The 72,089-nt window shown below is 43.7% G+C and overlaps 1 protein-coding gene across 1 annotated transcript; it reads left to right on the plus strand.

The window, feature by feature from the left end:
* Positions 1-9,014: 9,014 nt before the first annotated feature.
* Positions 9,015-28,151, plus strand: LOC143929586 (vomeronasal type-2 receptor 26-like). Its single transcript, XM_077453467.1, has 4 exons — positions 9,015-9,809; positions 13,270-13,497; positions 13,682-13,766; positions 26,957-28,151. Exons 1-4 carry the CDS (start codon positions 9,069-9,071, stop codon positions 27,859-27,861), a joined length of 1,959 nt encoding a protein of 652 aa, XP_077309593.1. The 5' UTR covers positions 9,015-9,068; the 3' UTR covers positions 27,862-28,151.
* Positions 28,152-72,089: the final 43,938 nt, after the last annotated feature.

Consider the following 72,089-nt stretch of genomic DNA (forward strand, 5'->3'; position numbering starts at 1 on the left):
GATGTACCTGCTAAAACAGGAGGATCTCCATCGCCCCATATGCTTAACGATGAACGGTGGCACCCCCTGTTTAGAAGCGGCAGATGCCGCTCCAATTCTGAAAGAATGGCCAGTGAATAGTTTTGGGTTTAAGCCTAACTTTTGCGATTAGGATCCTAACCTGTGCCATGAACTGTTTGGACGTCAGAGGATCTGAGGGAAATGGTAACAAAAGAGCTGTCTGGGGGCGATGAAGCCAAAAACATGGCAAGTGAATCAGGAACCTGGAGTGGACACCACCTATTATTTGTACCGTAAAACTTGACCACGTAACCCTGACCCACCTGTCTAGTTTTATTGTTGTTGAGCTGCAGGGCAAATGATCAGGCAACCTGCTGAGACTGCTCTTGGACAGGAATGGTGCATGATTATTTACCCGTGGAAGCCTCCCCTGGTCTGAGGAACCCAAACAAACTTAAATATATCGCTGCCTTGAGCACCAGACTTGGACCTGCACCAAAAGGGGATGATGACAGCAAATCCGACAAATCCCAGACCATCTGACCAGATATGGGAAGTCTGGAAGCCTGAGCTTGACCTTAAGATTTCAGAATACCCCTCAGCAAGGCCTTGAGAGGGTGAGCAGCAAAAAATGGACGGACTAGCAAGTTCTTGTAGGGTCCTGAAGTGCTGTACGCTTGCGAGATATGACTTAATGGTACCGGCGGACAAAGTCAACTCACTGTGGCAATAGGCCGCCGACGCCATTACAGATTTAATCCTTAAAGCCTTCCAACTTATGCCTCGTGCACACAATCGGACTTTCTGACAACAAAACTGTGGCATTTTGTTCGAAGGGCGTTGGCTCAAACTTGTCTTGTCTACACACGGTGACACTAATGTTGGCCAACAATTACGAATGTATTGCTTTGACATTATTTTTGTTGGTTGAATAAAGATTTGATTTGGTATATTTTCTATATTTTTGGATGCATAGAATGCACTTTTTGGTTAAGTTCTGTTAGCAGATAGCATGTCTAATTTTCTTTTTTTTTTTCTTTTTTTTAATGCACAATAAAAAAATTGTGTAGAATAATACTTGGTTGTGTGTTTTTACTTCAAATGACAGTTTGGCAGTAGGCACATTTAAAAAAAAATACAATGTAAAATTGACAAGGGACACCAACATAGTTGTATCTTTGATCTTAAAAACGACGGGATAATGGTGTTGTGGTAACTTGCCCAAATAATAATAAAAAAATATATTATTCTTGATATCACTAGAAAAAAAAGCCTTTGAAAAATTGTTTGCAATAACTCCATCAGTATCACCAGCAAAGCATCTTCATTATTATCCCATTAACCAGTTCCCAACCGGCGCACGACGATGTACGTCGGCAGAATGGCACGGGCAGGCATATTGGCGTACGAGTACGTCCAATCTTCAATGCCGCCCTGCCATCGCGAGCTCGCCGCCGCCGGCACGCCGGTGTGCCGGTCGGGACCCCCGTGAGTCCGGTCGCTGGTCCCGCGGCATACCCGCGATTGTCTCACGGGATGGCTGAATGGAGGAAATGCTGTGTAAACAGCATTTTCCCATTCTGCCTAGCAACTAGTGACGCTGATCTCTGCTCCATGTGATTGGAGCAGAGATCAGTGTTCACTAAATGAAAGCCCAACACCCCCCACAGTTAGTAACACACCCCTAGGAATACTTAACCCCTACACTGCCACCCACTGGTTAACCTCTTCACTGCCAGTGTCATTTACACAGGAATCACTGCATTTATATAGCAGTGATTGCTGTATAACTGACAATGGTCCCAAAAATGTGTCAAAAGTGTCCGATGTGTCTGCCGCAATGTCACAGCCACAATAAAAATCGCTAATCGCTGCCATTATTAGTAAAAAAAAAATAATAAAACATTATTAATAAAAATGCCATCAAACTATCCCTATTTTGTAAACGCTATAACTTTTGCGCAAACCAGTCAATCGCTTATTGCGATTTTTTTTTTACCAAAAATATGTAGAAGAATATGTATCGGCCTAAACTGAGGGAAAAAAATGTTTTTTTTATATATTTTTGGGGGATATTTATTATAACAAAAAGTAAAAAATAATGTGTTTTTTTTTTCAAAATTGTTGCTCTATTTTTGTTTATAGCGCAAAAAATAAAAACCGGCAGAGGTGATCAAATACCACCAAAAGAAAGCTCTATTTGTAGGAAAAAAAGGACGTCAATTTTGTTTGGGAGCCACGTCGCACGACCGCGCAATTGTCAGTTAAAGCGACGCAGTCCCGAATCGCAAAAAGTGGTCTGGTCTTTGACCAGCAAAATGGTCCGGTCTGTAAGTGGTTAAAGAAGAAGAGAATTGTGCGCTGCATTTGGACATTTCATGATTTGCCGCGTCACGAATGTTAATTCTCCATTTCAACTGCTAGTTTACAAGACCGACCGTTTCTGCTTCCGAGCATGCGTGTTTGTACTTTGGACTTTTGTCCAACGGACTTGTGTAGCCGTGATCGAAAAGTCTGACAACACACATTTGTTGGAGGAAAATTTGAGAGCCCAACATTTTTTTGTGGAAAGTCCGACAACAAAAGTCCGATGGAGCGTACACACGGACGGACTTACCGCCAACAGCCTGTCACAACTAAAAATTTGATGGTGTGTACGGGGCATTATAAGTATTTGACCCGAGTAATTATTATCTGTTCCAGATGCCATGGCACCATCAGGCTTGGATTATGTAATTAGAACACAAACACGTCCCAGAGAATGAGACGAGGAGTGAGAATAGAGGAAGCTACTTAGATAAGTGTCAAAACATTTTTAGAGTTACAGAACAAGTCCAGCTCAATGTGATCCACTACTACCAGGGCCGTGACAAGGGGTGGGCAGGAAAGGGGCTGCTGCCCTGGACACTGTGGTATCATGTGAGGTTGGAGGATGCTGTAAGGAGATTGGATGGGGGGGATTTGTGTTGGAAAGGGGAATTTGGGGAGCTGCATGTGCTAAGAATTGTTTTAGGAGAGGAAATGTGTGCGTCCGTGCTAGAAGTGGTGATTTGGGGGAGAGAGGGGTCTATGTTTTGGAGGGAAGATGGGAAAAGAGGATTTGTGCTAGGAGAGAGGATCAGGGGGTTTTGTGCAGGAAGATGTGATATGGAGGAGGGGATTGTGCTAGGAGGGGACATTTCTTTTTGGGGTCTCACCCCCGCTTTTCTGCTGGGTCCCTAGCTTAGCATTCCAGATACTCCTTAAGCTTCACCCCTGCTTACCGGCTTGGTCCCTGGCTTGACACACAAGCCTGCTCTGCAAGCGCCTCCTCCACTGGTTGGGTCCCTGACTTCATCACCACCATGCCCTTCGGTGAGAATATGGTTCTGGGACTTGCTTCAGTTACTCACCGGGGTCCCTGGTAAAGGCGATTGGTCCTTTTGTGGCAACAGCTTCCCTTCTACCTCCGACCACTGGCAGGTTCTCCGGTCAGCAGAACCGTCATTTTTGGTTGGACTGCAGGCCGCAGTCCCAACCCTGCGCTGCCCTCTTACTGCTGGATAGGCCCTCGCACAGCCTGGCAGCCAGATTCCCCAGGGATAGGCCCAATCTCTGGCCTAGCAGCCCAGGGCAGGTGACAAACGTCCAGCCAGACGGCAGTCCGGGTGGCACAGAACACCTGAACTCACCCGAATATATAGGCTCTCCCAGCAGGCCAAGGGATTCAAGAAACCCCTGTCCATTGGCTGAGACACCCACATACCCATAACCTGACCTTGGGTTGCCCTTCCCATATCTAGTACCACCAAGTACCCGGCCACCTAGTGGTAGAAGAGAAAAGTGCAACAAAACCAAGCTTAGGGAGAAATCAATAGATCCCTATCAATCGACCAAGATAGCTACTCTTGGCAAGTTAATTTGTCTGCGACTAAACTCCAGGGTGCTACACTACTATGTAAGTGGTCCATGTAGTGAACTTATTGGTGAGTTATTCACTTTAGGGTCATCTCAGAGGACATGGGGGCACGCTAGAGGAAAAGAGATATAATCTTCTAATACAGAAAGGCTTCTTCACAGTAAAAGCTGTAAAAATGTGGAATAGACTTCCTCAAGAGTTGGTTCTGGCCCGCTCAGTAGATTATTAAAAAAATAAATAAAAAAAAACAGGATTATTTCCTAAATTCACATAATATAATTGGATGCTAATATTTATAAAGTTTATCCAGGGAATATCCAGTGGTCTCTTGGTGGATGAGGAAGGATTTTTTACCCCACTGGAGCAAATTGTATCGTGCTTTATGATTGTTTTTTTTTCTTCCTTCCTCAACTGTGGGTACAGAATACTAAATATGGAGGTTTTCTATTTGTGTGTGTTTTTTTTTTTAGGATGGTTAACCTGGACTAGGGTCTTTTTTCAACCAGATTAACTATGTAACTGTGTACTACCTAAAAAAAAAAAAAAAAGAATGGATTTTTGGAAATTCTTATCATTTTTATTTTTGCCCTTTTTTAAAAAAAAATAACAGTTTTTATTGATTTTTTATTGATTTTTTTAATCAAAAGAGAATGAAAAACAAGAATACATTCACGTTGTATATATCCAGTAAATAGCACTCTGAGCACAGAGAAAAAATAAAAATAAAATATTATTTATTCATTCATATATAATAATAATATAAATAATATATAAATAATAATTTATATAAGAGCACAATAGCAATAGAGTTTACAACACAAGTGTGGATCTGAAGTCTCAAAATTAGCTAAAATAGCAAATCGTCAGTCATAATTGCCTTTTTTATCTATTGTTAAAAAAAAATACAAAGTATATAAATGAGCTTATTTTTTTTTGTCATTTTTTTTTTTTTTTTTTTTTCACATCATCTGTAACCCTGATCACTCATCATATGCATATGCGAGTTTAAAAAAATAAAAGATAAATAAACAATTGTATCCTTATCCTTTGTGTTTTTTCTGCTTTATAATGTATTTTGTTGTCGGAGTTATTTTAGATAAAGTGAGAAAAAAGCTTGAAAATAGCAGATTTTCAATACTAGGTATATGTTTGTGTTATCATTTCTTTAAATTTCTTGAAGTTATGCTAAAATATTGTTTTATTTTTATTTAAAAATAATAACTATGTTCCACTTACCTTCTCAATGTAATGGTTTTGCACAGAGCAGCCCAGATCCTCCTCTTCTCTGGTCCCTCGTCAGAGCTCCTGGCCACTCCCTCCTGCTGAGTGCCCCCCACAGGAAGCAGCTTGCTATGGAGGCACCTGAGCTGAGCCACTGCTATGTGTGTCCATTCAGACACAGATCCGTGGCTCTCTTCTCTGATAGGCTCACTGACTTTGATTGACAACAGCCAATGGGAGTCCCAGTCAGTCGAGTCTGTCGTGCAACATCGCTAGATGGAGATGGGGCTCAGGTAAGTATTAGGGGGGGGGCCGCTGCACACAGAAGGTTACATAGTTACATAGTTACATATAGTTACATAGTTAGTCAGGTTGAAAAAAGACACAAGTCCATCCAGTTCAACGTTAAAAACAATAAATAAATAAAATAAAAAATATCGTACAATCTAATATACCCAATTTTATGCCCACAATTGATCCAGAGGACGGCAAAAAAAAAAAAAAAAACAGCAGAGCATGCTCCAATTTGCTACAGCAGGGGAATTTTTTTTTATTCCTGATCCCCCAAGAGGCAATCGTATTTTACCCGGATCAACTTTACCTATACATGTTAGTACCCAGTTATATTATGTACATTAAGGAAAGTATCCAGGCCTTTCTTAAAGCAATCTACTGAGTTGGCCATAACCACCTCTGGCGGGAGTCTATTCCACATTTTCACAGCTCTTAGCCCTTATACACACGGTCGGAGATTCCGACAACCAAATCCGTCGGATTTTGTCCGTCGGATTATGTCCGCCGGATTTTGTCCGAAACTGTTGCATACACACGGTCGGACAAAGTTGTCGGAAAATTTGATTGTTCAGAACGTGATGACGTTAACGGGACTACCATCAGGCTAGTAGCCAATAGCTTTGATGTAGGAATTTGATCTGAGCATGCGTGGCACTTTGTCCGATCGGAATTCTCTACACATGATCGGAGTATGTCCGATCGGAGCATTTTGTCTGAAAATTTTACCAACAAGTTGGAAAGCTTGGTCCGTCGGATACTCCGACGGAAATAGTCCGATGGAGACCACACCCAGTCGGAATATCCGACAAAATGGTCCGATCGGACACATTCCGTCGGAATCTCCGACGGTGTGTCCAAGGGCTTACTGTGAAGAAACCTTTCCGTATTTGAAGATGAAATCTTTTTTTCCTCTAGACGTAAAGAGTGCCCGCGTGTCCTCTGGGTTGACCGTACAGAGAATAACTCAACACCAAGTTCACTATACGGACCCCTTATATATTTGTACATGGTGATCATATCCCCCCTTATTCTCCTCTTCTCAAGAGTGAATAAATTCAGTTCCTCTAATCTTTCCTCATAGCTGAGCTCCTCCATGCCTCTTATCAGTTTGGTTGCCCTTCTCTGCACTTTCTCCAGTTCCCCGATATCCTTTTTGAGAACTGGTGCCCAAAACTGAACGGCATATTCCAGATGAGGTCTTACTAATGATTGGAACAGGGGCAAAATGATATCTCTCTCTCTGCAGTCCATACCTCTCTTAATACAGGAAAGGACTTTGCTCGCTTTGGAAACCGCAGCTTGGCATTGCATGATCTACCAAAACCCCCAGATCCTTCTCCACTATGGATCCCCCCAGATCCTTCTCCACTATGGATCCCCCCAGATCCTTCTCCACTATGGATCCCCCCAGATCCTTCTCCACTATGGATCCCCCCAGATCCTTCTCCACCATGGATCCCCCCCAGATCCTTCTCCACTATGGATTCCCCCAGTTGTACTCCCCCTAGTATGTATGATGCATATTCTTAGCCCCCAAGTGCAGAACTTTACATTTATCAACATTAAACCTCATCTGCCACATAGTCGCCCAATTAGACAAAACATTGAGGTTGGCTTGTATATTGGAGACATCCTGTAAGGACGTTATTCCACTGCATATCTTGGTGTCATCTGCAAAGACGGAAATGTTACTTTTAATCCCAGACCCAAAATCATTTATAAAGTTATTAAAAAGTAAGGGTCCCAGCACTGAACCTTGGGGTACACCACTGATAACCTCAGACCATTCAGAGTAAGAATCATTAACCACAACTCTCTGAATTCTGTCTTTTAGCCAGTTTTCTATCCATTTACAAACTGATATTTCCAAACCTGTAGACTTTACCTTACACATGAGCTGTGTATGGGGAACTGTGTCGAACGCTTTTGCGAAATCCAAGTATACCACGTCCACCACCACCCCTCTGTGCAAGGTTTTACTTACCTCTTCATAAAAGGAAATCAGATTTGTCTGACAACTTCTGTCTTTCATGAATCCATGTTGTCTGTTGCTTAAAGTGTTTTTTTCCAGCAAGAACTAATCAATGCGGTCTTTTAAACGCTCCAGTATCTTACCGGCTATAGAAGTTAAACTAAAAAGTCTATTGTTACTTGGTAAAGACTTTGATCCCTTTTTAAATATAGGCACCACATTGGCCCTGCGCCAATCCAGTGGTACTATTCCCATCATTAATGAGTCCCTAAAAATGAGATACAATGGCCCTGAAATTACAGAGCTCAATTCTTTTAGGATCCGTGGGTGGATGCCATCAGGGCCAGGTGCTTTATCCACCTTTTATTCTGTCTAAATATTTCTGGACCATATCACTTTTGAGCCAATATGGATCATTTGGGGCTGTGTCACTACCACCCCCATTATGGACATGAGTTCCCCCATGCTCCTTTGTATACACAGAGCTGAAGAAAGTATTTCATAAATTAGCCTTCTCTTTGTCACTCTAGATTATTTTGTAAAGGGCCTACATGCTCAGACTTTTTACTATTAATATATCTGAATAATTTTTTGGGGTTTGTCCTACTATCGTTTGCAATCTGTCGTTCGTTTTGAATTTTTGCATCCTTGATTTCCCTTTTACATATTCTGTTAAATTCTTTGTAACATTTAAATGACACTAGTGTTCCTTCATTTTTATATTTTTTAAAAGCTCTTCTCTTATAGTTTATAGCTTTTTTTTGTCTTTGGCCGTGAGCCACATAGGTTTTGTTTTTAGCCTTTTAAACTTATTGCCCATGGGAATATATTTTGCAGTGAGATCACAAACAGTCTTTTTGAAGAATTCCCATTTCTGTTCTGTGCCCATTGAAGCGAATATTCTCTCCCACTCTAAGTCCTGGAGAGCAGCCCTCATCCTTGGAAAATTTGCTCTCTTGAAGTTAAGTGTTTTTATCTTTCCCGTATGTATTTCTTGTTTAGCGCTAACATCGAAAGAAATCATGTTATGATCACTGCTACCCAGGTGTTCCTTTATCTGGACATTAGTAATATGCTCTGCATGGTTTGAGGTTACCATGTCCAACAGAGCTTCATTCCTAGTTGGGGCCTCAATAAACTGGACCCTAAAATTGTCCTAAAAGTTAAACAACTTAAAATAACTCACAATGCCTCTTACTAAATACCTTGGACTGTCTACTTTCTACAAACGGGTCATTTGGGGGGGTATTTGTACTGTCCTGGCATTTTCGAACTTCAAGAAATGAGATTGGCCGTCAGTACATTAGGATTAAATTTATTTTCAGATACAGTGCCTCAAAAAAAAAATTTATTCCCCCTTGAAATTTTCCACATTTTGTCATGTTACAACTAAAAATGTAAATGTATTTTATGTGAATAATTGTGAAGTGGAAGGAAAATGAAAATTGTTCTGTCCCCCCTCTACATTGTAAAACGCTGCGTAAACTGTTGGCGCTATAAAAAACGTGTAATATTATAATAATAATAATAATAATAATAATAATGTTTAGCCAGCCAGGTGGTCCACCATGTTTTTATATATCATGCAGCTTTGTAGCATTGTCCATCCATGTTTTATAGATCAGTTATGGTGCAACCAGTCCATCACTGAAAGACAGGAGGGTTTTCCCAACCTTGTTCCGGATGCTTCAAAATGATTTTGTCATTTATTCTAAACTTGCTCAAATGCTGAAGTACTTTGGGTGGACCTGGATAGGAATTATTAGATCTGAAGGTGACAGCGGGAGCGAAGAGTATATGGTTTTGAGGGAAGTCATGACTCACTATAAAATTTGCATTTGTTTTACAATAGAAATTTCTGGCTGCAGATCCTTGCGTAAAAGTTTAAATAAACATGCACATGATATTAATAAAGCATCTGTCAATGTCATTGTAATCTGTGGGGCGTTGTTTGATTTTGAGACTGACTTTGTACATTTTATAAGAGATTATGTAGAAGACAGAACGATCGTCCTTAGTCCTGTCTGGGCGGCAAACGTTGTCCTCATTGGTAAACACCCAGAAATGTTTAATTGTAGTTTGTCCCTTGGGGCCAAGTCCACAAGTATTGCAGAATTTCAGAATTTTGTTGATGAATTCCAACCTCAAAAAAAGCCAGACGACAAATTACTTGAAGATCTGTGGATGATTGAATTTGGTTGTTCTTCTGTAGATAAACTCAAAAGTTTTATCCTTGAACATGTATATAAAAGGTCACGTCATGAGTGCAATGGCACAGAACGTATTAGTGATATCCAACACTTCTTCCATGGCGGTAATGCCCACCAAGTGTATCTCGCGGTTTACTCTATGGCCGCCGCCTTACATGATATGCTTGGATTCATGAAGACATCTGGAAGCCATTTATCTGACTTTAATCACCAGGTGAGTGCAGCCCGCATAGAGTTAACCATATCTGAATCTTAGCCCCTGTACACACGGTTTGACATCCTGACAACCAAATCCGTTGGATTTTGTCCGACGGATTTTGTCCGAAACTGTTGCATACACACGGTCTGACAAAGTTGTCAGAAAATCCGATCGTTCAGAACGTGATGACGTTATTTCCTTACAACGGGACTACATTCAAGCTAGTAGCCAATAGCTTTGGTGTAGGAATTTGATCTGAGCATGCGTGGCACTTTTTCTGATCGGAATTCTCTACACATGATCAGACAAAGTCCGATCGGATCATGTTGTCGGAAAATTTTATAGTCCAGCTGGAAAACTTGGTCCGTCGGATACTCCGATGGAAACAGTCCGATGGAGCCCACACACGGTCGGATTATCTGACAACCCGGTCCTATCGGACATTGTCCATCGGAATGTCCGACCGTGTGTACAAGGGCTACACACGGTCGGTGAATCTGTCTAAATGTGTCCGATCGGAGCGTTTTGTCGGATATTCCGACTGTGTGTGGTCTGCATCGGACTGTTTCCGTCGGAATATCCGTCAGACCAAATTTTCCAACTTGCCGGAAATATTTTCCGACAAACTGCTCCGATCGGACATACTCCGATCATGTGTAGAGAATTCCGATCGGAAAAGTGCCACGCATGCTCAGATCAAATTCCTACATCAAAGCTATTGGCTACTAGCCTGAACGTAGTCCCGTCATAACGAAATTACATCATCACGTTCTGAAAGATCGGATTTTCCGACAACTTTGTCTGACCGTGTGTATGCAACAGTTTCGGACACGATCCGTCGACAAAATCCGACGGATTTGGTTGTCGGAATGTCCGACCGTGTGTACAAGGGCTTAGATGTACTGACTGAATTCACTTTTTCCTTTTAGTTTATCTTTGTAACCCAGCAAATAACTCCACTGTATCTATGGAGGAATTCATGCTTCCCGGCCAGGCTGGACTTCAAACACATCTGCCTCTGTTGGGGGTAAAGGGATTAGCAGTTTACATAAGAAAGATAACACCGTTTTGCTTCCAGCTTGGTTCGTGGGAATTGACAACAGCATCACATTTCTGGCAAGATCAGCAGGTTTTTTTTGTTCTTGCTGAAAATGAAAATGAAAATGAATGCAGCCACCACATCCAAGGACTGGTAAACTGCAATTTATTTTATTTATTGATATATTTTAATGTCCTTAAAGCGGAGCTCCACCCGAATTACTAGTCCTACGTCTATGTGATCCCCCCCCCTTCCCTAATCGCTAGATATCCCCCTTACCTTTCTGATGTCTTCTTCTGTTTCCTTCTTCTTTCAAATTTCCTGCCTCTGGAGATTCCGGAAAGGGGCGGTGCTGCTGCGGAAATGGGCGGGGCTTCAGCGGCTGGTCAGTTCTTCCTTTTTTCGGCCGCAGGGGCTCCTGGGATCGTTTGCCATCACAACGGGGCAGGACATCCTAAGGCCGCGTACACACGCGCGGACTGTTGGCCCAACTTTGTCCGTCCAACAGTTTGAGCGAACAGTCCGCTCAAACTTAGCATGGACGGACATGGCCACACACGACGGACGAACAGTTTGCTGAAACCGTGCGCGATGACGTGAACGGCACGTACGACGGGACGAAAAATACGACGTCCTATACACTGCAATGCAACCTTCCGACGTGGAAATCCTTTCTGAGCATGCGCGAGACTTAGTTGGCCGAACAAGCCTACACACGAGCGAACAGTCCGCTGAAACCTTGTTTCAGCGGACAGTTTTTCGGAATTTCCGTAAGACCTTGTTCGGCCAACTGTCCGCTGAAACTGTCCGCTGAAGCCCCACACACGAGCGGACTGTCCGCCCAAACACTGTTCAGCGGACAAGGTTGGGCGAACAGTCCGCGCGTGTGTACGCGGCCTAAGACGCCGCCCGTTGTGATGGCAACCTGAGTTGTTGTCAGCGCTCGAGCGGATTGATCTGCGCATGCGCGAGATCACAGCTCTTATGGGCGGTGCATGCTGGGAGATTACGAGGACTGTGTCCCGGAAGGCAATGCCTGTGGGCTTCACATGCCCACAGGCAAAATGGAAAACGTCTGGAGACGTTTTTCTAAGGACTTTAGGAGAAAGAAAAATGGCTGCAAGACACTTTGACATCATGGTTTGCGCAAAAGTTATTGCATCTACAAACTACGGGATAGATTTATGGACTTTTTTTTATTATTATTGTTTTTACTAGTAATGACGGCGATCTGCGATTTTTAGTGGGAATGCAATATTGCGGTGGACAAATCTGACCCTAAGTGACACATTTTGGTGATCAGTGACATATTACACATTACATATTACATTGATCAGTGCTAAAAAAAATGCACTGATCATTGTATTAGATCCCGACAACCAAATCCGTCAGATTTTTTCCGTCGGATTTTGTCCAAAACTGTTGCATACACACGGTCGGACGAAGTTGTCGGAAAATCCGATCGTTCAGAACGTGATGACGTTATTTCGTTACGACGGGACTACGTTCAGGCTAGTAGCCAATAGCTTTGATGTAGGAATTTGATCTGAGCATGCGTGGCATTTTGTCCGATCGTAATTCTCTACACATGATCGGAGTATGTCCGATCGGAGCATTTTGTCGGAAAATACTTCCGGCAAGTTGGAAAATTTGGTCCGACGGATATTCAGACGGAAACAGTCCAATGCAGACCACACACAGTTGGAATATCCGACAAAACGCTCCGATCGGACACATTCCGTCGGAATCTCCAATCGTGTGTACAAGGGCTAACAGGGAAGGGGTTAACACTAGGCGGCGATCAAGGAGTTAACTGTGTTCACTGGGTGTGCTCTAACTGTGTGGGGGATGGGCTTACTGGTACAACACAGAGAGTGCTGTTCCTGGTCACCAGAAACAGCCGATCTCAGTTTTGTCCCCTGTCAGAATGGGGATCTGCCTTTTTTACATAGGCAGATCCCCATTCTGCCTCTCTTTAACGCGATCCTTGGTGGCCGACGGACATTGAGTGCATTGGATCTGCGTGCGAGCTCCTGTTGTATCTCATGCAGGGACCAGCATACAGGTACGTCGGTTCACATAGCCAGGCCACCCTGCCGCAGTATATGTGCAGTGGGTGGTCCGGAAGTGGTTAAAAAAATAAATTACTGGAGCTCTGCTTTAAGTGGGTAATAAGCATATATGGTCCAGTGGTAGAATATCATGAAGAACGCTACCAAACCTATTTCTGTTGACAAAAAATTGGAATATTAGGTTGGGTGGATTGTAGAATAGCTTGGCAACCTTCGTACATAAGGTAGCACTTGAGGCATTAACAGCACAGTTAGTAACCGTGTGGAATAAGTCCAGCCCTCCCAAAATACGAGGTCCATGGCTCAACAAGGGTCCATTAAAACTGCATTATAGAGTCAATCAAACTTTTTTGTCCTCCTGCAGAAGTTGCACCGATATATACAAGCTTCATACTACTTTTCCGAAAACACTTCAGATCAATACTTTAATGAAGACGGAGAATTTGTTACACAATACGTTATCCAAAATCATTTATTAGTCAACAAAACTATTCTCACTAATGATGTTGGATTAATTAAGCAATCTATTTCCAGAGAGCAGAGCATTTTTATCAATGCAAGTTTAATAAAATGGAAGAATCACCAAAAAGAGGTAAGATTGACAAGGACCTGTATTGTGTAAGATGGCTGTGGTCTCCTTGAAGTTGATCTTTTCCCTACCACTGGCCTATCCCGCTTTGTCGGGTCTCTGTAAAGGTGGCCATTTTGGTAGAGGAGCATGGTTTTGCTTCCTAATGTTAGAGTTACCCCCTTGATGAATGTTGGGAAATATTTAGAAAGAAGTAGTAGATGTGAAGGAAGCAAAGATCCACAGAATAGACAAAGAAGAAGCAGGGGGATCCCTGCACTGCAGGTCCTCAGGTACAGCTTTCTTTCCAGCAAGGAGGACAGTGATCAGCACAGTAGTGACATAACCAAATCCCACTCCAAATCATCTAGTGAGACCATCAGTCAGAGGCAGCAGCGCCTTAGATGATATCACACTGCAGATATACAGTTCTGAAGATAGAAAAACAGGGTGCTATGAAGGTGTAATCAAAATTTCTAGATGCTTTTTAAAGATACAAAACCTTCACATTTGAGTTTAGATCCACTTTAACCACCTTAATGCTGGGCACTTTTACCCCTTTCCCGCCCAGATCAATGTTCAGCTTTCAGTGCTCTCACACTTTGAATGACAATTACTCAGTCATGTTACATTGTACCCAAATGAATTACATTTTTACTATTTTTTTTTTACACAAATAGAAATTTATTCTGATAGTATTTATTCACCACTGAATTTTTTATTTTTTTGGAGATCCAAGTGGGAAAAAAGCGAAATTTTTTGGAAAAAAAAAAACAATATTTTCTACTTTCTGTTTTAAAATAATCCAATAAATTGACATTTCATTATAAATTTAGGCCAGAATGCATTCTGCTGCATGTCTTGGTAAAAATCCATGAAAAAGTGCATGATGATTGGTTTGTGTGAAAATTAGAGTGTCTCCAAGCTATGCTACGCCTATGTATCATTGATAATTCATCAATCCTGATGTACTAATGGCCTATCTTATTTCTTTGAGGCTCTGAAATGTCAGGACAGTCCAAATGACCCCCAAATGACCCATTTTTGGAAAGAAGACAGTCTAAGGTATTTAATAAGAAAAATATTTTTATATTAACAAGTTATTTCTCACACATGACATAGGCCTACTTGCAATTTCACCCCAAAATATATTCTGTTGCTCCTCCTGAGTATGGGCGATACCACATATGTGAGAATTTTACACAGCCCGGCCACATACAAAAACGGGGGGAGAAGATGAAGGGGAGGTTGGGGGGCAGCGGGAGGGGTGAGTAAGAAGACATGGGCAGATAAGGGGGAGGGGGTGAGGACATCACCAGCTACCCTCTCCAGTGTCTAGCAGATCATACAGTAAGGTGTGTCACACCCGAAGTGTGGTTAAATAGTCCTATTTTAAATCACGTTGCGTCTCGTGTAAGCTCCTTCTAGAGCTGAGAGCTTTTGAAGGTTGTCCATAGTTCCTATATGGCAGTGAACTTTGAGATCTTATCTAAAGTAATGTGGATCAGCTCCTCCGTCTCCACCACCAGGTTGATTCGCTGAAACCATTTGGCAATGGAGGGCGGGGATGTGGACCGCCAATGAACTGGTACACACATCCTTGCAGCGTTGACCATATGCATCTCAACCGATTTGTATTAGCGATTTGTATTAGCGATTAGCAGAAATTGCACTGAGGAGTACTCTAGCGGGAGAGAAGACACCTTCGTAATCACATCATGAACTTTATGCAAGAATGGCTTGAGGAATGGGCAGCTCCACCAGATATGGAGGAATGTGCCCGCCTCTCCTCCACATCAGCAGCACCGATCAGAAACTGAGGAGGAGAACTTGTGGATCAGGTCAGGGATTCTATACCAACGTGTTTTCAGTTTATAGCCATTTTCCTGTATGGAGCCATTCAAGGATCCCTTGTGAATATAAAGATTGATACGGTCCCAGCCTTCTTTGTCTATCTCTGTTCCCACAACGGATTCCCAATAGTCAATATGACATGGATCTGCAGGTGCAGAGTGATTCCAGCATTGTAGTGGGTGCGGTGAAATCTTTCCTATGGGACGGGACATCTAGGAAGTGCTTAATTTGCATGTAAGACCAAAACAGGAAGGAGCCCATGTTTGAGAGTTCTGCAAGTTCGGTTTGCCACATAAAACGGCCTCTGCAAAAAAAAATGTTTGGCTAACATCTCAGTATACGGCCATTTTGGTTTCGCAAAGGCCCTAGAAAGGCCTTGGGGAAAGTCCAGGTTACCCCTTCTAATCGGGGTGATAGAGCAGATTTTACCCGAAACTGAATGTACGGCCCTATCAAATGCGTGAAGAGTGGCACCAATAAGAGGATGGGTCAATGCATTTAGGGATACATGTTCAGTGGACAGCCATGGGACAAAGCACAAGTCAGAGTTTGAGATCAGGTTTTTAACGATCTTTGCATCGGGCATGAAATTTCCAGTCAACAATCCATGTAAGATGAACCGCCCAATAATAGCGCTGAAGGTCAGGAAGGCCAGTACCTCCACATGCTTTCGGCAGTACCAACTTAGTCAAGCATTTTTGAGCAGGTTTATTGCACCAAAGAAATGTCCTACAGATAGGTCTGTATAGCCCAAAGAAGGAAGGCGGTAGGCGGATCGGTAATGTTTGGATCCTATATAGCAAACGTGGGAGGATCGTCATCTTAATGATAAACGAGTGCCCAAACCAGGAGCTGGTGGACTTGTCCCACCTCTGGAGATCCTGATGTATACTCTGCAACTCAGCCAGGAAGTTTCTACTGTAAAGCTCTGATATTGTGTCAGGGAGCTGGATTCCTAAGTATGTGATAGCATCAGCTTTCCACTGAAAGGGAAAATGCTGTTGGCATAGTTTCGCCACCTCTAGTGGTAAACAGACGTTTAGGGCAAAAGATTTAGAATAATCCATTTTCAGGTTGGAGAGGGTTTGAAACATTCAAGGACTTGCAGGACATTAGGTAAAGATGTTACCCGTGAGGAAAAGAAGAGGAGAACATTGTCAGCAAAAGCTGCAATCTTGAATTCATGATCCCTCACATGTATGCATTAAGTGATTAGACTTTAAGAGAGAGAGGAGCTGAGTGTGGTGAGTTGTGTGCCATGATTGACTATAATGCCACGTACACACGATCGAATTGTCCGGCGTACTTAGTCCGCCTAAAAGGAATTTCACTGGACAATTCGATCGTGTGTGGGCTTCAGCGGACTTTCTCATCGTAAAGTCCGGCGGACTTAGAAAGTATTTTTGCAGTCCAATCTTTCCGCCGGACTTGGGTTTCAGCGGACAATACGTTCGTCAGTATGCTGGTCCAGCGGACTAAGAATGACGCATGCTCAGAAGCAAGTACGAAAAGGAAGCTATTGGCTACTGCCTATTGAACTTCCTTTTCTAGTCCCGTCGTACGTGCTGTACGTCATCACGCTAGCAAACGCCGGACTTTCTGTGTGTCCGCGTGTGGCCAAGTCCGTTTAGTATAAAGTCCAACGGACTATCCGCCGGATTGTTTGCCGGACTAAGTACGCCGGACAATTCGATCGTGTGTACGCGGCATAAGAGTTATCCTTGGCCTTGTCTGCGAGAAGAGGGGAAAACTCGCAATAGGAGGTTCACTTACAAAAACAGAGACACACAAATCAATTACCAGAGGTGCGAGCAGACCTGCTGACCCACCTAGTTGGGAGGGAGTAGGGCAATGTACGGGAAGGGGAAAGTGTGCTGGATAAGTTCAAAGGGGAACCTAAAACTCTGAGGTGGGAGAGAGGTCTAACACTAGGAAACCAATTAACATCGATCAAGGTAAGGCATGCAAACAGTAAAACAAAAATTTGTGGTAAGACTTCAGCAGTCTGGGTCAGGAAGGAACAGGGAAGAACCCCCTCCTAAAAGAGGAGGGTTTGGTCTTGTTCTTCTCCTTATGCTGTAATGCAATAAAAGTAGCTGCTTGTAAAGAAGACCAAACCACCTGGGTTACTGGGGTGCTTGTTCTCTGGGGAGAGCCATGCAGTTACGGTTTAAGGGCCGAAGGGCCTATTATAGTACAAAAACATGTCCACAGCAATCCAAACTAATACACACAGAAACATAAAACAGTGACATATAAGATTTAACCATAATCTTCTGAGATGCTATATTCTCAGTTTGCCCCTTTGGGTGCAGTCAAGAAGATTTAAACAAAGAGGGAAGAACCCTCAGGTCCCATGGAAAGGTTTCTAGTTCAAGTTGCAGGGTTCATCCACCTAGACCCCCTACGGGGTCCTAATCAGTGATGCCGAGGCCCCAGGTCATCTCCCATGAGCACCAGGCTGAAATCAGCCCAGAAGAAAAACCCTGGTACCCGACCTGAGATACTCATGGAGCACTGCCCGTCAACAGGTTAGACTTGCAGGCCCCTCTAGGGGTCATTGAGCTGCTAAATTCCCTATAGAATATTTGGCTAAGATATACGTAGCATCAAACATTTATTCAAGAATAACACCCATATTAACGTCATCATTAGTCATCTGCATAACAAGCTTAGATTTTGTCCTCATGTTAGGTATACTTATCGTCTGTATGCAATGAAAGAGGCATATAGTGAAAACGACCAAGTCCCCCAGTCATCCTCAGTTTGTGGTGGTGAATGTTCTCGATCTCAGTGCGGTGAGAGGGTGTCCCGAAAAAAAAAAGGTGCTAAAACAGGGAAAAAGGGCACAGTTAAGTTTGGGACACTCCTTAAGGCTTATGAGGTCAGAGTGCTGTAACAGTTGGCGCATAGACGGAGATTGAAATTGAAAGGCCACCGTATGGCAAAACTGTAGTTTCCTCCCAGGAGCCAAAAAGAGCTGGGCCTACATAGATAAGCGATGCCTATGCCAGGCACAGTTTACATATGCTTACAATAACTAGCAGTATAGTATCATATGCAGGCTCAGAAGCAACAGCAGTAATATGTAAATGTCTCACCACACCGGGAGGACAGAGCAGTGGGGGGGTCTTGGGGATCTGAAACTGGAGCTTAGCAGAAAGCCCTGAACGCAGATTGGCAACAGATAGAAAGGACAAAACTGTTCAACTGGTGAACACAAATCCAAGTGAAAGGGTGACATGCGAAGCATTCTGTGCAGGGGTCAGTGATCCGTTCTCCGCCGGGCAGCTGAGAGAGAAGATCTTGGACCGCGGTCTGTAAGCATGGCATCTGGGCCTCTCTGGGAAGAATCAGAGGAGGACCTGCGGCCTCTATGTCTTTGACATGGGGATCGCAGGGTCATCTCTTGCTGGGTGGGGATCCAGGGTTCTGGCTGCAGGAATGAGCTAAACCAGCCTGGAACGGAAGCCGTTGGAATGACCAAGGTGTCACAAAAAGTTTGTAGCTCTATTAGCGTGTGCAGGGAGGCCGTACGGTTACCCACTGTTGCTGTCAGACAGAAGGGGAACTTCCAGCGTTAAATAATATGTCTGTCCCTTAGGACAGTGAGAAGGAGGCGCAAGTCTCTTCTGTGTTGCAGTGTGATAGCCGATAAGTCCTGGAAGATCTGTATGGAGTGACCGTCAGGTTGCAATTGCCCCTGGTTGCGTGCCTGGCACAGTATGTCCTCCTTTTGAGTAAAACTGATAAGGCAGCATACCGTATTCCTAGGTGGGTCAGTGTCCCCGCCTCTAGGTCTGAGCACCCGGTGACAATGCTCCATTTCTATGGGAGAGTCTAGCGGTCTGCCCAGTAAAGTGTTACAGGTGGCCCACACTACCTGCTGAAGCTACGGCCCATCCACCAACTCAGGGATCCCCTGAATCTTAAATTGTGCCTCCGACCCCTGTTGTCAAGATCCTCCATGTGACGATGCATGTTGATCATATGCTGGGCATGGACACTGGTCACTTGCTGTATCTGCTGCATGGCGGCCCCATGCATCATGGCCGCCGACTCCATGTGCACAGCTCTGAGGTCAGTTTTAAGGTCCAAGATCACCGCTGATAGCGTTTTCTTGATATCCATCGCCACCATTTGTCTTGCCTATCCCCTGACAGGACGTGGATCTTGATCGTCCCCTAGTGTTAACTCCTTCCCTGTCAGTGACATTTATACAGTAATCAATGCATGTCACATTCATCGTAAAATCACAGATCGCTACCATTACCAGTAAAAAAAATTAATAAAAATGCCATAAATCTATCCCCTATTTTGTAGACACTAAAACTTTTGTGCAAACCAATCAATATATGCTTATTGCAATTTATTTTTACCACAAATATGTAGAAGAATACATATCGGCCTAAACTGAGGAAAAAATGTGTTTGTTTGTTTTTTGGGATATGTATTATACCAAAAAGTATTTTCAAAATTGTTACAGCGCTGAAAACTGAAAACTGGCCTGGGCAGGAAGGGGGTGAAAATGCCCGGTATTGAAGTGGTTAAAAATATTTCCTGAAAGTCGTTTAACAAAAAATGTATTTTGTCTAGATCCCGAGATCGCAGTGTTCTGAGGACTGTTTACCTGGAAACAGAGAAGTGCCGAGCTCAGATACACATGAATGCTGTCATGGTTGTGTCCCGTGCTCAGAAGGAGAGATGTCCAATGAAACAGGTGGATTTTATTATTACTTTGTAAGACTTCTTTTGGTGGTAAAAACAATGCAAGGAAACCCATAGCAGGCACTGGAAACAAAGTCATTTTTGTATTACATAGTTACATAGTAGGTGAGGTCGAAAAAAGACACAAGTCCATCAAGTTCATCCTATGTGTGTGATTATATGTCAGTATAAAGCCGCGTACACACGGGCGGACTGTCTGGCCAACTTAGTCCGTCGAAACACATTTCAGCGGACAGTCCGCTCGTGTGTGGGCTTCAGCGGACTTTTTCAGCGTGCAGTCTGGCGGACTAAGTATTTCGGAATTTCCGTAATATTGTCCGTCCAACTTTGGTTTCAGTGGACAGTCCGCTCGTGAGTAGGCTAGTTCGACGGACTAAGTATGGCGCATGCTCAGAAAGAATTTACACAGGGCGAAAGGTTGCATTGCTGTGTATTGGACTTCCTATTTCTAGTCCCGTCGTACGTGCTGTACACGTCATCGCGCAAACTTTCGACAGACTGTTGTTCATCCGTGTGTGGTCAAGTCCGTTCATTCGAAAGTAGGACGGACTGTCCGTCGGATTGTCTGACGGACTAAGTTGGCCATACAGTCCGCCCGTGTGTACGCGGCTTTACACTGTATGTTGTGGTCGTTCCGGTGCTTATCTGATCATTTTAGGAAACTATTGATGCTCCTCGCTGAGACCACCACCTGTGGAAGGGAATTCCACATTGTTACCGCTCTTACTGTAAAGAACCCTCTACGTAGTTTAAGATTAAACCTCTTTTCTTCTAATTTTAATGAGTGGCCGTGTGTCTTATTACACTCCCTTTCACAAAAAAGTTTTATACCTATTGTGGGGTCATCGGTACGGTATTTATGCATTAAAATCATATCCCCTCTCAAGCATCTCTTCTCCAGAGAAAATAAGTCCAGAGCTTGCAAACCTTTCCTCATAACTAATATCCTCCAGACCCTTTATTAGCTTTGTTGCCCATCTTTGTTCTTTGTACTCACTCCATTTCCAGCAAATCCTTCCTGAGGACTGGTGCCCAGAACGGAACAGCACATTCCAGGTGCGGCCGGACCAGAGTCTTGTAGGGAGAATTATCGTTTTATCTCTGGAGTTGATCCTCTTTTTAATGCCAATATTCTGTTTGCTTTGTTAGCAGAAGTTTGGCTTTGCATGCCGTTGCTGAGCCTATCATCTACTAGGACCCCCAGGTCCTTCTCCATCCTAGATTCCCCCAGAGGTTCTCCTCCCCAGTGTATAGATTGCATTCAGTTTTTTGCCACCCAAATGCATTATTTTACATTTTTCTACATTGAACCTCATTTGCCATGTAGTTGCCAACCCCATTAATCTGTTCAGATCTTTTTTTCAAGGTTTCCACATCCTGTGGAGAAGTTATTGCCCTGCTTAGCTTAGTATTGTCCGCAAATACAGAAATTGAACTGTTTCCCCCATCCCCATCCTCCAGGTCGTTTATGAACAAATTAAACAGGATGTTTTTGTTTGTTTGTGTGGTTTTTTTTCACATTGTAAACCACATTTAACAATTCTTACTATACATCATTCATCCTCTATTATTGGAACCCCTAAAAAAGTCCTTTACACTTTAAAAAGATATACCTTTATTATACATTAACGATGTCACACGCATACTACCAAACTCTCATGCATGCAGTGCTTTGCTATAGGCGGTCCCAGAAACCTTATAGAAAGAATAAACCTGGTACCATCTAAGGGACACTTTTTGAACGAGTTCCCACAAGGCTGAACATTTAGTTGATTTACATATGGATTGTAGTGCACGTTGCCATTGACATTCAGTGTATGTTTGGCCCAGATCTTTTTCCCAGTGTATGTGGGGGGATGTCTTTGTGAATCTGAGTTATTGGTGTAGCAAGTTGTAGAACAGTGATATCCCTTTAGTCTTGGGGGATGATCCAGTGAAGAATTTCCATGCTTTTGGAGGTATTGTGTATAGAGGAAGGCGTAGTGCTTCCAGGACAGTGCTTGACACGGATATAAGTGAATAGTTCCGTGTGGGGTAGTGTGAATTTGCATTGTAGAAGGGGGAAGGACTTCGGACGGGAGCCCTAAAGTAAGTCTTGGATGGATTTTATTCCCAGTTGTGAACAATGGGATAGAGATAAATATGGTGATAGGGGGTATAGAGATTCAATCGGAATAGGGATCGAGGGGGTGTTGGATGGGCTATGGTTGGATTGGGCTAATGTTTACCATGCATGCGCTGCCGATTTTATGGGAGGGGACATTGTCACTGGTATTTGTGATCCTAGGGGGGGTGCTCATCAGCCACCACATCAAATTTAGTCGTAGTAGTGATAAACTTTCAATGTTGCCCCACAGCTTATGCGGTCCTGGGAGGAACCAGTCGACCAACTGGTCCAATACAGAGGTTAAGTGGTAATCCTCAAAAGCAATGGCCCCTGAACCTCCTACCGATTTGTGTTTCATGAGCGTCACGTGTGTGCTGCGAGGTTTAGATCCCTTCCAAATACATCTGTTGATTACGTTTTGTAGGGATTTGAAGAAATGTCTAGATATGGGGGTTTGAATAGTTCTGAATAAGTAATGAATTTGCGGGATGTAAAGCCTTTTAATTGCCACAAGCCTGCCAGACCAGGATAATTCATGATTTGTTATGGTTTGTATTCCTGTATGTAGTTTGGTAAGGAGAGGTTAGCAGAGGTTTGAAGTTAGCGGAAAAAAGGTGTTTAACCGATCTCGTGAGGTGAACCCCAAGATAGGATATACTTTGGTCAGTTGTGGCATCTAGTTTGAGGTCTAGTATGTGTTATTTGGACGTGTTCAGTCTATAGTATGATATTTTACCAAACCAGTCCACTGTTTTTTGGACTTCTGCTATGGAGGAAGTTGGGTTAATGAGAATCAGGATCACGTCGTCCGCAAAGAGACTGATCTTATGGGGGATTTTGCCTATTGTTAGTCCCATAATTAAGGGGTTAGAGCGCACATGTTCTGCCAAAGGTTCCATCATCAGGTTGAAAATTATTGGTGAAAGAGGAAAAGAGGGCATGTTATCTCAACCATTTGTTATGCTGAATGGTTGCGATAACATGTCCGCAGAGTAAACTTGTGCTGATGGTGTGGAGTAAAGTGCCATAATGGCCCTGTAAATATGGTCTCTGAAGCCAAATTTCTGAAGGACCTTTTGGTTCTAATGCAGCCTGTCGAACGCCTTCTCTGCGTCTAAGGAGAGCAGCACAGAAGGCGTTCCGCTGGATTCTGCATGGTGGATTAAATTGATCATACATCTTGTAGCATCAGGAGCTTGCCTCCCTTTAGTGAACCCTGATTGGTCCGTGTGGTGAGGTCTGGCATAATGTCTAGCAAACATCTGGCATTGGTCTTGGCATCAATTTTTACATCCAAGTTTAGTAGGGATATGGGGTGAAAGTTCTGGGGAGAGGTTGACTCCTTTCCCTGCTTCGGCAGAGTGGTAACAATTGCATTTAAGGATTCCTTAGTGAAGCTAGAAGAGGGGGCATCATTGCTGAAAAGTTGAGATAAGTGTGGGGGTTAATTGTGTGGAGAAATCTTTGTAGTACTCACCCATTAATCCATCAGGACTTGGTGCTTTCCCTGTGGGTAAGGAGTTTATCGTGGAGAGGATTTCTAGATCCACGAAGGGTTCATTTAAATATTGCAGTTGTGCTTCCATCAGAGTAGGGAGTGTCATCTGTTGTAGAAAAGCATGGATGTCATCGTTGGAGGGATGGAATGTGGAAGGGTCTTTGTGAATGTTATAAAGGTCACTGTAGTAGTCACTAAATGTGTTCGCTATGTCTTGTGGGTTGGTCAGGTGTGCTTTGGTGTGAGGGTGGAATAAGTGGCTTATTTTGGCTTTGGCCCTTTTTCCTTTGAGGCGTTGTGCCAATTTTTTCCCCGCCTTGTTTGATGTGGAGTAAGAGGTGGCCTTACGCTTATGCTGTATGTGTTTGAAGAAATATAGGAGTGATCTCAATTCCTGTCTCAGTGTCAATAATTGTGTCGTCTGTGTCGTTTTTGGGTCAGTTTTGTGTTGGGCTTCAATGCTAACTATTTGGAAGGTAAGGTCGTCAATACACTGTGTTCTCTTCTTCTTACATATAGAGCTTAGATATACATGCAATGTTCTTTGAAAAAATCAGTGCCAACAAAAGTGGGAAAATATAAATGCCGAAGCATAGGGGTGAGCCGCCCTCTGTTTACCCCAGCCCCTATGCTTCGGCATATATGCTCTTTTTTTAACTGTGGGGGTGAAATCACCTCCTACAGTGCTGTAGTCACTGATTTACGTATGCTGAAAGAAAACCCTGTTGCTGTCAGAATAAACACATTAGTGTGGCAGCTGAATGGCATACCTGCAAAGCAAACAATGATTAACAATAAAATACAGTAACAACAAAACATTAACTCAATAAAACAACTTTTTTTATTGCAATCTATGCCCAAAAAATAGTAAAAAATTAGACTTGTGAGGAGAGCTGAGAAGCCCATTTCTCCATGTGCTGCATCGGGAAGGTCTGTGTAGGAGTCTCACGGCACAGCCGCCTCCATTTTGGGGAGTACTGACCCTGTAGGTAGTCAGCTTTTTGAGCCTGAAGTCCCCCATCTACTGGACATTGCTGGCAGACTCGAGAGGATGTCCTGAGGTGATGATGGTGGAGCTGTGCTGCGTCTGGCGGGCCTAGAATGTTCCCGTGTTCTCCCTCACTGTGGAGCTGCAGAGCTATGCATCCTTCTTCAGTGCTGGCTAGCCACGCCCTCCCCCCCCCGCCCCAAACTACTTATATTTTAAAAAGCATTTAAAAGCCTTTACAGGTTACCACTTTATATTTACAGAGGGGGTCTACTGCTAGAATTACTGGCCTCGATCTGACCTTTGTGGTAATACCTCACATGCATGTTGCAATTGTTGTTTACATATGACACGATAACTATGCTTTTGCCTTTGTGCACGAGCACGGGGGGTGGAGGGGGGACAGGAGTGCTTTCTTTTTTCTTTTTTATTATTATTTTTTTTTCTTTTTTATTTTACTTTTGTTATTTCGGGGAATGTAAATATCGCCTATGATAGCAATAGGTAGTGACAGGTACTCTTTTTTGAAAAATTTGGGGTCTATTAGACTTTAGATCTCTCCTCTGCCCTTAAAGCATCTGATCACACCAAGATTGTTGTGATCAGATGCAGTTTAAAAATGGTGCTGTTTATATCCGGCAAAACTGATGAAATGCTTCCAGCTTCTTAGGCCATAGAGATGATTGGAGACATTCTGGTCTCCGATCAGCTTAATGGTCAGCTGGCGGAACCACTGGCTGCATTCTTGGATTCCTCCGTCGGGACAGAAGAACCCAAGAAAACCGTGGAAGGCTGTGGGGGGGACAACCCCTCCCACTGCTTGTAAAAGCAGTCTATTAGCTAATTAGCCACTAGGATTGCTTTTAAATTAAAGCCGACCACTGACTGAAAAAAAAAAACAATACCAAGATGATGCCTAAACCTGCAGGCATCATTCCAGTATAACCGTTGAGAGTTCAGGAACATACCAGTACGTTGCTGGTCCTTGTTGGGCATATATTGTAATGTTCTTTTTTTTCATGCAGTTTGTGAGCTGAATGAAAAAAGAGAACCTAACAGATTCCTCCATTCACATGAATTATACTTCAGTATACCATAGGAACATGATAGATGTGGATGAAGAAATCTCTGCCAACAAAACTGTGAGGTATGCCCACCATTAGAATATACTGCCCTGCATCCACCCACTTCTAATGATGGACATATATGCTCTTTTTTTAACTGTGTGGGAGAAATCCCCTCCTAAAGTTCTGTAGTCACTGATTTACGTATGCTGAAAGCAAACCCTGTTGCTGTCAGAATAAACACATTAGTGTGGCAGCTGAATGGCATACCTACAAAGCAAACAATGATTAACAATAAAATAAAGTTACAATAAAACATTAACTCAATAAAACAACTTTTTTTATTGCAATCTATGCTCAAAAAAGAGTAAAAAATATATGGCAAAGCACAGTGGCGATTTGCCCTCTGTCCACCCCTGCCCTTATGCTTCGCCATATATGCTCTTTTCTTTATCTGTGGTCGTGAAATCAACTCCTACAGTGCTGGAGTCATTTATTTATGTATTGTGAGAGCAAACCCTGTTGCTGTCAGAATAAACAGATCAGTGCTACAGCTGAATGGCATACCTGCAAAGCAAACAATGGTTAACAATAAAACATACAATATAGCCGTATAGTATACTGTACAGTAGAATTTCATACATGCAATCCAAGCCTTGGTTAACAGTAAAACATTACAGTATAGCAGTATAGTGTAAAACAGTAAGAACAATAAAATAAAATTACAACTATTTTTAGCTTTTCTATTTTTTATTCTATTTTTTTATTTATTTATTTTTTACACTTTTTTGTAACTGTAAAAAACTTTACATGTTCCAGGCTAGGGTCTCTCAAAATGTGATAGCCATCTAACATCTTTCGAGACCCTGTGAGAATGTGCGCCCTAGACTGTGCCGTGCTGTACCCTATACTAATACTACACTAGTGTGTGGTAGCGACGGAAACAGTCCTTGAGGCAGAGAGCATTTGGGCCAGGACAGGAGGGACAATAATAGCGGGTGTCACACCTGTATCCACGTCTACTACAGACACAACATCTTTTTTGGGGTGCTCTTTGGGAAGTATTGCAAAAACAAAATGGTCATGAAGGGGAGTAAACCTTCAAGTGGTTAACATATATTAAGTTGGCTTTTTTCATATGAAAAATTGTGTGGACTTTTTGTTCAAAAGACTTTCGATTCTGTGTAAATTTAAAACTATAATTAAACATGTTCTAAAAGTCCACAATTGGTTTTATTTTTCAGGAAGTGAGAACTGCATGAAGTGTCTGGACCACGAATGGCCAAATGAGAACAAAACTGAATGTAATCCCAAGCTGATAGAGTTTTTGTCTTATACTGAAAACCTGTCTTTATTTTTCATGGTTATCTCTTTATTCCTTTGCATTTTAACTTTTTTGATAATGATTGTATTTATTTCATATGGAGACACCCCCATTGTCAGAGCCAATAACAAGAGCCTCAGCTTTGTCCTCCTGGTCTCCATCATGTTGGGTTTCCTCTGTGTGTTCTTGTTCCTGGGTCGTCCCTTGGATACAACCTGCTGGCTGCGCCAAACGTCTTTTGGATTCCTTTTTACCATAGCGGTCTCCTCTGTGTTGGGCAAGACTGTGATGGTTTGGCTTGCTTTCAAAGCCACCAAACCGGGCAGTGTGTGGAAGAAATGGGTTGGAGTAAAGCTGCCCAATTCTGTTGTCTTCATCTGCTCATCAATCCAAGTTTTAATCTGCATTGCATGGTTGTCGATCTCTCCCCCCTTCCAGGAGTTGGACAAACGATCATATCAAACAAAGATCATCGTTCAGTGTAATGAAGGGTCAGTTATCGGGTTCTACTCTGTCCTGGGATATATGGGGATCCTGGCTGCTGTCAGTTTCAGTGCAGCATTTTTAGCAAGGACATTACCGGACAGTTTTAATGAAGCCAAATACATCACCTTCAGCATGCTGGTGTTCTGCAGTGTCTGGATTGCCATGATCCCGGCCTATCTGAGCACCAAAGGGAAATACATGGTGGCTGTGGAGATTTTCGCCATCCTGACCTCAAATGCTGGTCTTCTAGTTTGTATATTTTTTCCAAAATGTTACATAATTCTCTGTCACCCCGATTTAAATTCAAGGAAGCTTTTGCTTGACAACAGATGCAAATAATGTTTTACAGTGACATTAAAGATTTGTATCTACATATTAAAGTTAGTGCGGACCTCTCACAAGAATTGAATATCTGCTTTACTGATGGTCCCCCATCCCCCTAATCACATATTGGATAAAACCACAAGCATTCTTAATGTTTGGGGTCTCTCAGTAAAGACCTTTATGGAAGGTTGACATTTAGGCCTGAAGACAATGAATGATGCACCAAGTATATTGTTCTTTTTGTAGTGTTGAACCACAGCCGTACAAACTACAGTGCCTTGAAAAAGTATTCAAACCCCTTGAAATTTTCCACATTTTGTGATGTTGCAACCAAAAACGTAAATGTATTTTATTTTGCTTTTATGTGATGGACCAACACAAAGTGGCACATAATTGTGAAGTGGAAGGAAAATGATAAATGATACAAAAATATATGTGAAAAGTGTTGCGTGCATTTGTATTCAGTAAATACTTTGTAGAACCTCCTTTCTCTGCAATTACAGCTGCAAGTCTTTTTGGGGGTGTCTCTACCAGCTTTGCACATCTAGAGAGGGACATTTTTTGCCAGTTCTTCTTTGCAAAATATCTCAAGCTCTGTCAGATTGGATGAAGATCAATTTTCAAGTCTTGCCACATATTCTCAATTGGATTTAGGTCTGGACTGTGACTTGGTCATTCTAACACATGAATATGCTTTGATCTAAACCCTTCCATTGTACCACTGCCTGCGTGTTTAGGGTTGTTGTCCTGCTGGAAGGTGAACCTCCGCCCCAGTCTCAAGTCTTTTGCAGATTCTAACAGGTTTTCTTCTAAGATTTCCCTGTATTTGGCTTCATCTATCTTCCCAACAACTCTGACCAGCTTCCCTGTCCCTGCTGAAGAAAAGCATCCCCACAACATGAAGCTGCCACCACCATGTTTCACAGTGGGGATGATGTGTTGAGGGTGATGTGGAGTGTTAGCTTTCCACCAGCACCTTCTTCCAGATGGCTTCTCAGAAACTGCAAACAGAACTTCTTATGGATTTCTTTCAACAATGTCTTTCTTCTTGCCACTCTTCCATAAAGGACAGATTTGTGGAGAGACGACTAATAGTTGTCCTGCGGACAGATTCTCCTACTTGAGCTTTGGATCTCTGCAGCTCCTCCAGAGCTACCATGGACCTCTTGGCTGCTTCCCTGATGAATGCTCTCCTCCTCAGTTTAGGTGGACGGCCATGTCTTGGTAGGTTTGCAGTTGTACCATACTTTTTCCATTTTCTGATGATGGATTGAACAGAGCTCCGTGAGATGTTCAAAGCTTGGGAGATTCTTTTATAATGTAACCCTGCTTTATACTTCTCCACAACTTTATGCCTCACCTGTCTGGTGTGTTCCTTGGCCTTAATGATGCTGTTTGTTCACTAAGGTTCTCTAACAAACCTCTGAGGGCTTCACAGATACTGAGATTAAATTACACACAGGTGTACAGGTGACTTCTAAAGGCAATTGGTTCCACTAGATTTTAGTTAAGGGTATCAGAGTAAAGGGGGCTGAAAACAAATACACACCACACTTTTCACACATTTATCTGTAAACAATTTGGAAAACCATTTATCATTTTCCTTCCACTTCACAATTATGTGCCACTCTGTGTTGGTCTATCACATAAAATCTCAATAAAATACATTTACATTTTTGGTTGTAACATGACAAAATGTGAAAAATTTCAAGGGGTGTGAATCCATTTTTCAAGGCGCTGTATGTTCAGGATAAAAGCTGGTAGTAGATAACTTGCATCTGGTGCCAAATCCGTGAAAACAGAACGGCGGCTGGACCTCACTCATGTAAGATAAAGCTCAACGGTTTCGCACCACGTGCATCATCAGGAGTGTTACATTACCAGCAAAAACACGCACCTTTTATACGTAACCCTCACAGGATGTCAGAAATCCAGTAAATGGGGACAAACAGGGCTCAGAATATTCACTTTAATTCAATGTTTATTTCAGATATATAAAATGATTTCATTATTTAGAGAACTGCATTTACCTATACTTGGTACCCGCTGCTGAACATGGATGGAAAGATCTTCAATAAAGCTGATGAGTCCTTAATATCTCTACCCTCTGAGTTCAAACCCTCAAAAATGTACACCCACTCATACTCTAGGTATATAGAAATACACAGACACATACATACTAACTACCCATTCGTAGCATATGAGCTAGAATGTACGTAGTAAGGTTACTCTAAAAATAATTTACGTTCCGTTGTAGCTGGTTCTACTTGTGGTTTTTATTTTTGTATTCACCAATACCCGGGGGTTGACCTGTGTCTACTTCCGGGAGCTGCAACGCGCACCGCTTCATCCCCCCACTCCCTCGTCTCCATGACTGCGGGGCTGGGGGCGTGTACTCGCTGTGCGTCGGCGCCACGTTCTACACGCCCGCATGGTTGCCGCGATTGTGGTCACTGTACGGGCGGGCTAATTCCACCTTTTACGTACTGTATAGAGAGGGGTTCGGGTGTCTACAAATAGGCGGGTATCCCGCCTGTTTGTGGCTGCCTCCTCTCTCAAAGCACGGTACTACGTGGCGTTGGTGCTGACTATTGTGTGCTGGCAGGTCAGTTTCTTTTTTCCATCACTCATCCAGAGACCTTCTAAACTATTCACGGTGACATTTTCACCTTCACCACATCTATCTTAATTATAGGTAAACTCATTTTTGTTCTTTTGGGGCACATCTTTCCCTCCCTTGGCACTTGAATTTCAGTCTTTCTATATCAGAAGTTGTCCACTAATGCACCCTATCACACAATTAATTCCTTCCCACCCCCTCTTGTTTATTTCCCCCTCCTCTACTTTTGTATTACTTTACCTATATGCTTACCATATATTTATATTATTATGTTACAGTACACCCTTATGGTCTATATTGAATACTACTGCATTGGAAGGGGGATCCTGCCTACACACCTTTCTCTTTTTTGTCCCTTGGATGCCTCTGTCCTGCTGCCGCATTCGTCACTACCTCAGCTCCCAGGTGGACAGTGGTTTATCATCCCCCGATACATTTAATCCCAATTACTATTTATTATTATTTTTTACCTGTTCTCTACCATTGCATTATATTACTGCAGGTAAGAGGGCTAGGATCATAGGTGTTGCTCCCTCTCTTTCCTATATTAATTGATTTTAAACCATTATTAACTTTTTGCATATAATTCATTGTAGATATTCCCAACCAGCTGCTCCTGATGAGTGGATATAAGTCCACGAAACGCGTCGAGCTTTTACCCTTGCTGCTATATCACAGTATCCATAGTTTATACCATGGGTTCTATTAACCACTTCAGGACCGCCGTATTGCCAATGTACGTCAACACAATGGCACAGGCAGGCACAATCACGTAAATGTACGTGAATGCCTTCTAGCGGGTGGGGGGTCCGATACGGCGGTCCCTTTCGGTGCCGGAGCGATCGGCGATAAGGGGATGGCCGTTGGTTTCCGCCCATCCCCTCTCGATCGCTCCTGGCCAGTGACGAACTTCCTCCCCTGTGAAAATGTAAACACAGGAGGAGGAAGTGATGTCACACTCCTCGTGGCGGTCTTTTTGAACCGGACAGCGAGGAGGGAAGACGTCCAAGTAAGTGCACCAACAGTCCACTGACATATAGGTACACACAGGCACACATTTCACCCCAGTCACCCCCCGATCACCCCCCCCGATCGGCCCCCCGCCCCCCCCCCAGTCACAGTGTCACTAATGCAGTGTTCATTTATTTATTGATCACTACATTTAGTGTCAGTTGTGACTGTAAAAAGTGTCAGGGCAGCTAGTGTTAGGCCCCTTTAGGTCCAGGGTAGCCCCCTACCCCCCCTAATAAAGGTTTAACCCCTTGATTGCCCTCCCAGTTAACCCTTTCACCCTCTTTTACCAGTGTCACTAAGCGATTGTTTTTCTGATCGCTGCAATAGTGTCACTGGTCCCGCTAGGAAGCTAGTTTTTTTTTAGGTTCAACGCCAGGTTTTTATACCGTTAGGTACCCCGATATATAACCTAATAAAGGTTTTAACCCTTTGATTGCCCCTAGAGTTAACCCTTTCACCAGCGATCGCTGCATAAGTGTCACTGGTGACGCTGGTTAGCCAGTTAGTTATTTAGTTATTTAGGTTCCCCGTCAGGTTTTTATAAAGCTTCAGGTACCCCCATATAAATACCCAATAAAGGTTTTAACCCCTGATTGCCCTTAGTTAACCCTTTCACCAGTGATCACCATATAAGTGTTACGGGTGACGCTGGTTAGGTAGTTCGCTTTTTATAGCATCAGGGCACCCGCCATTTATTACCTAATAAAGGTTTAACCCCCTGATCACCCGGCGGGTGATATAAATTTGGTTTTAGGGTCAGAAAGGGTCTGCGTCGCCCCAGGCAGTGCTAGGTTAGTGCCAGTACCGCTAACACCCACACGCAAAGCATACACCTCCCTTAGTGGTATAGTATCCGAACAGATCAATATCTGATCTGATCAGATCTATACTAGCGTGCCCAGCAATTTAGAGTTCTAAAAAAACGCATTGTTAGCAGGATCAATCCAGATACCTGCTAGCACCTGCGTTTTGCCCCTCTGCCCAGCCCAGCCCAGCCCACCCAAGTGCAGTATCGATCGATCACTGTCACTTACAAAACACAACACACATAACTGCAGCGTTCGCAGAGTCAGGCCTGATCCCTGCGATCGCTAACAGTTTTTTTTGTAGCGTTTTATACAGTCGCTGACAGGCTAGGTGCTTTTTTACCTGTGAGTCTCACTACTGTACCCCTAAATTTAGAGCCCAAAATGGCAAAGCGAAGGTACACTAGTGAAGAGGCCTACACGTTTCTGAGCATGACAGATAGTGAAGAGGAAGACACTGATCTGTCAGATTCAGGCTCAGAATACGAACCTGTAGAGGACAGCGCCTCCATGTCAGATAGCTCTGACGACGAAGAAGAGGTCCCTGCTATTGTCAGGCGTACCCGACCCCGATTTTCTGATGTTGTTGAGGTGCAGGAACCGCAAGTCCCTCGTATGGAGTATAGAGCCAGTACTAGCGCCGCTCATCCTTTTGGTGAACTGGCAAGCACCAGCGGCCTAGTACACCCTGGACGTACATCCAGAACTGCAGTATCACGTGGTGACGTGGCGAGTCCCATAAGTGCAGTTCAAGCTGGCGAGGTGGCAAGCACAAGTAGTGCCCCGCTGCCACCAAGAAGAAGAAGACAAAGACAGGCCCGTCGTACCCATAGTGCCCTTCCTGCAGAATTTGCCTATCCCAATTGGGTGCCCACCACTTCTGCAGAACCCGTACTTCCCCCATTCACTGCCCAACCCGGTATTCAGGTGGATACAGATGATTTTACGCCACTCGATTTTTATTCTCTGTATCTCACGGAAGATCTCTATAGATCTATTGTGGACCAAACCAATTTATATGCTGGTCAACGCATCGCCGCTAATCCCCAGTTGCCGTCTCTTGCCAGAGATTGGAAACCAGTTACGGTTTCCGAATTTAAGACGTTTTTGGGCCTTTCCCTCAACATGGGAACACATAAATTTATGCGGATGCGGGCTTATTGGTCCACGCATCCGGCTGACCACATGCCCGTGTTCTCTAACTCCATGTCCAGGAAACGATACGAGCAGATCTTGCGGTTCTTGCACTTCAGTGACAATGAACTTTGTCGTCCACGTGGAGACCCTGAATACGATCGGCTCTACAAAATTCGGCCCCTCATAAACCACTTCAACCAACGTTTTGCAGACTTGTTTACTCCCCAAAAAGTTGTCTGCGTTGATGAGTCCCTGGTTAAGTTTACTGGTCGCTTGTCATTCAAACAGTACATTCCCAACAAGCGTACCAGATACGGGGTCAAGCTCTATAAGTGCTGTGACAGGGCCACAGGCTATGCATGGAGCTTTATGGTTTATGAGGGTAAAGATAGTTACGTAGAGCCGGAGAACTGCCCTGATTACATAGGAAGCGCTGGCAAGATAGTGTGGAAATTGGTGTCACCCTTATTCGGAAAGGGGTACCACTTGTACGTGGACAACTATTACACCAGCGTGCCACTGTTTAGTCATTTATTTGATAATCAGATTGGAGCATGTGGCACCGTGCGACCTAATCGCCGGGGCTTTCCCCAGCGGCTTGTAGATTCCCGTCTTAGGCTGGGGGAGAGAGCCTGCTATCGGTGTAATAATTTGCTCGCTATGAAGTGGAGGCATAATAAGAATGTTTTCGTTCTTACCTCCCTTCATGCAGACACGACGGTCCAAATTTCTACGGCGACTGGTATTGTGGAGAAACCCCTCTGTGTCCACGAATATAACAAAAATATGGGAGGGGTGGACCTCAATGACCAGATGTTGGCGCCGTATCTAACTTCCCGTAAGACCAGACGCTGGTACAAAAAAGTGTCTGCTTACTTATTTCAATTGGCTTTGCTGAATGCTTTTGTGCTATACAAAACTTCAGGCGGAACATTAACCTTTCTTTTCTTCCAAAGAGAGGTTGTCACAGAGCTTCTGTTTCCAGACGGTTCTGTACCTCACCATTCCCAACCAAATGCAGTAAGCCGGCTGCATGAGAGGCATTATTCTTATGTCCTCCCGAGTACCCCTACCCAACGAGCCCCCCAAAAAAGATGTTGTGTCTGTAGCAAGCGCGGATATAGGCGTGACACCCGTTCTTATTGTCCACGCTGTCCTGGCAATCCTGGTCTTTGTCAGGGTGAGTGTTTTGAACGCTACCATGAACTAGTGAAGTATTAGCGTAGGGTACAGCATTTCACAGCCTAGGCACACTAACACAGAGTCTCCCAAGATGCCATCGCATTTTGAGAGACCCGAACCGTTACAGTTACAGTTTACAGTTCAAAAAAAAGTGTATAAAAAAAAAGTAAAATAAAAAAAACAAAAAAAATATAAAATATAAAAACCAAAAAAAATATAAAATATAAAAACAAAAAATAGTTGTCGTTTTATTGTTCTCTCTCTCTCTCTCTCTCTTCTCTCAAATTTTTTATACTTTACTGTTTACTGTGTTATTGTTAACCATTTTTTATGTTTTCAGGTACGCCATTCAGCTGCAGCGTGGATTTATTTATCTTGACAGCAACAGCATTTGCTCCCACGATACGACAGACAGATTGCAAAAGACAGTAGGACAAACCCCAAAAAATTCTTCAAATATATTAATAGTAAAAAGGTTAAGTCGGAGCATGTAGGCCCTTTGCAAAATAATCTGGAGTGGGTGACTGGGGACAAAGAGAAGGCTAACTTATTAAATACTTTCTTCAGCTCTGTGTATACAAAGGAGCATGGGGGAGCTCATGTCCATAATGGGGGTGGTACTGACACAGCCCCAAATCCACAATGGCTCAAAAGTGATATGGTCCAGAAATATTTGGACAGAATAAAGGTGGATAAAGCACCTGGACCTGATGGCATCCACCCACGGATCCTAAAAGAATTGAGCTCTGTAATTTCAAATCCATTGTATCTAATTTTTAGGGACTCATTAATGACAGGAATAGTACCACTGGATTGGCGCAGGGCCAATGTGGTGCCTATATTTAAAAAGGGAACAAAGTCTTTACCAAGTAATTATAGGCCCGTTAGTTTAACTTCTATAGTTGGGAAGATACTGGAGGGATTAATAAAAGACCACATAGACGAGTTCTTGCAGGAAAAAAATATTTTGAGCAACAGACAGCATGGATTCATGAAAGACAGGAGTTGTCAGACAAACCTGATTTCTTTTTATGATGTGGTAAGTAAAACCTTGGACAGAGGGGTGGCGGTGGACGTGATATATTTGGATTTTGCAAAAGCGTTCGATACAGTTCCGCACACACGGCTCATGTGTAAGGTAAAGTCTACAGGTTTGGAAACATCAGTTTGTAGATGGATAGAAAACTGGCTTAATGACAGAATTCAGAGAGGAGTGGTTAATGATTCTTACTCTGAATGGTCTAAGGTTATGAGTGGTGTACCCCAAGGTTCAGTGCTGGGACCCTTACTTTTTAATATCTTTATAAATGATATTGGGTCTGGGATCAAGAGTAACATTTCGGTCTTTGCAGATGACACCGAGCTATGCAGTGCAATAACGTCCTTACAGGATGTCGCCAATTTACAAGCCGACCTGGATGCTCTGTCTAATTGGGCGACTATGTGGCAGATGAGGTTTAATGTTGAGAAATGTAAGGTTATGCACTTGGGGGCTAAGAATATGCATGCATCATACACACTAGGGGGAGTACAACTCGGGGAATCCATAGTGGAGAAGGATCTGGGGGTTTTGGTAGATCATAAGCTCAATAATAGCATGCAATGCCAAGCTGCGGTTTCCAAAGCGAGCAAAGTCCTTTCCTGTATTAAGAGAGGTATGTACTCCAGAGAGAGAGACATAATTTTGCCCCTGTTCAAATCATTAGTAAGACCTCATCTGGAATATGCAGTTCAGTTTTGGGCACCAGTTCTCAAAAAGGATATTGGGGAACTGGAGAAAGTGCAGAGAAGGGCAACCAAACTGATAAGAGGCATGGAGGAACTCAGCTATGAGGAAAGATTAGAGGAACTGAATTTATTCTCTCTTGATAAGAGGAGATTGAGGGGGGATTTGATAAACATGTACAAATATATAAGGGGTCCATATAGGGAACTTGGTGTCGAGTTATTCACTTTACAGTCAACAATGAGGACAAGGGGGCACTCTTTACGTCTAGAGGAGAAGAGATTTCATCTCCAAATACGGAAAGGTTTCTTCACAGTAAGAGCTGTGAAAATGTGGAATAGACTCCCTGCAGAGGTGGTTATGGCCAGCTCAGTAGATTGCTTTAAGAAAGGCCTGGATTATTTCCTAAGTGTACGTAATATAACTGGGTACTAAAATTTATAGGTAAAGTTGATCCGGGGAAAATCCGATTGCCTCTAGGGGGATCAGGAAGGAATTTTTCCCCCTGCTTTAGCAAATTGGATCATGCTCTGCTGGGGTTTTTTGCCTTCCTCTGGATCAACTGTGGGTATAGAATTGGGTATATGGGCTGGTATATTTATTATATATATATATATATTTTTTTTTTGGTTGAACTGGATGGACTTGTGTCTTTTTTCAACCTGACTAACTATGTAACTATGTAACTATGTAACTATGATACATAAAGCCGCGACTCCAGTGCTGTAGGAGGTGATTTCACCACCACAGTTAAAAAAGAGCATATGTGCCGAAGCATGGGGGCATAAGGGGTGGAGGAGCGATTTTGCTCCTAATGCCGCGTACATACGGTCAAAATTCCGACGGAGGGCTTGCCCGTGGAAAAGTTTGAACGTATGTACGCAGCATAACTTTTTTGCGGGAGGATGCCCCCATGCTTCGGCATATATATATTTTAGGCACAGGTTGTGTTAAAAAATGTTTTATTTTTTACTGTTTTTTTTGGCAATTGCTTTGCAGGTATGGTATGGTAAGGTTTTACTGGGATGTTACTTTGTTTTAACGTTAACCATAATTTGCTTAGCAGGTACGCCATTCAGCTGCAGCGCGGATTTATTTATCTTGACAGCAACAGCGTTTGCTCCCACGATACGTAAAGCCGTGACTCCAGTGCTGTAGGCGGTGATTTCACCACCACAGTTAAAAAAGAGCATATATGCCGAAGCATGGGGGCATAAGGGGTGGAGGAGTGATTTTGCTCCTAATGCCGCGTACATACGGTCAAAATTCCGACAGGGGGCTTGCCCATGGAAAAGTTTGAACGTATGTACGCGGCATAACTTTTTTGCGGGAGGATGCCCCCATGCTTCGGCATATATAAATGGTGCATGTATGTCCATCATTAGAAGTGGGTGGATGAAGGGAGGTATCTAATGGTGGGCATACCCACCGATCAATCTCTTTTTTTTCGTTCAGACAACATGACTCTCAGTAAATAGCTTGGGGTGTCTACTTTCCAAAATGGGGTAATTTGGGGGGGTTTTGTGCTATTTTGGCATTTTATGGCCTTTGCACCCTTAGAAATCCTGAAGGTGGTGATTGGTTTTCGGGGTGCCGTACGCGACTAGACTCCCAAAAAGTCCCACACATGTGGTATCCGCATACTCGGGAGAAGTAGCTGAATATATTTTGGGGTGCAATTCCACATATAACCATGGCATGTGTGAGCAATATATCATTTAGTGACAACTTTTTGTACATTTTTTTTTTTTTTTTGTCATTATTCAATCCCTTGGGACAAAAAAAAAAAATATTCAATAGTGTCAAGATGGCCCTCGGCAAATAGCTTGGGGTGTCTACTTTCCAAAATGGGGTCATTTGGGGGGGTTTTGTGCCATCTTGGCATTTTATGGCCGTCAAAACTGTGATAGGTAGTGATAGGTAGTGAGGAGTAAAATAAAAAAATTATGCCCTTAGAAATCCTGAAGGCGGTGCTTGGATTTCGGGGTCCCGTACGTGGCTAGGCTCCCAAAAAGTCCCACACATGTGGTATCCCTGTACTCAGGAGAAGCAGCAGAATGTATTTTGGGGTGTCATTTCACATATACCCATAGCATGTGTGAGCAATATATCATTTAGTGACAACTTTGTGCAAAAAAAAAAAAGTTTGTAATATTCCCGCAACTTGTGGCAAAATATAAAATATTCCATGGACTCAACATGCCTCTCAGTAAATAGCTTGGGGTGTCTACTTTCCAAAATGGGGTCATTTTGGGGGGTTTTGTGCTATTTTGGCTTTTTATGGCCTTCGAAACTGTGATAGGTAGTGAGGGGTGAAATCAAAAATTTGCACCCTTAGAAATCCTGAAGGTGGTGATTGGTTTTCGGGATGCCGTGCGCGACTAGACTCCCAAAAAGTCCCACACATGTGGTATCCCCGTACTCGGGAGAAGTAGCGGAATATATTTTGGGGTGCAATTCCACATATAACCATGGCATGTGTGAGCAATATATCATTTAGTGACAACTTTTTGTACATTTTTTTTTTTTTTTTTTTTTTTAGTCATTATTCAATCCCTTAGGACAAAAAAAATAAATATTCAATGGGCTCAACATACCCATCAGCAGTTTCCTTGGGGTGTCTACTTTCCAAAATGGGGTCATTTGGGGGGGTTTTGTGCCATCTTGGCATTTTATGGCCGTCAAAACTGTGATAGGTAGTGATAGGTAGTGAGGAGTAAAATAAAAAAATTATGCCCTTAGAAATCCTGAAGGCGGTGCTTGGATTTTGGGGTCCCGTACGCGGCTAGGCTCCCAAAAAGTCCCACACATGTGATATCCCTGTACTCAGGAGAAGCAGCAGAATGTATTTTGGGGTGTCATTTCACATATGCCCATAGCATGTGTGAGCAATATATCATTTAGTGACAACTTTGTGCAAAAAAAAAAAAGTTTGTAATATTCCCGCAACTTGTGGCAAAATATAAAATATTCCATGGACTCAACATGCCTCTCAGTAAATAGCTTGGGGTGTCTACTTTCCAAAATGGGGTCATTTTGGGGGGTTTTGTGCTATTTTGGCTTTTTATGGCCTTCGAAACTGTGATAGGTAGTGAGGGGTGAAATCAAAAATTTGCACCCTTAGAAATCCTGAAGGCAGTGATTGGTTTTCGGGATGCCGTGCGCGACTAGACTCCCAAAAAGTCCCACACATGTGGTATCCCCGTACTCGGGAGAAGTAGCGGAATATATTTTGGGGTGCAATTCCACATATAACCATGGCATGTGTGAGCAATATATCATTTAGTGACAACTTTTTGTACATTTTTTTTTTTTGTCATTATTCAATCCCTTAGGACAAAAAAAATAAATATTCAATGGGCTCAACATACCCATCAGCAGTTTCCTTGGGGTGTCTACTTTCCAAAATGGGGTCATTTGGGGGGGTTTGTACTGCCCTGCCATTTTAGCACCTCAAGAAATGAGATAGGCAGTCATAAATTAAAAGCTGTGTAAATTCCAGAAAATGTACTCTAGTTTGTAGACGCTATAACTTTTGCGCAAACCAAAAAATATACGCTTATTGACATTTTTTTTACTAAAGACATGTGGCTGAATAAATTTTGCCCTCAATGTATGACTAAAATTTAGTTTATTCGATTTTTCTTATAACAAAAAGAAGAAAATATCATTTTTTTTCAAAATTTTCGCTCTTTTTCCATTTATATCGCAAAAAATAAAAATCGCAGAGGCAATCAAATACCATCAAAAGAAAGCTCTATTTGTGGGAAGAAAAGGACGCAAATTTCGTTTGGGTGCAATATTGCATGACCACGCAATTACCAGTTAAAGCAGCGCAGTGCAAAATTGTAAAAAGACCCCTGGTCCTTAAGGTGTTTATTGGTCCGAGGCTGAAGTGGTTAAAGGGTGGAGACATTGATTTATTTATTATTTATTTATTTTTTATTATAATATGTTCATCATGGTCGTGTTGATTCTGGGTGTACTGTTGCTATTTATTTTTACTATGTGATACATTATCTATTATGTTATTATACCTATTATTATTATTATTATTATTATTATTATTATTATTATTATTATTATTATTATTATTATGATATATTGTATGATATAAAATTATGTTGTGAGATATTATACTAATCATATTTTATTTATTATACTATTGATTTAATTTAATTACATAGTAATATATTGTATTTGTATCAATTATTTCTTATTGTTTACCAATTGATTTCAATTAAATACTCGATGAATTATTGCTTTATGCCCATTATTGTCACCTCAGAACACTATTTATATTATAATTAATGTCTCAGCCAACCCTGAGTGTTGTATTTCATATAAAGTCCCCCTGTCCCCCATGTCCCCCAGCTTTTTTCCCCCTTGTGCATTTACTCTAAAAACAGTTTACATTCCGTTGTAGCTCGTCCACAATTTCCTCATCAAACAGGACTTTAGGCATTATGCATTTGAAGAAAATATGTCATGCAAAACTGTACACAAATGATATATATATAATTTTTTTTCCCACAAACAGATCTTTCTTTTGGTGGTGAGAATAGATGTGGTCTCTGTAATTAGTTACTATAAGTAGAAATAGATAAACTTGCACCATCATCCAGGATTATTTGGAAATTAGAAATTGGGAGCCTGATCCCCAACCAGGCTACCAGAAAGAACTTGAGAATCGAGCATCATGCTCTGGACCCCAGTTTCTGGGGAATCTATGCTCCAGACAGTACCCAGTGACTATGGCTTGGGTGGGTGGGCTTTTCTGTGCCTCCACCCCATGCCGTCTGACTATAGTATTACACATTGCGGCTGCAGACTGTTACTGTCACTTTCAGCCAGACCACTTCTCCCAGGACCTGAATACTTTTTACTTCTAAATTACCAGATTATAGTCCATCATGCTCTGTAGCTCCCCCGAGTCGCCGCGGGAGACCCCTCCTTTGGTGGTCATGTCTTGCGATCAAGGCTTGTCGGGACACGGATACTATCCTGATGAAGCGGCCACTGCCCTCGAAACTAGTCGAGTTGTTTTTTGTGATGAATTGTCCCACTGTGACCCACCCATCTTGGGGCTAACTGTTTTGGTGACTCACATGAATTGTTATGTTTTTATCTGTAATTTAATTTTGCATTAATAAAACCATTTTTTACATTTTTTATAATTGTATACTTGTTACGTATTTATACTTTACTGCTTTACTGTACATCGATAATCCAAATTGCCCTCAAGTTCTTTCTGGTAGCCTGGCTGGGGATCAGGCTCCCAATTTCTCATTTCTTTTGGTGGTATTTGATCACGACTTGGTTTTTTCTTGATTGCACAATAAACTAAAAAAAAAATTAAAACGTTGAAAAAAAAAATCAACAATATTTTTTTACATTCTGCTATAAAACATATCCAATAGAAAAAAAAATCACATTCTTCATAAATTTGGGCCAATATGTATTTTGCTACATATTTTTGATAATACTAGTGATGGTGGTGATCAGCAGCTTATAGCAGGACTGTGATAGTGTGGCAGACAGTCTGACACTAACTGACACCTTGTGGGAACCAGGGACACTAATACAGTGATCAGTGCTAAAAATATGGACTGTCACTGTACTAATGAAACTGGCTGGGAAGAGGTTAACATTTAGGGTGATCAAAGGGTTAAATGTGTGCCTTAACAGTGCAGCATAGCAGATGTGGCGGCAGAAAGCAAGCGTGTTCCCTGCCCAGGAGTGCTGGATCACATACTAGGTACCTGATCCAGCACAGGGGAGCCACTCAGCCACTGTACTCCTACGTGAGGAGGTTGGCATGTAGTAAAAAAGGGGACATTGATAATAAATTATTCAGTTCTAAAAAAAAAAAATAGAGCTAAAAACTATTTCTTTACAACAACATGGAATTGCAATTTCTTTAGAAAAGGGGAAACTTATATTGCAAAAAAAAAAAAAAAGGAAATTTCAATGCTACAAAATTTTGTTTCCATTGTGGTGAAACCCCTACATGGTTTTATTAAAATATTATCTTTTATGTTTATTCACATTGTGTCTAAATTTCTGTTCATTTTGCACCTGACCACGAAGAGGTGAACCTTTCTGTGAAGAGTATGTAAAGCATGAGCCATGATTTCAGTAGCGTAATAAACTGGTCCCCGATGTTCTGTTGGATGATAAATCCATCATATCTGATGTACGTTCCAGACCAGTACAAGTGTGAAGAGTTATATTATCAATTCTATCATTTGAGTCGTCTTTTTTTTTGGTTTCCTGACAAAAATGAAGGTAACGCCATCCAGGGCCATCTTTAAGGCAGGGCAAAAGGGGCAGCTGCCCTGGGCCATGTCATTGTTGTGGGGCCCAAAACAGCTGCCTCATACTTGCCAACTACCCAGGTTTAAATTCCCTTGTCTCTTGAAGTTTTAGTCCTTTGCTGTGTCCCAATATCTCAGTGTGAAGTGCTGGTCCTAGTGCTGCCCAGTACTGCCCTGTTGATGTGTACAGATGACTCACCTGCAGACCCTGTGTCTACATGTAAATAACCGTCATTCATGTGTAAATAGTGGCTGCAATACTAAGTAAATAGCTGCTGTCGGTGGCATTGATATGTAAATAAAGGCGACATTCATATGTATATCATGACCCCCTGCAGTGAGGAGATGATGTGCTGTAACCTCTAGCAACTAATCAGGGAGCCGCAATGTGTGCTGTAACCTCTAGCAACCAGTCAGTAAGCAGTAATGATATGCTGTAACTGCTGGCAACCAATCGCAATTGCTGCCTGATCTGATACAGTAAACTGATTTTAAGTCCAGCTGCTATTTATTATATGTCGCAGGTGGAGAGTAAAATTGCCTGGGCGGGGGGGGGGGCAAGAAAATGTTTGCCCAGGGCCCAATCAATATTAAAGACGGCCCTGACGCCATCCACAGATTTTCAAGCAACTTGTCTTCTGGGTAGACCATTGGATGGAAACCATAAACAAATCTCTTAACCCTTGTACACACGGTCGGACATTCCGATGGACAATGTCCGATAGGACCGTGTTGTTGGATAATCCGACAGTGTGTGGGCTCCATCGGAATATCCGACGGACCAAGTTTTCCAGCTGGGCTATAAAATTTTCCCGACAACATGATCCATTTCGGACTTTGTCCGATCATGTGTAGAGAATTCCGATCGGACAAAGTGCCACGCACATGCTCAGATCAAATTCCTACACCAAAGCTATTGGCTACTAGCCTGAACGTAGTCCCGTCCTAACGAAATAACGTCACCTATGATCGGATTTTCTGACATCTTTGTCCGACCGCGTGTATGCAACAGTTTCAGACAAAATCCGTCGGACAAAATCCGACGGATTTGGTTGTCGGAATGTCCGGCCATGTGTACAAGGGCTTAAACATTTTATCAGCCTGAGACCCAAAACTCAAGAACTCAAAACCCAAAACTCAATAAGCTGCAGTTAAAAATATCCAGATACTTTTCTATAAGAGCGATGTTTGGAGGCCAGTTGGAAAAGAGAATAATAGTTACATCCCTGAGGATTTCTCCCATCCAAGAGTCATAGATGTCGTCATGATACGATCCACAAAGTATAATCACTTTTACAGACAAATTGTACATTTTGTCAAAAATGTTTGGCAAGTCAACTTCTACTGATGCAAATGAAGTAATATCAGCTTTTATGATGAAGGCCACGCATACAGTATATGGTAATGTTGCAAAATAACGGATATTAACCCCTTCCCGCCGAGCGTACGCAGATGTGCGTACTTGGCTTCCGGGGGGATATATCGGGATGATGCCCGCACCTGCAGGCATCATCCCGGTACCGTTTTTTACAGCGGGCGATTGGCTTTCCAGCCATACAACTGATGCGGCTAAAAGCCGCTCGGCTGTTATGCCGGAGGAGCGGGAGGGGACGTCCCCCCCTCCCGCCGCCTCTCGCCGCTGTTACCGGTGCTCCCGCTCGATCGGGAGCACCGATTAGCGATCCGTCGGCTCTGGCTGCTGGGGAGGAACTGGAACGAAGCCGTAATCGGCTTCGTTCCAGTCTCCTCATCGTAAACACGGAAGCGACGTCATGACGTCACTTCCCGTTTACTCGGCTGCCAATGGCGCCGGTTTTAAAAAAATATCCGGTATCATGGGCGTCCGCAGGTAGGGGCAAGGGGGATCAAGTGCCCCCCCCCTGGAATCAGGGATGAGATCTTAAATTCAACACAGTTCCATCCCTATCGGGGTGCGGGCAGCCCACACCCATGTGCAACCCGCCAGTGGGGTGACACCATCAAGGTTCTGCCAAGCCCCCCTATCAGTGTAGTGTGACTGCGGGCTCATTTCCGTGCTCAGTCCAGCAGAGAACTCGGCAGCGGTGCTATCAGGTTTCCCCCGGTCACCCCCCCTTCTCCTGTCAAGGAGAAGAGACGACGGCTCTCACCAGGTTCTTTGCCCAGCTTCCTGCCTGCTCTGTTCCTTCCCTATTGGCCATAACTGTTCTTGCCCGCTCTGTTCCTTCCCTATTGGCCATAACGGAGGGCCAATCAAAAGAGACTAGGAGAGGAGAGAATCATAGGACATGTGGTCCCAAAGATTGGCGGCCCCATTTTCCACAGGGAGGAGGATACAGCTCGATCGAGAGATTGAGAGACTGTAGCCTGGGAAAAAAGCTGAGGGAGAGGGTGCTACAGGAAAAAGAACACGGATTGTGCTGGGCAGAAGCCAGAGAGAGAGAGAGCCACGCTGCCCAGTGCCACCAGAGAGAACTACATTGCCCCACGCTACCAGAGAGAGACATGCTGTCCAGTACCACCAGAGAGAGCCATGCTGCCCAGCACCACCAGAGAGAGAAAGACCGAGTCACTGCCAGGGTACATACATGCTACACTACTGACCAGAGTCACCCCGGGGCGCGTGAACGAACGTCCAGCCGGAGGGATCACTGGTGTTGTTTCGCTGGGTCTGGTAAGAGGGCCTGTTGGCCATTATCCATTACCTATCCTAGGGATTGTACTAAGTCTGCAGTCTCTGACCATGATAATCTGATAATGACATTGTCGAAAAGGGGCGGTGCATGGGTGACCCTAAAATTATGCCCCCCCCTGAAAAAAGTTCTGCGGACGCCCATGTCCGGTATTCAGAATTGCCGTTTTCGGCGATCTGAATACATTGAAGTGTAAAGGAGGGGTGGGGGGTCTTTTAGACCCCCGATCCCTCCATAAAGAGTACCTGTCACCACCTATTACTGTCACAAGGGATGTTTACATTCCTTGTGACAGCAATAAAAGTGATCAAATTTTTTTTATTTTTTTAAAAACAATTTAGTCATTTTAAAATAAATAAAATAAATAAAAATATAAAAAAAAAATTTCAAAGCGCCCGCCGTCCTCGCGAGCTCGCGAAGCAAAGAAAACACATACGGAAGTCGCGCCCGCGTATGTAAACGGTGTTCAAATCACACATGTGAGGTATCGCCGCGATCGTCAGAGCGAGAGCAATAATTCTAGCAGTAGACCTCCTCTGTAACGCTAACCTGGTAACCGTAAAAAAATTTTAAAGCGTCGCCTATTGAGATTTTTAGGTACCGTACTTTGTCGTCAATCTACAAGTGCGCGCAATTATAAAGTGTGACATGTTTGGTATCTATTTACTCGGCGTAACATTATCTTTCACATTACGCAAAAAAATTGGGCTAATTTTACTGTTTTTTTTTTTTTTATTCATGAAAGTGTCCCTTTTCCCAAAAAGTTGCGTTTAAAACACCACTGCGCAAATACCGTGTGACATAAAATATTGCAACAATCGCCGTTTTATTCTCTAGAGCCTCTGCTAAAAAAATATATATAATGTTTGGGGGTTCCAAGTAATTTTCTAGCAAAAAATATGGATTTTAACTTGTAAACACCAAATTCCAAAAATAGGCTTAGTCATGAAAGGGTTAATCTTGATTCCTTCCCAACGCTCTCATCCTGAGATGCTATGATGCCTACCCAAGTCCATCCAAAGTGTCTTATTAGATGGAAAATGCTAAACTAAATCTCATCATCAGAGCTGACAGTTTGGTACACATTTCTAAGGATGAGCCGAACACACCCCCCGCCCCCCCCCCGGTTCGGTTCACACCAGAACCTGCGAATAGACCTAAACTTCGTGTGAATTTTAGACTATTAAAGTCTATGGTACTCCAACGTTCAAAATCTAAAGTGTTCATTTTAAAGGCTAATATGCAAGTTATTGTCCTAAAAAGTGTTTGGGGACCCGGGTCCTGCCCCAGCGGACATGTATCAATGCCAAAAAAAAGTTTTAAAAACTGCCGTTTTTTCAGGAGCAGTGATTTTAATAATGATTAAAGTGAAACAATAAAAGTGTAATATTCCTTTAAATGTTGTACCTGGGGGGTGTCTATAGTATGCCTGTAAAGGGGTTCATGTTTCCCGTGCTTAGAACTGTCCCTGTACAAAGTGCCACAAAAGTAATTTAAAATCACTCGCGGCTATAATGAATTGCCGCCTCCCCGTAATACAGAGAGCAGTCATTGAAAGTCATTGATAAAAAAAAAAAAAAAAAAGCGTGGGGTTCCCCCAAATTCAATTACCAGGCCCTTCAGGTCTGGTATGGATATTAAAGGGAACCCCGCATCACATTTTAAAAAATTGTCAACCGCAAGTACCTGTTTGCTTTGTTCAGTTTGCACCTGTGTGGTGGCCAGACACTATAACATTGTGTATAAGTCCTGGGGGAAACTGAGTACTGGTAGGCCTGCTTACCTTATGGGAAAGGGGGCTGCTATAGGTGAATGAAGTTATAGTGTCTGACCAACTGCGTTAGGGTGTAAGCATGACAGAAGGGTTTTTTCTTCTTCAGAGCCTCTTCATAACTCCCTCTTCGCTCAGTTGGCGCCCTTTCTTCTAGTGCCTATTAAACCTCTTCCAGTCATAAAACAGAACCCCTTTTACATTCTGCTGTGGGTGGAAAGGGTCAAAACCTGCCAGCACAACTTACATAACTACATATATGTCCAGTCCTACTTGATTTGTATATGTAAAGACAAATAGGCTGTTGACTTTGCAAGGTAATCTTCTTTTATTGAGGGGATTCCCCGCAGGGTCACTTTTATCGGTGGTGGGAATGGGGCCCTCCCTCTGCGCTCCGGTGTCCTCTTCTGCTTATCGGCATCGGTGATCACATCCTTCTTGTGGTCTGAAATGGAGACGAGTGGGAAGGGGAAGATGGCCCCCACCCATCTCCATATCGTTGCAGAGGGGAAGCAACGTCAAAACGTCACTTCCGCTCATAGCTCTTAAAGGGCCATTTTTTTAATTTTTTATTTAAATGACACATTTTTTGACCCCAGATCTCATATTTAAGAGGTCCTTTCATGTTTTTTTTCTATTACAAGGGATGTTTACATTCCTTGTAATAGGAATAAAAGTGACACTTTTTTTTTTTTTTTTATTGAAAAAAAAGGTAAAATAAATAAGAACATTTTTTTTTTTTAAATGTGCCCCATCCTAAAGAGCTCATGTGCAGAAGCAAACGCATACGTGACTAGAAAACGGTGTTTAAACCACACATGTGAGGTATCATCACAATCGGTAGACAGAGAGCAATAATTCTAGCCCAATATCTTCTCTGTAACTTTAAACCAGCAACCTGTAGAAATGTATAAACGTCGCCTATGGAGATTTTTAAGGCTAAAAGTTTGTCGCCATTCCACGAGCGGGCGCAATTTTGAAGTGTGACATGTTGGGTATCAATTTACACAGCATACCATTATCTTTCACAATATAAAATTGACAATACAAAAATTTAGCTAGCCTTAGGCCGCGTACACACGAGAGGATTGTCCGTCCAACTTAGTCCGCTGAAACGTGTTTCAGCGGACAATCCGCTCGTGTGTGGGCTTCAGCTGACTTTTTCAGCGGACAGTCTGGCGGACTAAGTCTTTCGGAATTTCCGTAATACAGTCCGTCCAACTTTGGTTTCAGCGGACAGTCCGCTCGTGAGTAGGCAAGTTGGACGGACTAAGTATGGCGCATGCTCAGAAAGGATTTACACGGCCGAAGGGTGCATTGCTGTGTATTGGACGTCGTATTTCTAGTCCCGTCGTACGTGCTGTACACGTCATCGCGCAAGCTTTCAACGGACTGTCTGTTCAAGTCCGTTCATTCAAAAGTAGGACGGACTGTCTGTCAGATTGTCTGACGGACTTAGTTGGACGGACAATCCTCTCGTGTGTACGCTGCCTTACTGTTGTCTTATTTTTTAATAAAAAAAAGTATATTTTTTCAAAAAATTAAGTGTGCTTGTAATACCGCTGAGCAAATATGGTGTGAGAGAAAGTATTGCAATGACCGCCCTTTTATTCTCGAGGGTGATAGAAAAAATGTATAATGTTTGGGGGTTCTAAGTAATTTTCTAGCAAAAAAAAAAAAAATGTTTTTTAACTTTTAAACAAAAAATGTCAGAAAGAGGCTCGGTCCTTAAGTGGTTAATCGGGGGAACCCAATATGGTTGCAATTGGCAATCGCGGCTGCCAGCATGGGATCGGTGACATTTTTTTCACGATTTCATGCTTTCCAGCCTGGAGGAGAGATATGGGGCCTTACTGACCCCATATCTCTCCATAAAGAGGACCTGTCACATAGATTCCTATTACAAGGGATGTTTACATTCCTTGTAATAGGAATAAAAGTGATAAAAAAAAAAAAAAGTTGTAAAAATAAATAAATAAAAAAAATAAAAAATAAAATGAAAAAATGTGTTTTTAAAAACGCCCCTGTCCCCAGGAGCTCGCGCTCAGAATCGAACGCACACGTTAGTCCCGCCCACATATGTAAACGCCATTCAAACTACACATGTGAGGTATTGCCAAGTGCGTTAGAGAGCAACAATTATAGCTCTAGACCTCCTCTGTAACTCTCAATATGTAACCTGTAAAAAAAATTCAAGCGTTGCCTATGGAGATTTTTAAGTACTGAAGTTTGGGTCATTCCATGAGTGTGCGCAATTTTAAAGCATGACATGTTAGGTATCTATTTACATGGCGTAACATCATCTTTCACATTATACCAAAAAATTGGGCTAACTTTACTGTTTTGTTACTTTTTAAATCATGAAATGTTTTTTTTCCCCAAAAAAATGCGTTTGAAAAATTGTTGCCCAAATACTGTGCTAAATAAAAAGTTGCAATGACTGCCATTTTATTCCCTAGGGTGTCTGCTAATATATATATATATATATATATATATATATATATATATATATATATATATATAATGTTTGGGGGTTCTGAGTAATTTTCTAGCAAACAAATTATGATTTTTACGTGTAGGAGAGGAGTGCCAGAATAGGCCCGGTATTGATATGGTTAAATGTATTCAATAATGAGTGATTAGGATATGCAGAGTGTGCTCATAGATAATGCCTGGTTAGAAATCTTATTTTACTAATGTGATATTCTGTATGTTAGGGGACGATACCATTTCCTAATTATTGCCCCGTGTAATATTTTATAAACCTGAATTTGGTTAGAGTTGACATTTCTGAATTGTACGTACTTCATACAGAATATGTTGGTGGCGGTTGGGTTCTCATGGATCATCCAAATAGCCATGAGGCAATGGACAACGAAGACTCCTCCAATGACGATGTCTCCATCCAGAACATATTCATAATCCTCATACACTGATACAATTTGGAGATCACAAGCTTTCGGTGGAGTACAGACAACAGAAGTGCAAGGCAAAGGAGTGCGCCACATGAGTTTTACAGATTGCATTTTGTGTAGAGGTGGACACGTTGTATCTGGTAATATAAAAGACTGCAGCGCCTTGTGTAGAGGTGGACACCTTTTATATGTCAATGTAAAAGACTATAGCACCTTGTGTAGATGTGGGCACATTGTATCTGTCAATGTAAAAGACTGGAGCATCTTGTGTAGATGTGGGCACGTTGTATCTGTCAATGTAAAAGACTGGAGCATCTTGTGTAGATGTGGAAACAATTTATCTGTCAATGTAAGACTAAAGCGCCTTGTGTAGATGTGGACACATTGTATCTTTCTATGTAAAAGTCTGGAGAACCTTGTGTAGATGTGGACACATTGCATCTTTCTATGTAAAAGTCTGGAGAACCTTGTGTAGATGTGGACACATTGTATCTTTCTATGTAAAAGTCTGGAGAACCTTGTGTAGATGTGGATACGTTGTATCTGTCTATGTAAAAGACTGGAGAACCTTGTGTAGATGTGGATACGTTGTATCTGTCTATGTAAAAGACTACAGAACCTTGTCTGCTTTTTATAAAGATACAATTTTAGAACATTTGTGATCGCTGCCTTTTTTTTTCTTTATTTCAAAATAAGAAAAACAATTATTTTGTTTTTCAGTTTAAGCCAATGTCAGGTCACCTGACATTTATTGAAAATAATTTATCTTTACTGCTGTGATAGGAGATTTTCTTTTTTTCCTTTTTTGTGCCTGTGCTGACTTTTCAGTTTTACCATTTTACCTCATCTCAAGAGGACCCTGTAAATAGTGTCTAGGAAAATATGTAATGGTTTTGGATTTTATTACCTATTTTTGATTTATCTATTATCTTAAGATATCAAATGACAATAAAATAGAAAGCTTATGATGCACTCTCTCTTTGCATTTCTAAAAGGGAAAGTTTACCTTTTCTTGAAAAAAAGAGAAGGTGAACTAATTCCGAATACCTTGGCTACCTCACCTTATCCACCTGCACATAGTGGCCATGATGCCCCTTTCTTCTGGAGTAGTGGTTTGTACGCTGTACGCCACAATACACAGCCAAAAAGAAAGTATTCATCATAATGCTCCTAATGTTAAGTACTTATTGTTCAGTGTGACCATGCTGACCAATGAGAAGCCCTTATTTTTTTCTAGGACACGTTACCAGAAGAAGAAGCCTCAGTTGAGCTTCTCCTTATCATTCTCATTGATTGGTCTATTGTGGTGTACGGTCTACACGAACCACTATGCCAGCAGCAGGGGTCTGAACGGAGGGCATGTAAATTTGGAGTTAGTTCATTTTTTGTTTTTTGTGGGGTAAGGGTAAGGTAAACTTATACTTATCCTTAAGGTCCTTTTTCCAAACCTTTACCATGCCTATTGCCTAAAACAGAGGTTCTAAATCTTATGAAGGCCAGTGTCCATCAATGGTTTGCATGGCAAAGGATGGTGAATGGAATTCGAAAATGGAGAGAAGAGAAAACTATCAATGACTTGCATGGCAGAGGATAGTGAACGGAACTCGTAAGTGGAGAGAAAAAAAACATTGATGGCTTGCATGGCAGGGGATGGTGAATGGGACTTGTAAGTGGAGAGAAAAAAAACAATGATGGCTTGTGTGACAGACACACCCAAGACAGAGGCTTTTGGAGGGGACTGAATGCTAGCTTCTTGGAGATGATAAACCTCTATCCCCAGACACCAGTTGCAGAGGCAGGGGATTTGATAGACCTTTCTGCTGAGGAAGAACAACCTGGTGAGCCTGGCATCAGGCCCCAAACTTCACTGAGTTCTGCCCAACACCAACAGCAGTATCTGTGGAGTTACAAGGAACTTCTCCAGCTGAAGTGCTGGCCATCGGACAGAGGGTCCAAGACCTCTGCCCCACATCTGTGGCAGTTCCGAAGGCTCAGGGTGCAAAGGTGGTGGTCACTTCCCAGCAGCAGATCAGGATACAGGGGGAGAAGGGAGAGGAGGTGTTTGTCGTCCCTCCCCAACAGTTGGCCAGGGTGGAGGAAGTAGTCTTTCCTCCTCAGCAAAGATCTGTTCACCTGGGAGACAGTGCCACAGACATGTCATCCCAACAGCCAGATGAGGGAATGGAAAAGGAAGAAGCTGGCTCACCTCCCCAATGGCAGCTACACAGTTTGGGAGTGGAGGAAGCCAGTCTCCGGCCCCAATGGTTAGCCAGAGCAGAGGATGTGGAGTCCCCAGCAGAAGTGCTGGCAACCTCTGCCCAGCACTGGCAACAACTGTGGAGTTTCAGGAAGCCGGGACAGTCGGCCCCTCTCTCCAGTGACAAGCTGATGTAGTAAAGCTGAATCACTGGAAACAGGGCAGCGCGCCGCTGGCCTCTGCCTAGCACCTACAGAGTCTCTACAGCTTCAGGAAGCTGGGGTGATCGGCTCCATGTCCAGCAGCAGACAGAGCCCCGGAATGTTAAAAATCACCCAGCTGAATCACTGGCAGCCGGACCTCTGCCCCACATCTACTGATGTCAACTACAAGGATTGTGTGGGTCTGCGGGCGGGGGCTTAACCAAATCTGGAAGCCACCTTTAACAAGGGGACCCCCAGATCCCACCCCCCCATCTGAAATGGTAAAGGGGTACAAATGTCATTATCTCATTAAAAAAAACATATTTACACAAAAATAAACAACAAATAAACAAAAACAAGTGTGCTTACATCAGCAAGTAAAGAAAACCATTTCCTGACAAGATAAAATAGAAAGAAACATATTTTAATGACAATAAAAAAGAAACTACAAACCCCGAACCTCAACTTAAACACAATCCAGGCTAAGAAACCTTTTGAGATTTAATTACCATCAGGATGTGATTCCAAAACCCCCCACCCTGACTTCCACATCATTCACCTTGCATTCTGCACCAGCCACCCTCATTGGATTTGATTGACAGCAGCGGGAGCCAATCGAGCTATTCAATCAAGAGCCGAGAACCCCGGGGCAGAGAGACAGCGCGTCCCCGTGGGTCAAGTTCGAGGGGTCAAGAAATTAAAACGGGCGGGCTGGGGGGCCGGTCACTGACAGGTGTTTTTTCACCTTAACGCATAGGATGCATTAAGGTGAAAAAACACAAAGGTTTACAACCCCTTTAAGTTTTCCAAATCTCTAATTCTGTCCTTTGTTAGTCATGGGGGTGCTTCCTGTGATGTGTCATGAGGATAAACACTGCAGCCCCCCGATTCCTTTGTGAAGACTGAGGAGAAGAATGAATTTAATACCTTCACCATTAGTGATGGACGAACTTCCGACGGGATGTTTCGCGAACGCGAACCGCGAACGCGGCCAAAAGTTTTCCGGCGGACCCCATTGACTTTAATGGCAGGCGAACCTTAAAAACCTCCAGGTCAGATTTTCAGGCACAAAATACTTACTAGCTGTGCACACATAGTCCCACAACATGGACACTGACATAACAAAAGTATTAAGTGAATCTGGGATCGACAACGACAAGCATTCTTTTTTTATCTGTGAAATTTTGACAATTCAGGAGCACATGCAGGCCATGGAGTAGAGGCAAGGTCAGGGCAGGCTATGAAGTGGGTGCAGGAGATGATCAGTGCCACAGTCAGGGCAGCGCAGTCCTGTGCCAGTGTCCCAGTGTGCCAACCTGTGCTTGAGCCCCTCCCTCTGCCTGGCCCTTACCCCCACCTATGCAGGAGGTGCCAGTCCAGTGCTGATCCTCAGCCATGGTGCTGGCACTGCCTGCTGATTGGCTTCTCCGCTGCTATCTCCTTCACTGTCTGAAACCAGCACCACGATAGAGACTGAGCACTGATGCCAGCACCGTGATAGAGACTGAGCACTGACACCAGCACCGAGATAGAGAGCACTGACACCAGCACCGTGATAGAGAGCACTAAAACCACACCAGCACCAAGATAGAGAGCACTGACACCACACCAGCACCAAGATAGAGAGTACTGACACCAGCACCGAGATAGAGAGCACTGACACCACACCAGCACCGTGATAGAGAGCACTGACACCACACCAGCACCGTGATAGAGAGCACTGACACCACACCAGCACCGAGATAGAGAGCACTGACACCAGCACTGATACCAGCAACTCTCTGCGGGACCCAAAAATATGACACCGCTCAACCTCTTCAAACAGGAGGGTACGGACATATAGTACGTGTGCTTTTTTTTACAAGGAAGTGAGCCAAAGGTAGAAAAAAGGTCAGTGTGCTAGATTAAATAAATTGTTTATAGAGTTATGCATATACATGGTCTACTGGTCACATGTGTTGAATTCCTCCGAGATCCATGCCTCATTCATTTTTAGAAATGTGAGGTAGTCAACACTGTCGTGAGCTAGGTGAGTGCGCTTATCGGTCATGATCCCCCCTGCTGCGCTGAACGTCCTTTCGGGCAGGACACTGGACGAGGGGCAAGCCAACAGTTCCATTGCAAATTGGGCAAGCTCTGGCCAGAGGTCAAGCCTGCCCACCCAGTAGTCTAGGGGTTCATCACTTCTCAGAGCGTCCACATCGGCCGTTAACCCGATGTAGTCGCACACCTGTCAGTCTAGGCGTTCCCTGATGCTGGATCTGGATGAGACCTGTGGATGGGTTGGCTGAAAGAATGATCTCATATCAGAAGTGACCAACACATCTTCAAACCGCCCTCTTCTTGCAGGCGCTGTTGGATTGGTACCCGCAACTCTTTCTCTGGGAGTGGGAATTCCTCTGCCAGCGCACGCAAAAGCAGAATGCAGCATTTCTCTAAGCAAGGCCTGTAAGTGCTCCATTCTGAGAGCCCTCTGTGATGGTGGTAACATTTCCGCCATTTTGTGTTTGTACCGGGGATCTAAGTATGTGGCCACCCAGTACTGGTCCTTGACCCTTATGCTTTTTATACGGGGGTCCCTATTAAAACACTGGAGCATGAAGGCCCCCATTTGCACTAAACTGGAAGCGGTGTGGTGGCCTGGCTCCTGCTCATCATCCAGGATAATGTCGTCCTCCTCGTTCTCCTCTCCCCATCCACGCACAACAACAGGGATCCCAGAAAGGTTTAAAGCATGCTCTTCTTGCTCCTCCTCATCCGCCCCGGCACCATCCTCCTCTGACTCCTCTTCAGACTCCTGTTGTTCACTTGTCTCAGATAGAGTAGCCCCCCCGGGAATTCATCCAGCATGCATTGCGACTTCCTCATCTTCCCGCTCCTGCTCCTCCACAGCTTGATCAATGACACGACGCAATGCACACTCCATAAAGAAGGCATAAGGTACCATGTCACTGATGGCGCCATGGCTGCAACTGACCAGTTTGGTGATCTCCTCAAATGGCCACAGAAGTCTGCATGCATCGCGCATGAGCAGCCACTGGCGCAGTGAAAAAAAAACAAGCTCCCCAGAACCAGTTCTGCCGCAGAGTTTGTACAGGTAGACATTAACTGCACGTTTCTGCTGGAGCAGCCTATCAAGCATATAGAAGGTTGAGTTCCATCGCGTCGGGCAATCGCAAATAAGACGTCTGACCGGCAGATTGTGTCGCCGCTGAATGTCAGCAAGGCGAGCCATGGCCGTGTAAGATCTTCTGAAATGGGCCGAGATTTTCCTTGCCTGCCGCAAGATGTCCTGGACCCCGGGGTATTTGACAATGAATCGCTGCACGACCAAGTTTAAGACGTGTGCCATGCATGGCACGTGTGTAATTTTGCCCTGTTTCAATGTGCAAAGCAGATTGGCACCATTGTCACACACCACTTTACCAACTGTCAAATTGAGTGGTGTTAGCCACTTATCTGCCTGTGAACGCAAAACTGAAAGGAGTGCCGGGCCAGTGTGGCTCTTGGCTTCCAGGCACAACAGACGCAGCACGGCATGGCAACGTCTCACCTGGCATGTCGAATAGGTTCTGGGGAGCTTGGGCGGCGCAGCAGAAGAGACGCTAGCAGCAGAAAAGGAGGAGTCAGCCGAGGAGGAGAGGGAGGAGGATGGAGTAGGAGGAGGAGAAGAAGAGCCAGGCCTGCATGTAATCTGTGGCAGTAAAACCAAATCCACACGGGTAAAAGTTATATACCTTCCCTGCTCATGTTTGCTAGACCACGTGTCTGTGGTCAGATGTATCATGGCACTGACACTGTGTGCCAGAGATACATTCACTTGCCGCTGAACATGGCCATATAGCTCTGGGATGCCCTTCTCTTAGAAATACTTCCTTCCTGGGACCTTCCATTGTGGTGTTCCAATGGCCACAAATTTTCATAAGGCCTCCGAGTCCACCAGTTTATATGGCAGTAGTTGGCGGGCTATCAGTTCTGACAAGCCAGCCGTCAACCGTTGGGCAAGAGGGTTATCCGGCATCATCATTTTTTTACGCTCAAACATTTGGCCCACGGAAGCCTGCCTTTTTCCAGAAAAATGTGAGGACGGCATGATGGAAGGTGGAGTGGATGACAATTGTGAGGAGAGAGGAGAAGGTAAAGTAGAAGACGAGGCTGGACGGTGAGAGCCTGGAGTGTGGCTTTGTGGGTTCCATTGCTCCCACTGGGCTCGGTGATGGCTGCTCATGTGCCTTCTTAAGGCGGTCGTCCCTAAGTGAGTGTTTGCTTACCGCGACTTATGCGTTGACTGCAAAGGCTGCAGATGGCAACACTATTGTCAGATTGTCAGCAGCGGACGCGTTAAAAAAAGCCCACACAGCAGAGCCATGTGTTGGCATCCTGGGAGCGCCAGATGTGACCGTACATGGTTGATGCCTCCCTCCTGATACGTTATCAGTCTGCTTTGTCCCTCCTGTGCAATCTAAGTTCCGACTGTTTCTCCTCCCTATCTGCTGGTCCATATCTCCCTCTTAACTCCCCTCCTCCTCCTCTCTTGTGGGCACCCACGTGACATCACTAGACACGTCATCATCGACGTCACCTTCCACACACCTATAATTAGAGACCTCGGAGTAGGCAGCAACACCGGGGACCAACCTCCTCTTTGGGCTGATCTGGCTACTGTCGTCAGACTGCTGAGTGGCGGTTGTTGCTACCTCCTCTTCCTGATCCAATAGCAAGAGTGGCTGTGCATCGGCAATGTCTTGTGATGGATCGGAAAATAATTCCTGTGACTCAATCGGAGGGCGGAGGGTATATGGTGGTGGTGCTGTTGGTGGTAGTGTCTTTGGGGGTGCACATAGCAGAGAGTAAAGAGGGTGCAGATTGAGAGGATGAGGAGGGTGCAGAAGAGTAAGGCTGAGTGAGCCACTCAACCAAGTCTGGTGCGTCCTTTGACGTAATCGAACACACCTTCTGCAATTTGCCACTTTGGCTCAAGCCTGTTGCTCCTGCCCTACCCCTACCACCCCTGCGGAAGGGCCTGCCTCTTCCTCTGCCTGTCATTTTGCAGTATATGTGGAAGAAGGTATATAAGACCCTGCCTCAATCTGTCATTTTGGGGGACCACTGGTCTATCACACCAGTTATAATACTTTTTCTAATTGCGTTTGTCACTCTTTGTAGTATCGCTGCAGAACCGCTCAGCAGTCACAATGCTGCACAGTGGGAATGCACTATACTATGCTTTCTATATTTGCAAGCATTTTATATGTGTACACCCCTATATACTGCACACCAAATAGTACACCTATACCAGTCATTAAAAGGACCTTTGTGGACCTAATAGTAGCTAGCTAGTAGCTAGTGAATTGAAGACTGTCCCTGCTCCAAAAACCAAACTGTCCCTCCCTACACTGAGAAATGATAGCTGCAGAATCGGTCAGCAGCACTGCATGCAGTACACTATAATATGCTTTCTATATTTGAAAGAAAGTATATTATACGTATATTACAACCCTATATACTGTACACCTATACCAGTCCTTAAAAGGACCTTTGTGGACCTAGTAGTAGCTAGCTAGTAGCTAGTGAATTGTAGACTGTCCCTGCTCCAAACACCAAACTGTCCCTCCCTACACTGAGAAACGACTCTGCAGAATCGGTCAGCAGCACAGCAGTGCAGTATAATATGCTTTCTATATTTTAAAGAAAGTATATTATAAGTGTATTACAACCCTATATACTGTACACCTATACCAGTCCTTAAAAGGACTTTCGTGGACCTAATAGTAATAGCTAGTGATTAGACTGACTGTCCCTGCTCCACACAGCATCCTCTCCCTACACTGACAAAAGACAGAATGTAAAATAGCCACCAGATCAGGTCTATTTATAGGTTAGGGGGATGTCCAATTGTCCATGTGCTGAAATGTCTCAATTGGCAGTCCTGTACCCCATGATGGATGTGTCATGGGTCAAAGTTCTTCACAATGTAAACGCATATGTCCGCCGCAAACAGCGGCACAAGTCTGCCGGTTTGGCGAATTGCGAACGAGCAAAATTTGCCGTGAACCGACCGCCGGGCAAACCACAAGACCGTCTCTATTCACCATCTCCCCATCCTTTGTAACCAGATTTCCTTCCTCATTCTTTATGGGGCCAATATGGTCTGTCCTCCTTTTTTACTCTTTATATACTTAAAGAATTTCTTGGGATTTTTTTACTCTCCTTCGCTATGTGTATTTCGTGTTCTATCTTAGCTGCCCTAATTGCACCCTTACATTTCTCATTGCATTCTTTGTAATGTCAGAATGCTGATGATGATCCCTCAGCCTTGTATTTTTTGAAGGCCTTTTCCTTTGCTTTTATATGCATTTTTCCATTCGAGTTAAGCCGCCCAGGATTTTTTGTTCGCTCTTTTAAATTTATTTCCCAGTGGGATGCACTGGCTCATGCCCTTATTTAATATGCTCTTAAAGCAAACTCATCTCTCCTCAGTGTTCTTTGTTCCTAAGATTCTATCTCAATTAATATATTCTAGCAAGGATTATAGTTTCGGGAAGTTGGCTCTTTTTCAATTCAGTGTCGTTCCTATTTGTGTGATTTATACTGAAGCTAATTGATTTGCAATCACTGTTACCTAATTTTCCCCTTATTTCCACATCCGTGATCAGGACTATATTGTTGGTAATCAGTAGGTCTAGTAAAGCTTTGTTTCTAGTTGGTGTGTCCATCATCTGACCCATGAAATTGTCCTGCAAGACAATTAGGAACTGGCAAGCCTTAGATGAATGTGCGGTTCTTTCCGCCCAGTCGGTTAATTAAAATCCCCCATTAGGATGACACTTCGCATCCTTGATGCTAGTACAACCTGTCATAGGAGATCTGTCTCCCCCTTCAGTTTAGGGGGCCTGTAGCATACTCCCAATGTTATTTTCCCTTTAGTTTCATCGCTTTGGAGCTCTACCCATAAGGATTCCACCTCCTCCCTAGCTCCCTTATTGATGTCATCTCTCACATTCACTTGTACATTTTTCTTGATATACAGTTATACCCCTCCCCCTTTTGTTACCCTCTCTATCCCTGCAATAAAGGGAATACCCTTGAATGGTTGCCAGCCAATCATGAGAGCTGTTGAACCAAGTCTCTGAAATTTCCGCAAAATCGAAATCCTCCTCGTACAACAGTATCTCTAGTTCTCCCATCTTGTCCGGTGAACATGTGACATGTTCACCAATGCTCCTGGCATTGGTGAACATGTCACATGGTTTAGACCGGTTGCATACTGTCCTCTTATTGGGTGTTCAGAGAGTGCAAACAGGACTTGTTATGATACTTACCTTGGGTTTGTGTGCTTTAGTCAACCTACCGCTAATACCCTCAATACTACCCTCTGGAATATGTTCCACATTGACTATCTCTACCTTCAGAACCCTCCCTCCCGTTGCCTAGTTTAAAAGAACCCTCTTACTTTTTGGCCATCTTTACTCCCACACTGATCTGCACCCTCCTCATTTAGGTGCAGTCCATACCTTCTATAGTACTGGTGACTGACTGAGAAGTCAGCCCACTTCTCCAGGAACCCAAGCCCCTCTTTACTACACCAGCTCCTCAGCCACGTTTTCCTTTGTAAATGTAAATGCTAAAAAAAGAAAAAAATCATTGCTCCTGGCTGTATTGGATTAACAAAAGAAAATCATTGGTACATGATCCCCAAGTCAGTGCTTTCTCCATGTTATTTTTTGACAGCTCTTGCAATTTATCCCCAAAAAATTGACCTTTTTTTTTTTTTATTTGATTCGGCTTCTATTGATTTCATTTCCGTTTTAGATTTTTTATCTCAACTTCTTCAAAGTTTGACGAGTTCGGAGGGGTTCAGAACCGATATCTCAACTTCAGTAACATTCCCCAAACTGAACGGGGGGTACCTTCATTTCATCACTAGTAGTGAGGAGGGGTTCTGTTAATTTGAATGTCCCCCAGGGCAATACCCAGACCCCCCCCCCCCCATGCCAATTGTTTTACCATCCATTGCCTATTAACCGAAAATTGGCTATTTACTGTTTTTTAACATTTGTTTCCCATTGATTTCAGAGGCGTTCAGAACCGGCACCTGGACTTCAGTAATGTTCCCCAAAGTGAACGGGGGGCTACCTTCATTTCATCACTAGTAGTGAGGAGGGGTATTTTCGGATAACACTGGTTTAGGAACAACTAATTTTAATGTCTGCTGACAATATTTAAAAAAAAAACTCCCCTACAAATGTTTGTCTTTTATTTTCTTCTCTTTCTTCTATTCAAAGATAAAGTCTTAACAGAAAATAAAATAGTTATATGTTTTGCAGCTGCACAGCACTCTATATAAGAGGACGCAGTTTTATTCCATAGACGTGATCTGTAGCCTTGTGTATTCCCAGATAATGTTATACCGGGTTATAGTGACCTCCCTTCAACTCCTTGCTGTTGTAATGTGTAGATTTATACTGGCATCTCATACACAGATTGGAGAATTGTGTGTGCTCCTTCTGTATGTGACACCTTGTACCGCTGACACCGAAGACCCAAGACCGGCATCAACCTACGTGGCAGCCAAAGTACATGAAGACTATGAGTATTATCAGGATGGTGACGTTATAATCGGAGGGATGTTCACCATCAACAGTGTTTTAGGAGGAGCCGCCTATGACCTTCATACTATATCCAAATTATTTTTTTCAATGATATGCTTTCAGTGAGTATCCTGCCTTATATGTATGAGAGAACTTATCTAAAAAAAAGTTAAAATGTGTGACAAAGCAGGAGAAGAATTAGGAGACATCTGACAGATCTTTTCACCCCATAAGACCCTGAGCAAGGATCTCCATCACCAGACTTTATTTTAATAAAAGCTGCAGATCTACAAAGACTGAAAATGACTTTTGACATTAACACCCTCCTAAACCTTGTGGACGGCCTTCCCAGAAGAGTTGAAGCTGTTATAGCTGCAAAGGGTGAGCCAACTCAATATTGAACCCTACGGACTAAGACTGGGCTCTAGTTTCAGCTCTTACATCTACTATCCTCAGCATTGATCCCGGATTTGTCTGCTTTTTCACAGTGTGCGAACTTTGTTATTGGGTGCACTGTTTGACAGAAAGGCTTACGATCTAAATTAAACTCCAACCTTCTGCAACTCAAAACCTCCAATTATGAAGAAAAGGCGTCTGCGTATGTTTGGGGTGACACCGGTCTTCTGCCGCTGCCGTCTTCACCATATCCAGGAAAGCTGTGGGCTCCAAGACAAGGCAGACAAAGCCAGGATCAATGCTGAGGATACAATGTAAGAGCTGAAACTCGAGCAATGCCGTGTTAGACTTCACACACAGGAAAGCAATCAGACGTAACCTGATATTAGAACAGACGTGATCCCAATCACTACAATCTCATAGAAGCTTTAACATGTTAATGTCAAAAGTCATTTTCAGTCTCTATAAATCTGCAGCTTTCATTAAAGTAAAATGATATATATATATATATATATATATATATTAATATAAAATAAATAATAACTGGTTGAGCCTCTCACCATTTAATTGCATTGGATTCAGATTAATTTTATCTGTATATTCATGAAAATAAAACCTGGTGATCCTGCCATGGAGGTTCTTCTTCAAAGGTGTTATGGGGTGGAAAGCTCTGTTCCCGTCTCCTAATTCTTCTCCTCCATTGTCTCCCATGAATGAATGTGACTACGACGAGCTATACCATGACCTGGATAAATGAGAACCTTCACAGACCTATTACCCATAGGATTCAAACTTCTGAGATGTACAAATATTATATAAAGTCTTTTTGCACCTTAGGCTAGAGTTCCCACATACACTATATTACCAAAAGTATTGGGACACCTACCTTTACGCGCACACACACATGAACTTTAACCACTTTCAGACCGGACCAATTTGCTGATCAAAGACCAGACCACTTGTTGCGATTCGGCACTGCGTCGCTTTAACTGACAATTGCGCGGTCATGCGACGTGGCTCCCAAACCAAATTGACGTCCTTTTTCTCCCACAAATAGAGCTTTCTTTTGGTGGTATTTGATCACCTCTGCGGTTTTTATTTTTTGCGCTATAAACAAAAATAGAGCGACAATTTTGAAAAAAACGCATTATTTTTTACTATTTGTTATAATAAATATCCCCCAAAAATATATAAAAAAACATTTTTTTCCCCTCAGTTTAGGCCGATACGTATTCTTCTACATATTTTTGGTAAAAAAAATCGCAATAAGCAATTATTAAATATTATATTATTGATTGGTTTGTGCAAAAGTTATAGCGTTTATAAAATAGGGATAATTTTATGGCATTTTTATTAATAATTTTTTATTATTTTTTTTTTTTACTAGTAATGGCGGCGATCAGCGATTTTTATTGTGACTGCGACATTGTGGGGGACCCATCGGACATTTTTGACACATTTTTGGGACCATTGTCATTTATACAGTAATCACTGCTATATAAATGCAGAGATTCCTGTGTAAATGGCACTGGCAGTGAAGGGGTTAACCAGTGGGTGGCAGTGTAGGGGTTAAGTGTTCCTAGGGGTGTGTTACTAACTGTGGGGGGGGTTGGGCTTTCATTTAGTGAACACTGATCTCTGCTCCAATCACATGGAGCAGAGATCAGCGTCACTAGTTGCTAGGCAGAATGAAGAAATGCTGTTTACAACGGCATTTCTTCATTTGGCCGCTCCGCAAGACGATCGCGGGTATGCCCGCGGCGATCGAGTCCGCGAGTCCCGCGACTGGCGCACTCCCGACGGCAGGGCGGCAAATTTAAAGGGACATACAGGTACGCCCATTTGCCTGCCCGTGCCATTCTGTCGACGTACATCGTCGTGCGCTGGTCGGCAAGTGGTTAATGGCATCCCAGTCTTAGTCTGTAGGGGCACAAAAGTAAATACACCCCGCACATTTTTCTAAATCTTTTCTTCTATCTTTTCATGTGACAACACTGAAGAAATGACACTTTGCTACAATGTATAACAGTGTAAATTATGACATTTCTCTAAAAATCATGATTTATTTGCTAGAAAATTACATAGAACCCCAAAACATTATATATGTTTTTTTAGCAAAGACCCTGGAGAATACAATGGTGGTCATTGCAACTTTTTATCTCATGTGTTACACAATCCATGGACAAAAAAAGAGTAACAAAAATATAACTTTCTTTTTTGTTGTTGTTATTTTAACCACTTCAATACTGGGCATTTTCACCCCCTTCCTGCCCAGGCCAATTTTCATCTTTCAGCGCTGTCACACTTTGAATGACAATTGCGCGGTCATGCGACTTTGTACCCAAATTACATTTTGATAATTTTTTTCCTCACAAATAAAGTTTTCTTTTGGTGGTATTTGATCAATTTTTTTTATTAACATATATTTTTTGCACTATGAACAAAAAAAGAGCGACAATTTTGAAAAAAAACACAATATTTATTACTTTTTGCTATAATAAATATCCCAATTAAAAAAAAATATGTTTTTTTTTTCCTCAGTTTAGGCCGATATGTATTCTTCTACATATTTTCATTAAAAATCCCAATAAGCGTATATTGATTGGTTTGCGCAAAGGTTATAGCGTGTACAAAATAGGGGATTGATTTGTAATTTTTATTATTATTTTTTTTTTTTTACTACTAATGGTGGCGATCTGCGATTTTTATTGTGACTGTGACATTGCAGTGGACAGATCGGACACTTTTGACACTACTTTTGGACCATTCACATTTACAAAGCGATCAGTGTTATAAAAAATGCACTGATTACTGTATAAATGTGCCTGGCAGGGAAGGGGTTAACACTAGGGGGTGCTGCAGGGGTTATATGTGTGTCCTAGGGAGTGATTCTAACTGTGATTCTGCTCGGGTACCCCCATAGCAAGCTGCTTGCTGTGAGTGCACTCAACAGGACTCAGCAGGAGGGAGGGGCCAGTAGCTCCGAAGAGGGACCCAAGAAGAGGTGGATCCGGGCTGCTCTGTGCAAATCAAATGCAACAGGACAGGTAAGTATGGTATGTTTGTTATTTTTATAGGAAAAAAATGAGTCTTTACAATCAGTTTAAGATACTGTAGAGCAGGGATATGCAATTAGCGGACCTCCAGCTGTTGCAAAACTACAAGTCCCATCTTGCCTCTGCCTCTGGGTGTCATGCTTGTGGTTGTCAGAGTCTTGCTATGCCTCATGGTAATTGTAGTTCTGCAACAGCTGGAGGTCCGCTAATTGCATATCCCTGCTGTAGAGCAGGGATCCTCAAACTAGACCTCCAGCTGTTGTAAAACTACACATCCCATGAGGCATTGTAAAACTCTGACATTCACAGACATGACTAGGCATGATGGGAATTGTAGTTCCTGAACAACTGGAGGGCCATAGTTTGAAGACCCATGCTGTAGAGGATAACGCCAAGTAAAATTGGGCAGTAGAAGAACAGTTTGAGTTAGGGATAGTAGGCCTAACTGGTACATGCCTAACTTTTATTTTCTCTTTGGGGACAGGGGTGCAATGATATTGTGTGAGATAGTTAAAGTGTACACTACTTTTACATGTTTTTTCTTTCAAATCATGTAGCGGTGTGCTGCGAACAAAAGACATCTCCAAGAACAGGTGGTAAGTAACATATCAATGCTTTGCTTTGACCGCCCAAACTTAAAGTGATTGTAAAGAGAGAAGGTTCATTCTATGCATTAAGATAAATGTGTGGTAACCCCCCTCCACCCCCTAATACTTACCTGAGCCCCCTCTAGATCCAGCGAGGATGTAGGAATATCTCGGCTGTCTAGGACTCCCCTCCTCATTGGCTGAGACAGCAGCCCAGAGCCATTGGCTCCTGCTGCTGTCAATCAAAGTCAGTCAGCCAATGAGAAGAGAAAGGGGGCTTGGTCGGGCCTCAGCTCCATGTCTGAATGGACAGAGGGAGCTGTGACTCGGCTCAGGTGCCCCCATAGCAAGCTGCTTGCTGTGGGGGTACTCAACAGGAGGGAGGGGCCAGGACAGCTGAAGAGGGACCCGAGAAAAGGAGGATTGGGGCTGCTCTGTGCAAAACCATTACACAGAGCAGGTAAGTATAACATGTTTATAATTTTTACCTAACAAAAACTGAGACTTTACAATCATTTTAAATAAAGGCCCTATCAACATAACATTTTAAAAAGTGTACTCTAAAATTAAGGTCCTTTCTCAACGTAATATAAAAAACAATTTACCCCCAAATTTTTTTGTTTTGCAGCCCTCAGCCACAATTTTATAAGGATCTGTTGACTTTCTTTTTTGCCATTGATGAAATTAACAAGAACCCTACAATGTTACCAAATATTACTCTTGGATATCACGTATATGACTCCTGTGCGGAAACCAGGAAGGCGATAAAAAACACATTACAGATTTTATCCGGACCGGGAAAGATGGTCCCAAATTACTCCTGCAGAGAACGTAAAAAAATACTGGGCTTCATTGGAGACCAGAGCTCTGCAACCACCACATCTATAGCACAGATATTGGCTTTATATCGTTATGTACAGGTCAGTTAGGCCTTTTTTTCTTTTAGAATTGAAGATGACTCTGGGAACACAGTTTAAATTGTGAGAAGGTCTAAATTAAATTTTCAAATGTTCAGATCTGATCATACAGCAGTGGCTTTACCAGCAGGACCATTGATGGTCTTCAATACCATCTGTCACCCACATAGAATATAATGCTACCAATTCTACACTGGCAATTTGATAACAATTAACACTTATAGCTATATGACCCGAGTAATTGTTATCTGTTCCAAATGCCATGGCACCATCGGGCTTGGATTATGTAATTAGAACACAAACACGTCCCATCATGTTCTGGGACAGGGGTCTCCAAACTTTCTAAGCAAAGGGCTAGTTTACGGTCCTCCAGGCTTTAGGGGGACTGAACTCTCGCCAGCGGGACTACAAAATGCCCCGGCATCAGTGCCCCATCATTAGTTTTAATGAGAGGAATAGTGTGCCCTATAGATGAAATCAATGAGAAGAACCATGCACCATTGATGGTGTCAGTAGGGGTAATGGTGCTCCATCATTGTGTCAGTTGTGAAATGGTGTCCCAAGGGCTAGATAAAGACAAACAAAGGGCCACATTTGGCCTCCAGGCCACAGTTTGGACACCACTGTTCTAAGACAATCAGCATCTGCATTGACATTCATGGTGTTTGATCTTGAGTGATTAAGTGACTCGTGTGGAAATAAATGATGGGGCTTTATTCTGTCACTTATTAGAACAGAGGAAGCTACTTAGATAAGTGTCAAAACATCTTTAGTGTTACAGAACAAGTCCAGCTCAATGTGATCAACTACTACCAGGGCCAGGACAAGGGGTGGGCAGGAGGAACTGCTGCCCTGAGCACTGTGGTATCATGTGAGGTGATCAGCTCTCCTCGATTTGCGTGAACACGCACGCCACCGGCGACCAGCTCCCACTGTGATTGGACCCCTCGGGAGTCAATCAGCCGGTCTGGTGGACCCAATGTCTACCGGGATCAACAGGTCATTCCAGAGAGAGGCAGAATGGCGGTCTGCCGATGCTTAATGACCACTAGGGATGGCCGAACGGTTCGCCCGGTGGTCGTTTCGCGGCGAATTTTGGCTGTTCGCAGTTCGCCCGATCGGCGGACTATTGCCGCCATTCGCCCGGCGGACTTCCGTGTTTACTGTGTAAAAGAACTTTGACCTATAATGACACATCCATCATGGGCTACAGGACAGCCAATTGAGACATTACAGCACATGGACACTTGGACATTCCCCCAACTTATAAATAGACCCGATCCGGAGGCCATTTTACATTCTTTCTTCTGTCACTATAGGGAGAGGTTGCTGTGTGGAGCAGGGAGAGATTGCAGTGACCCAAATCGCTAGCTATTTTGGTCCACAAAAGTTCTTTTCAGGACTGGTATAGGTGTTAGGTGTAGTTCCTGATATAGGTTTGAGGCACTGCTGTGCTACTGATTGTTGCAGCAGCCTGAGTGTCTCTTGTCAGTGTAGACAAAGGGACAGGACGCTGTGTGCTGCAGGGACAGTCAGTTTAATCATTAGCTGTTACTATTAGGTCCACAAAAGTGCTATTCAAGTTATTGTTCCAGCAGCCTCTGTTTTGTCAGTTTATATAGGGACAGGCAGGAAGCTGTGTGTGAGGCAGTGAGGGACAGTCTGCTATTCCTTAAGGACTGGTATAGGTCCACAACACATAGGGTTGAGGTGCACTACTGCTGAGTCTGACTGCTGCCCTACACTGCAGCAGTCCTTTATGAGTATAGGGACTGAGGTACAGTCTGCTAATCATTCACAACTTACTTGTTCCACAAAGGTCCTTATAAGGACTGGTAAGGTCTAGGGTGCTACTGTACATAGGGTTGAGTGAGGTACAGTCTGCTATTCCTTAAGGACTGGTATAGGTCCACAACACATAGGGTTGAGGTGCACTACTGCTGAGTCTGACTGCTGCCCTATACTGCAGCAGTCCTTTATTAGTATAGGGACTGAGAGTTTTGTCACAGAGTAATTTAAAAAATGACAGGCAGAGGAAGAGGCAGGCCCTTCCGCAGGGGGGTAGGGGTAGGGCAGGAGCAACAGGTTTGAGCCAAAGTGGGAAGTTGCAGAAGGCACGTTCAATTACTTTAAAGGACTCACTAGACTTGGTTGAGTGGCTCGCTCAGCCGTAGGCCGCGTACACACGGGCGGATTGTCTGCCCAACTTAGTCCGCTGAACCGTGTTTCAGCGGACAATCCGCTCGTGTGTGGGCTTCAGCTGACTATTTCAGCGGACAGTCTGACGGACTAAGTCTTTCGGAATTTCCGTAATTTTGTCCGTCCAAACTTGGTTTCAGCGGACAGTCCGCTCGTGAGTAGGCAAGTTGGACGGACTAAGTATGGCGCATGCTCAGAAAGGATTTACACGGCCGAAGGTTGCTTGCAGTGTATTGGACGTTGTATTTCTAGTCCCGTCGTACGTGCTGTACACGTCATAGCGCAAGCTTTCAGCGGACTGTCTGTTCATCGTATGTGGTCAAGTCCGTTCATTCAAAAGTTGGACGGACTGTCTGTCGGATTGTCTGACGAACTTAGTTGGCCAGACAATCCGCCCGTGTGTACGCGGCCTTACTCTTCTGCACCCTCCTCATCCTCTCGATCTGCGCCCTCTTCTTCACTCTCTGCCATGTGCACCCCCAAAGACACTACCACCAACAACACCACCACCACCACATACCTTCCGCTTGAGTCACAGGAATTATTTTCCGATCCATATCAAGACATTTCTGCTGCGCAGCCACTCTTGGTATAGGATCAGGAAGAGGAGGTAGCAACAACCGCTACTCAGCAGTCTGACGACAGTACCCAGATCAGCCCAAGGAGGAGGTTGGTCCCCGGTGTTGCTGCCTACTCCGAGATCTCTACTTATAGCGGTGGGGAAGGTGACGTCGATGATGACGTGTCTAGTGATGTCACGTGGGTGCCCACAAGAGAGGAAGAGGAGGGGAGTTCAGAGGAAGATATGGACCAGCAGATAGGGAGGAGAAGCAGGAATAACTTACATTGCACAGGAGGGACAAAGCAGACTGCAAATGTATCAGGAGCGAGTCATCGCCCATGTACGGTCACATCTGGTGCTCCCAGGACACTGGCAAATGGCTCCGCAGTGTGGGCTTTTTTTAACGTGTCCGCTGCTGACAATAGCGTTGCCATCTGCAATCTTTGCAGTCAACGCATTAGTCGTGGTAAGCCCAACACTCACCTAGGGACGACCGCCTTAAGAAGGCACATGAGCAGCCATCACCGAGCCCAGTGGGAGCAACGGAACACACAAAGCCACACTCCAGGCTCTCACCGTCCAGCCTCATCTTCTACTTCTCCTTCTCCTCACAATTGTCCTCCACTCCACCTTCCATCACGCCAAGCTCACGTTTTTCTGCAAAAAGGCAGGCGTCTGTGGGCCTAATGTTCGAGCGTAAAAAAATGATGACGCCGGATAACCCTCTTGCCCAACGGTTGACGGCTGGCTTGTCAGCACTCATAGCCCGCCAGCTACTGCCATATAAACTCGGAGGCCTTTCGAAAATTTGTGGCCATTGGAACACCACAATGGAAGGTCCCAGGAAGGAAGTATTTCTCACAGAAGGGCATCCCAGAGCTATATGGCCATGTTCAGCGGCAAGTGAATGTATCTCTGGCACACAGTGTCGGTGCCAAGATACATCTGACCACAGACACGTGGTCTAGCACACACTGGCAGGGAAGGTATATCACTTTTACTGCCCACTGGGTGAACCTTCTGACGGCCGTCAAGCATGTAACCCGTGGCACCCGTGTAGATTTGGTTTTACTGCCACAGATTGCATGCAGGCCTGGCTCTTCTTCTCCTCCTCCTCCTACTCTATCCTCCTCCCTCTCCTCCTCAGCTGACTTCTCCTTTTCCGCTGCTAGCGTCTCTTCTGCTGCGCCGCCCATGCTCCCCAGAACCTATTCGACATGCCAGGTGAGACGTTGCCATGCCGTGCTGCGTCTGTTGTGCCTGGGAGCCAAGAGCCACACTGGCCCGGCACTCCTTTCAGCTTTGCTTTCACAGGCAGATCAGTGGCTAACACCGCTCAATTTGACTGTTGGTAAAGTGGTGTGTGACAATGGTGCCAATCTGCTTAGCGCATTGAAACAGGGCAAAATCACGCACGTGCCATGCATGGCACACGTCTTAAACTTGGTCGTGCAGAGATTCGTTGTCAAATACCCTGGGATCCAGGACATCTTGCAGCAGGCAAGGAAAATCTCGGCCCATTTCAGAAGATCTTACACGGCCATGGCTCGCCTTGCTGACATTCAGCGGCGACACAATCTGCCGGTCAGACGTCTTATTTGTGATTGCCCGACGCAATGGAACTCAACCTTCTATATGCTTGATAGGCTGCTCCAGCAGAAACATGCAGTTAACGTCTACCTGTATGAACTCTGCGGCAGAACAGGTTCTGGGGAGCTTGGGGTTTTTTCACTGCGCCAGTGGTTGCTCATGCGCGACGCATGCAGACTTCTGCATCCATTTGAGGAGATCACCAAACTGGTCAGTCGCAGCCATGGCGCCATCAGTGATATGGTACCTTATGCCTTCTTTATGGAGCGTGCATTGCGTCGTGTCATTGATCAAGCTGTGGAGGAGCAGGAAGATGAGGAAGTCGCAATGCTGGATGAATTCCCAGGGGGGCTATTCTATCTGAGACAAGTCAACAACAGGAGTCTGAAGAGGATTCAGAGGAGGATTATGCCGGGGCAGATGAGGAGGAGCAAGAAGAGCATGCTTTAAACCTTTCTGGGACCCCTGTTGTTGTGCGTGGATGGGGAGAGGAGAAAGAAGAGGAGGACATTACCCTGGATGAAGAGCAGGAGCCAGGCCACCGCACCGCTTCCAGTTTAGTGCAAATGGGGGCCTTCATGCTCCAGTGTTTTAATAGGGACCCCCGTATAAAAAGCATAAGGGTCAAGGACCAGTACTGGGTGGCAACGCACTTAGACCCCCAGTGCAAACACAAAATGGCGGAAATGTTACCGCCGTCACAGAGGGCAGTCAGAATGCAGCACTTCCAGGCCTTACTTCGAGAAATGTGGCATTCTGCTTTTGCATGTGCTGGCAGAGGAGCAATTCCCACTCCCAGAGAAGGAGTTGCGGGTACCAATCCAACAGCGCCTGCAAGAAGAGGCCGGTTTGAAGATGTGTTGGTGACTTCGGATATGAGGTCATTCTTTCAGCCGACCCATCGACAGGTATCATCCGGATAAAGCATCAGGGAACGCCTAGACCGTCGGGTGTCCGACTACATTGGGTTAACAGCCGATGTGGACGCTCTGAGGAATGATGAACCCCTGGACTACTGGGTGGGCAGGCTTGACCTCTGGCCAGAGCTTTCCCAATTTGAAATCGAACTGTTGGCTTGCCCCTCGTCCAGTGTCCTGTCCGAAAGGACGTTCAGCGCAGCAGGGGGGATCGTGACCGATAAGTGTACTCACCTAGCTCACGACAGTGTTAACTACCTCACATTTCTAAAAATGAATGAGGCATGGATCTCGGAGGAATTCAACAAATGTGACCAGTAGACCATGTATATGTCTAGAAACTATTTTTTTAATCGAGCACACAGACCTTCTTTCTTCATTTGGCTCACTTCCTTGTCCAAAAAAAGCACACCGTACTATATGCCCGTACCCTCCTGTTTGAAGAGGTTGAGCAGTGTCCTATTTCTACTGGGGCTGCTTATTATGAGGGGCTCCCACCATCCCTGTGCTGTACTGACTTCCTCCTGGGGCTGCTTATTATGAGGGGCTCCCACCATCCCTGTGCTGTGCTGACTTCCTCCTGAGGCTGTACCTCTGCTGTGCATATTATGAGGGGCTCCCACCATCCCTGTGCTATGCTCATTATGAGGGGCTCCCACCATCCCTGTGCTGTGCTGACTTCCTCCTGGGGCTGCTTATTATGAGGGGCTCCCACCATCCCTGTGCTATGCTGACATCCTCCTGGGGCTGCTTATTATGTGCGGCTCCCACCATTCCTGTGCTGTGCTGACTTCCTCCTGGGGCTGTACCTCTGTTGTGCATATTATGAGGGGCTCCCACCATCCCTGTGCTATGCTCATTATGAGGG

Source organism: Lithobates pipiens, unplaced genomic scaffold (assembly GCF_037356315.1).
Source record: "Lithobates pipiens isolate NorthernLeopardFrog02 unplaced genomic scaffold, aLitPip1_a1.2 Scaffold_24, whole genome shotgun sequence".
In the NCBI taxonomy this organism is placed as follows: Eukaryota; Metazoa; Chordata; class Amphibia; order Anura; family Ranidae; genus Lithobates; species Lithobates pipiens.

What these genes read in the sequence shown, in the direction of transcription:
- LOC143929586 (XM_077453467.1), top strand. Translation starts at nt 9,069, where the DNA reads ATGCTTCAAAATGATTTTGTCATTTATTCTAAACTTGCTCAAATGCTG. An exon ending in TATCTGACTTTAATCACCAG is followed by an intron (nt 9,810 to 13,269) that starts GTGAGTGCAGCC and finishes GTCCTCCTGCAG; the next exon opens with AAGTTGCACCGATATATACA. An exon ending in CCTGCACTGCAGGTCCTCAG is followed by an intron (nt 13,767 to 26,956) that starts GTACAGCTTTCT and finishes TTTATTTTTCAG; the next exon opens with GAAGTGAGAACTGCATGAAG.